General features: G+C 45.5%; 1 protein-coding gene across 2 annotated transcripts; it reads left to right on the plus strand.

The window, feature by feature from the left end:
• The first annotated feature begins 35,090 nt into the window (after positions 1-35,090).
• Positions 35,091-46,604, plus strand: TMEM11 (transmembrane protein 11). Of its 2 annotated transcripts, XM_083153455.1 has the most exons (3): positions 35,091-35,289; positions 36,095-36,109; positions 45,673-46,604. In XM_083153455.1, the coding sequence occupies exons 1-3, from the start codon at positions 35,243-35,245 to the stop codon at positions 46,187-46,189; spliced, it is 579 nt and encodes a 192-aa protein (XP_083009581.1). In that variant the 5' UTR covers positions 35,091-35,242; the 3' UTR covers positions 46,190-46,604. The 2 variants fall into 2 exon arrangements, with proteins under 2 accessions (XP_083009581.1, XP_083009582.1); XM_083153456.1 differs by lacking the exon at positions 36,095-36,109 and having other exon boundaries at positions 35,098-35,289.
• Positions 46,605-72,089: the final 25,485 nt, after the last annotated feature.

Consider the following 72,089-nt stretch of genomic DNA (forward strand, 5'->3'; position numbering starts at 1 on the left):
ATTTAAACCCCCAATGCTATTTCAATGGGTTTAGGGGCTTCTAGGAAAAAGGGGCGTGGCCAAAAGTATGTCAACCCTCAGCCATGTCGAGGTCTATACTATGAATGGTATTCTGGGCGTCTGGACCCAAAGGTGCGGGGCCTAACGAATCTAAACCCCCAATGCTATTTCAATGGGTTTAGGGGCTTCTAGGAAAAAGGGGCGTGGCCAAAAGTATCTCAACCCTCAGCCATGTCGAGGTCTATACTATGAATGGTATTCTGGGCTTCTGGGCCCAAAGGGGCGGGGCCTAACGAATTTAAACCCCCAATGCTATTTCAATGGGTTTAGGGGCTTCTATGAAAAAGGGGCGTGGCCAAAAGTATGTCAACCCTCAGCCATGTCGAGGTCTATACTATGAATGGTATTCTGGGCGTCTGGACCCAAAGGGGCGGGGCCTAACGAATTTAAACCCCCAATGCTATTTCAATGGGTTTAGGGGCTTTTAGGCAAAAGGGGCGTGGCCAAAAGTATCTCAACCCTCAGCCATTTCCAGGTCTATACTTTGAATGGTATTCTGGGCTTCTGGACCCAAAGGGGCGGGGCCTATCGAATTTAAACCCCCAATGCTATTTCAATGGGTTTAGGGGCTTCTAGGGAAAAGGGGCGTGGCCAAAAGTATCTCAACCCTCAGCCATATCGAGGTCTATACTATGAATGGTATTCTGGGCTTCTGGACCCAAAGGGGCGGGGCCTAACGAATTTAAACCCCCAATATTATTTCAATGGGTTTAGGGGCTTCTAGGAAAAAGGGGCGTGTCCAAAAGTATGTCAACCCTCAGCCATGTCCAGGTCTATACTATGAATGGTATTCTGGGCTTCTGGACCCAAAGGGGCGGGGCCTAACGAATTTAAACCCCCAATGCTATTTCAATGGGTTTAGGGGCTTCTAGGAAAAAGGGGCGTGGCCAAAAGTATGTCAACCCTCAGCCATGTCGAGGTCTATACTATGAATGGTATTCTGGGCTTCTGGACCAGAAGGGGCGGGGCCTAACGAATTTAAACCCCCAATATTATTTCAATGGGTTTAGGGGCTTCTAGGAAAAAGGGGCGTGGCCAAAAGGATCTCAACCCTCAGCCATGTCCAGGTCTATACTATGAATGGTATTCTGGGCTTCTGGACCCAAAGGGGCGGGGCCTAACGAATTTAAACCCCCAATGCTATTTCAATGGGTTTAGGGGCTTCTAGGAAAAAGGGGCGTGGCCAAAAGTATGTCAACCCTCAGCCATGTCGAGGTCTATACTATGAATGGTATTCTGGGCTTCTGGACCCAAAGGGGCGGGGCCTAACGAATTTAAACCCCCAATGCTATTTCAATGGGTTTAGGGGCTTTTAGGCAAAAGGGGCGTGGCCAAAAGTATCTCCACCCTCAGCCATGTCCAGGTCTATACTTTGAATGGTATTCTGGGCTTCTGGACCCAAAGGGGCGGGGCCTATCGAATTTAAACCCCCAATGCTATTTCAATGGGTTTAGGGGCTTCTAGGAAAAGGGGGAGTGGCCAAAAGTATGTCAACCCTCAGCCATGTCGAGGTCTATACTATAAATGGTATTCTGGGCTTCTTGACCCAAAGGGGCGGGGCCTAACGAATTTAAACCCCCAATGCTATTTCAATGGGTTTAGGGGCTTCTAGGGAAAAGGGGCGTGGCCAAAAGTATGTCAACCCTCAGCCATGTCGAGGTCTATACTATGAATGGTATTCTGGGCGTCTGGACCCAAAGGGGCGTGGCCTAACGAATCTAAACCCCCAATGCTATTTCAATGGGTTTAGGGGCTTCTAGGAAAAAGGGGCGTGGCCAAAAGTATGTCAACCCTCAGCCATGTCGAGGTCTATACTATGAATGGTATTCTGGGCTTCTGGACCCAAAGGGGCGGGGCCTAACGAATTTAAACCCCCAATGCTATTTCAATGGGTTTAGGGGCTTCTAGGGAAAAGGGGCGTGGCCAAAAGTATCTCAACCCACAGCCATGTCTAGGTCTATACTATGAATGGTATTCTGGGCTTCTGGGCTTCTGGACCCAAAGGGGCGTGGCCAAAAGTATCTCAACCCTCAGCCATTTCCAGGTCTATACTTTGAATGGTATTCTGGGCTTCTGGACCCAAAGGGGCGGGGCCTATCGAATTTAAACCCCCAATGCTATTTCAATGGGTTTAGGGGCTTCTAGGGAAAAGGGGCGTGGCCAAAAGTATCTCAACCCTCAGCCATGTCCAGGTCTATACTATGAATGGTATTCTGGGCTTCTGGACCCAAAGGGGCGGGGCCTAACGAATTTAAACCCCCAATATTATTTCAATGGGTTTAGGGGCTTCTAGGAAAAAGGGGCGTGTCCAAAAGTATGTCAACCCTCAGCCATGTCGAGGTCTATACTATGAATGGTATTCTGGGCTTCTGGACCCAAAGGGGCGGGGCCTAACGAATTTAAACCCCCAATGCTATTTCAATGGGTTTAGGGGCTTCTAGGAAAAAGGGGCGTGGCCAAAAGTATGTCAACCCTCAGCCATGTCGAGGTCTATACTATGAATGGTATTCTGGGCGTCTGGACCCAAAGGGGCGGGGCCTAACGAATTTAAACCCCCAATGCTATTTCAATGGGTTTAGGGGCTTTTAGGCAAAAGGGGCGTGGCCAAAAGTATCTCAACCCTCAGCCATTTCCAGGTCTATACTTTGAATGGTATTCTGGGCTTCTGGACCCAAAGGGGCGGGGCCTATCGAATTTAACCCCCAATGCTATTTCAATGGGTTTAGGGGCTTCTAGGGAAAAGGGGCGTGGCCAAAAGTATCTCAACCCTCAGCCATGTCCAGGTCTATACTATGAATGGTATTCTGGGCTTCTGGACCCAAAGGGGCGGGGCCTAACGAGTCCAGACGCCCAGAATACCATTCATAGTATAGACCTCGACATGGCAGAGGGTTGACATACTTTTGGCCACGCCCCTTTTCCCTAGAAGCCCCTAAACCCATTGAAATAGCATTGGGGGTTTAAATTCGTTAGGCCCCGCCCCTTTGGGTCCAGAAGCCCAGAATACCATTCATAGTATAGACCTCGACATGGCTGAGGGTTGACATACTTTTGACCACGCCCCTTTTCCCTAGAAGCTCCTAAACCCATTGAAATAGCATTGGGGGTTTAAATTCGTTAGGCCCCGCCCCTTTGGGTCCAGAAGCCCAGAATACCATTCATAGTATAGACCTGGACATGGCTGAGGGTTGAGATACTTTTGGCCACGCCCCTTTTTCCTAGAAGCCCCTAAACCCATTGAAATAGCATTGAGGGTTTAAATTCGTTAGGCCCCGCACCTTTTGGTCCAGAAGACCAGAATACCATTAATAGTATAGACCTCGACATGGCTGAGGGTTGACATACTTTTGGCCACGCCCCTTTTTCCTAGAAGTCCCTAAACCCATTGAAATAGCATTGGGGGTTTAAATTCGTTAGGCCCCGCCCCTTTGGGTCCAGACGCCCAGAATACCATTCATAGTATAGACCTCGACATGGCTGAGGGTTGACCTACTTTTGGCCACGCCCCTTTTTCCTAGAAGCCCCTAAACCCATTGAAATAATATTGGGGGTTTAAATTCGTTAGGCCCCGCCCCTTTGGGTCCAGAAGCCCAGAATACCATTCATAGTATAGACCTCGATATGGCTGAGGGTTGAGATACTTTTGGCCACGCCCCTTTTGCCTAAAAGCCCCTATACCCATTGAAATAGCATTGGGGGTTTAAATTCGATAGGCCCCGCCCCTTTGGGTCCAGAAGCCCAGAATACCATTCATAGTATAGACCTGGACATGGCTGAGGGTTGAGATACTTTTGGCCACGCCCCTTTTGCCTAAAAGCCCCTAAACCCATTGAAATAGCATTGGGGGTTTAAATTCGTTAGGCCCCTCCCCTTTGGGTCCAGACGCCCAGAATACCATTCATAGTATAGACCTGGACATGGCTGAGGGTTGAGATACTTTTGGCCACGCCCCTTTTGCCTAAAAGCCCCTAAACCCATTGAAATAGCATTGGGGGTTTAAATAAGTTAGGCTCCGCCCCTTTGGGTCCAGAAGCCCAGAATACCATTCATAGTATAGACCTCGACATGGCTGAGGGTTGACATACTTTTGGCCACGCCCCTTTTGCCTAGAAGCCCCTAAACCCATTGAAATAGCATTGGGGGTTTAAATTCGTTAGGCCCCGCCCCTTTGGGTCCAAAAGCCCAGAATACCATTCATAGTATAGACCTCGACATGGCTGAAGGTTGAGATACTTTTGGCCACGCCCCTTTTTCCTAGAAGCCCCTAAACCCATTGAAATAGCATTGGGGGTTTAAATTCGTTAGGCCCCGCCCCTTTGGGTCCAGACGCCCAGAATACCATTCATAGTATAGACCTCGACATGGCTGAGGGTTGACATACTTTTGGCCACGCCCCTTTTTCCTAGAAGTCCCTAAACCCATTGAAATAGCATTGGGGGTTTAAATTCGTTAGGCCCCGCCCCTTTGGGTCCAGACGCCCAGAATACCATTCATAGTATAGACCTCGACATGGCTGAGGGTTGACCTACTTTTGGCCACGCCCCTTTTTCCTAGAAGCCCCTAAACCCATTGAAATAATATTGGGGGTTTAAATTCGTTAGGCCCCGCCCCTTTGGGTCCAGAAGCCCAGAATACCATTCATAGTATAGACCTCGATATGGCTGAGGGTTGAGATACTTTTGGCCACGCCCCTTTTGCCTAAAAGCCCCTATACCCATTGAAATAGCATTGGGGGTTTAAATTCGATAGGCCCCGCCCCTTTGGGTCCAGACGCCCAGAATACCATTCATAGTATAGACCTGGACATGGCTGAGGGTTGAGATACTTTTGGCCACGCCCCTTTTGCCTAAAAGCCCCTAAACCCATTGAAACAGCATTGGGGGTTTAAATTCGTTAGGCCCCTCCCCTTTGGGTCCAGACGCCCAGAATACCATTCATAGTATAGACCTGGACATGGCTGAGGGTTGAGATACTTTTGGCCACGCCCCTTTTGCCTAAAAGCCCCTAAACCCATTGAAATAGCATTGGGGGTTTAACCCCTTCCTGACAGAGCTAGTTTTTGCGTTCCTGACAGAGCCATTTTTTTCAAATCTGACATGTCTCACTTAAGTGGGGATAACTTTTTTTTGCTTTTACTTATCCCAGTGATTTTGAGATTGTTTTTTCGTGACACATTGTACTTCAAATTAGTGGTAAATTTGGGTCGATACAGTCTGTGTTTTTTTGTGAAAAATACCAAAATGTCGTGAAAAAATGGAAAATTTAGCGATTTGCAAAATGTTAAATTTTCTGCTTGTGAGACAAATAATCATACCACTCAAAATAGTTAATAACTAACATAGACCATATGTCTACTTTATGTTGCCATCATTATTTCAACTTCCTTTTAATTTTTTTGGACACTAGGAGGCTTCAAATATGAATAGCAAATTCTCAAATTTTCAAGAAAATTTCAAACACTGATTTTTTTAGGGACCAGTTCAGTTCTGATGTGACTTTGAGGGACTTGTATGTGAGACACCCCCATAAATGATGCCATTTCAAAAACTGCACCCCTCACAGTATTCAAAACAGCATTTTGGAAGTTTGTTAACCCTTTAGGTGTTTCACAGGAATTAAAACAAAGTGTAGGTGAAATTTCAAAATTTCATTTTTTTTTGCAGATTTGCAAATTTAATACATTTTTCTAAGGAACACAGTACATTTTACTAGAGAAATGTGACTAAAAATTGATTCCCCCAATTCTTTGGTTTTCATAAATATCCTATATGTGGCCCTAGTGTGCACGGTGACCAAACCACAGGCTTCATAATAGAAGGAGCACCTACTTGATTTTGGAGCCTCCTTTTTATGAGATTATTTTTTAGGAACCATGTAGGTTTCTAGGCACCATAAGATGCTAAAAGTTAGGTACCCCCCCACAAGTGACCCCATTTTGCAAACTACACCCTTCAGGGAATTCATCTAGGGGTATAGTGTACATTTCAAACCCCCAGGGGTTTCACCAATTGTGGTACAACTGGGCAGTGAAAATGAAAAAAAAAAAATTTTCATTTTCACAGCTCAGTTGTATCAAAATTGGTGAAACCCCTGGGGGTTTGAAATGTACACTATACCCCTTGATGAATTCCCTGAAGGGTGTAGTTTGCAAAATGGGGTCACTTGTGGGGGGGTTCCACTGTATGGGTGTTTCGGGGGTCATTCAACCAGAATCTGTGCTGCAAAATCCAAAAATCACTCCTTCCCTTCTGAGTCCTGCCATGCACCCAACTGGTATTTTTTGGTCACACATGAGGCATTGCCGTACTCGGGAGAAATTGGGGCACAGATTTTGGGGTGCTTTGTCTCCTTCATTCCTTGTGAAAATGAAAAATTTTGAGCCAGATCTGCATTTTTGTGTAAAAAAATGTAATTTTTTACACAAAAATGCAGTTCTGGCTCAAAATTTTTTATTTTCACAAGGAATGAAGGAGACAAAGCACCCCAAAATCTGTGCCCCAATTTCTCCCGAGTACGGCAATGCCTCACGTGTGACCAAAAAATACCAGTTGGGTGCATGGCAGGACTCAGAAGGGAAGGAGTGATTTTTGGTGGCGGAATGAATGGTGGGTGCTATGTCGCATTAGCAAGACCCCCGAAGCACCAATACAGTGGAACCCCCCCACAAGTGACCCCATTTTGCAAACTACACCCTTCAGGGAATTCATCTAGGGGTATAGTGTACATTTCAAACCCCCAGGGGTTTCACCAATTTTGATACAACTGGGCAGTGAAAATGAAAAAAATAAATTTTTCATTTTCACAGCTCAGTTGTATCAAAATTGGTGAAACCCCGGGGGGTTTGAAATGTACACTATACCCCTTGATGAATTCCCTGAAGGGTGTAGTTTGCAAAATGGGGTCACTTGTGGGGGGGTTCCACTGTATGGGTGTTTCGGGGGTCATTCAACCAGAATCTGTGCTGCAAAATCCAAAAATCACTCCTTCCCTTCTGAGTCCTGCCATGCACCCAACTGGTATTTTTTGGTCACACATGAGGCATTGCCGTACTCGGGAGAAATTGGGGCACAGATTTTGGGGTGCTTTGTCTCCTTCATTCCTTGTGAAAATGAAAAATTTTGAGCCAGATCTGCATTTTTGTGTAAAAAAATGTAATTTTTTACACAAAAATGCAGTTCTGGCTCAAAATGTTTTATTTTCACAAGGAATGAAGGAGACAAAGCACCCCAAAATCTGTGCCCCAATTTCTCCCGAGTACGGCAATGCCTCACGTGTGACCAAAAAATACCAGTTGGGTGCATGGCAGGACTCAGAAGGGAAGGAGTGATTTTTGGTGGCGGAATGAATGGTGGGTGCTATGTCGCATTAGCAAGACCCCCGAAGCACCAATACAGTGGAACCCCCCCACAAGTGACCCCATTTTGGTCACCAGCTTTGGGAGGGGGGCTGGCGCTGCGGCTGGCGGGGGGGTGGGAGGGGTGCTGGCGCTGCGGCAGCCGGGTGGGTGGGAGGGAGGGGGGCTGCCGGGTGGGAGGGGGGGGGGCTGGCGATCGTTGGTGATCGGTGCGGTATACGCACACACACACACACACACACACACACACACACACACATATATATATATATATATATGTGTGTATATATATATATATATATACATATATATACATATATATACACACACATATATATATATATATATATATGTGTGTATATATATATATATATATATACACACATTTGCACATTTTTTTATTTTATTTTATTTTTAACTTTTCCAGCAGCAGCATGATGCTGCTGCTGCTGCTGCTGCTGCTGCGGGGGGGAGGGGGGAGGAGGGGAGCGCAGCGTGCGCTCCGGACGTAGCGGTTGAGCCGCTGGAGCTGCTGCTGCTGCCGGGTGAGTGCCCGGCGGGTGGGAGGGGGGTGCTGCCGCTCGGTGGTGATCGGTGCTGCACCGATCACCACCGTTTTCTGTGTTACCGAGCGGCTTAGCCGCCGGTAACACAGGAAACGCTGTGATTGACTGTTCAGATTTGAACAGCCAATCACAGCGATCGCCGACCGGGGGGGGCACCCCTGCCCCCCCTGGGCGACGAGGGGGGATGTCTGCTGTCAGGGACAGCAGACATCACCTAACTGTCACTGCGTCTCTAGACGCAGTGACAGTTAGAAACCATGACGTACATTTATGCCATGTGTCGGGAAGTACTTCCCGACCATGACGTAAATGTACGTCAAATGTCGGGAAGGGGTTAAATAAGTTAGGCTCCGCCCCTTTGGGTCCAGAAGCCCAGAATACCATTCATAGTATAGACCTCGACATGGCTGAGGGTTGACATACTTTTGGCCACGCCCCTTTTTCCTAGAAGCCCCTAAACCCATTGAAATAGCATTGGGGGTTTAAATAAGTTAGGCCCCGCCCCTTTGGGTCCAGAAGCCCAGAATACCATTCATAGTATAGACCTCGACATGGCTGAGGGTTGACATACTTTTGGCCACGCCCCTTTTGCCTAGAAGCCCCTAAACCCATTGAAATAGCATTGGGGGTTTAAATTCTTTAGGCCCCGCCCCTTTGGGTCCAGAAGCCCAGAATACCATTCATAGTATAGACCTCGACATGGCTGAGGGTTGAGATACTTTTTGCCACGCCCCTTTTTCCTAGAAGCCCCTAAACCCATTGAAATAGCATTGGGGGTTTAAATTCGTTAGGCCCCGCCCCTTTGGGTCCAGACGCCCAGAATACCATTCATAGTATAGACCTCGACATGGCAGAGGGTTGACATACTTTTGGTCACGCCCCTTTTTCCTAGAAGCCCCTAAACCCATTGAAATAGCATTGGGGGTTTAAATTCGTTAGGCCCCGCCCCTTTGGGTCCAGAAGCCCAGAATACCATTCATAGTATAGACCTCGACATGGCTGAGGGTTGACATACTTTTGACCACGCCCCTTTTCCCTAGAAGCCCCTAAACCCATTGAAATAGCATTGGGGGTTTAAATTCGTTAGGCCCCGCCCCTTTGGGTCCAGAAGCCCAGAATACCATTCATAGTATAGACCTGGACATGGCTGAGGGTTGAGATACTTTTGGCCACGCCCCTTTTTCCTAGAAGCCCCTAAACCCATTGAAATAGCATTGAAGGTTTAAATTCGTTAGGCCCCGCACCTTTTGGTCCAGAAGCCCAGAATACCATTAATAGTATAGACCTCGACATGGCTGAGGGTTGACATACTTTTGGCCACGCCCCTTTTTCCTAGAAGTCCCTAAACCCATTGAAATAGCATTGGGGGTTTAAATTCGTTAGGCCCCGCCCCTTTGGGTCCAGACGCCCAGAATACCATTCATAGTATAGACCTCGACATGGCTGAGGGTTGACCTACTTTTGGCCACGCCCCTTTTTCCTAGAAGCCCCTAAACCCATTGAAATAATATTGGGGGTTTAAATTCGTTAGGCCCCGCCCCTTTGGGTCCAGAAGCCCAGAATACCATTCATAGTATAGACCTCGATATGGCTGAGGGTTGAGATACTTTTGGCCACGCCCCTTTTGCCTAAAAGCCCCTATACCCATTGAAATAGCATTGGGGGTTTAAATTCGATAGGCCCCGCCCCTTTGGGTCCAGAAGCCCAGAATACCATTCATAGTATAGACCTGGACATGGCTGAGGGTTGAGATACTTTTGGCCACGCCCCTTTTGCCTAAAAGCCCCTAAACCCATTGAAATAGCATTGGGGGTTTAAATTCGTTAGGCCCCTCCCCTTTGGGTCCAGACGCCCAGAATACCATTCATAGTATAGACCTGGACATGGCTGAGGGTTGAGATACTTTTGGCCACGCCCCTTTTGCCTAAAAGCCCCTAAACCCATTGAAATAGCATTGGGGGTTTAAATAAGTTAGGCTCCGCCCCTTTGGGTCCAGAAGCCCAGAATACCATTCATAGTATAGACCTCGACATGGCTGAGGGTTGACATACTTTTGGCCACGCCCCTTTTGCCTAGAAGCCCCTAAACCCATTGAAATAGCATTGGGGGTTTAAATTCGTTAGGCCCCGCCCCTTTGGGTCCAAAAGCCCAGAATACCATTCATAGTATAGACCTCGACATGGCTGAAGGTTGAGATACTTTTGGCCACGCCCCTTTTTCCTAGAAGCCCCTAAACCCATTGAAATAACATTGGGGGTTTAAATTCGTTAGGCCCCGCCCCTTTGGGTCCAGACGCCCAGAATACCATTCATAGTATAGACCTCGACATGGCTGAGGGTTGACATACTTTTGGTCACGCCCCTTTTTCCTAGAAGCCCCTAAACCCATTGAAATAGCATTGGGGGTTTAAATTCGTTAGGCCCCGCCCCTTTGGGTCCAGAAGCCCAGAATACCATTCATAGTATAGACCTCGACATGGCTGAGGGTTGACATACTTTTGACCACGCCCCTTTTCCCTAGAAGCCCCTAAACCCATTGAAATAGCATTGGGGGTTTAAATTCGTTAGTCCCCGCCCCTTTTGGTCCAGAAGCCCAGAATACTATTAATAGTATAGACCTCGACATGGCTGAGGGTTGACATACTTTTGGCCACGCCCCTTTTTCCTAGAAGTCCCTAAACCCATTGAAATAGCATTGGGGGTTTAAATTCGTTAGGCCCCGCCCCTTTGGGTCCAGACGCCCACAATACCATTCATAGTATAGACCTCGACATGGCTGAGGGTTGACCTACTTTTGGCCACGCCCCTTTTTCCTAGAAGCCCCTAAACCCATTGAAATAATATTGGGGGTTTAAATTCGTTAGGCCCCGCCCCTTTGGGTCCAGAAGCCCAGAATACCATTCATAGTATAGACCTCGATATGGCTGAGGGTTGAGATACTTTTGGCCACGCCCCTTTTGCCTAAAAGCCCCTATACCCATTGAAATAGCATTGGGGGTTTAAATTCGATAGGCCCCGCCCCTTTGGGTCCAGAAGCCCAGAATACCATTCATAGTATAGACCTGGACATGGCTGAGGGTTGAGATACTTTTGGCCACGCCCCTTTTGCCTAAAAGCCCCTAAACCCATTGAAATAGCATTGGGGGTTTAAATTCGTTAGGCCCCTCCCCTTTGGGTCCAGACGCCCAGAATACCATTCATAGTATAGACCTCAACATGGCTGAGGGTTGACATACTTTTAACCACGCCCCTTTTTCCTAGAAGCCCCTAAACCCATTGAAATAGCATTGGGGGTTTAAATAAGTTAGGCCCCGCCCCTTTGGGTCCAGAAGCACAGAATACCATTCATAGTATAGACCTCGACATGGCTGAGGGTTGAGATACTTTTGGCCATGCCCCTTTTTCCTAGAAGCTTCTAAACCCATTGAAATAGCATTGGGGGTTTAAATTCGTTAGGCCCCGCCCCTTTGGGTCCAGAAGCCCAGAATACCATTCATAGTATAGACCTCGACATGGCTGAGGGTTGACATACTTTTGGTCACGCCCCTTTTTCCTAGAAGCTTCTAAACCCATTGAAATAGCATTGGGGGTTTAAATTCGTTAGGCCCCGCCCCTTTGGGTCCAGAAGCCCAGAATACCATTCATAGTATAGACCTCGACATGGCTGAGGGTTGAGATACTTTTGGCCACGCCCCTTTTTCCTAGAAGCCCCTAAACCCATTGAAATAGCATTGGGGGTTTAAATTCGATAGGCCCCGCCCCTTTGGGTTCAGAAGCCCAGAATACCATTCATAGTATAGACCTGGACATGGCTGAGGGTTGAGATACTTTTGGCCACGCCCCTTTTTCCTAGAAGCCCCTAAACCCATTGAAATAACATTTAGGGTTTAAATTCGTTAGGCCCCGCCCCTTTGGGTCCAGAAGCACAGAATACCATTCATAGTATAGACCTGGACATGGCTGAGGGTTGAGATACTTTTGGCCATGCCCCTTTTGCCTAAAAGCCCCTAAACCCATTGAAATAGCATTGGGGGTTTAAATTCGATAGGCCCCGCCCCTTTGGGTCCAGAAGCCCAGAATTCCATTCATAGTATAGACCTCGACATGTCTGAGGGTTGAGATACTTTTGGCCACGCCCCTTTTGCCTAAAAGCCCCTAAACCCATTGAAATAGCATTGGGGGTTTAAATTCGATAGGCCCCGCCCCTTTGGGTCCAGAAGCCCAGAATACCATTCATAGTATAGACCTGGACATGGCTGAGGGTTGACATACTTTTGGTCACGCCCCTTTTTCCTAGAAGCTTCTAAACCCATTGAAATAGCATTGGGGGTTTAAATTCGTTAGCCTTTGGGTCCAGAAGCCCAGAATACCATTCATAGTATAGACCTCGATATGGCTGAGGGTTGTGATACTTTTGGCCACGCCCCTTTTGCCTAAAAGCCCCTAAACCCATTGAAATAGCATTGGGGGTTTATATTCGATAGGCCCCGCCCCTTTGGGTCCAGAAGCCCAGAATACCATTCATAGTATAGACCTGGACATGGCTGAGGGTTGAGATACTTTTGGCCACGCCCCTTTTGCCTAAAAGCCCCTAAACCCATTGAAATAGCATTGGGGGTTTAAATTCGTTAGGCCCCGCCCCGTTGGGTCCAGACGCCCAGAATACCATTCATAGTATAGACCTCGACATGGCTGAGGGTTGACATACTTTTGGCCACGCCCCTTTTTCCTAGAAGCCCCTAAACCCATTGAAATAGCATTGGGGGTTTAAATAAGTTAGGCCCCGCCCCTTTGGGTCCAGAAGCCCAGAATACCATTCATAGTATAGACCTCGACATGGCTGAGGGTTGACATACTTTTGGTCACGCCCCTTTTTCCTAGAAGCTTCTAAACCCATTGAAATAGCATTGGGGGTTTAAATTCGTTAGGCCCCGCCCCTTTGGGTCCAGAAGCCCAGAATACCATTCATAGTATAGACCTCGACATGGCTGAGGGTTGACATACTTTTTGTCACGCCCCTTTTTCCTAGAAGCTTCTAAACCCATTGAAATAGCATTGGGGGTTTAAATTCGTTAGGCCCCGCCCCTTTGGGTCCAGAAGCCCAGAATACCATTCATAGTATAGACCTCGACATGGCTGAGGGTGCACATACTTTTGGCCACGCCCCTTTTTCCTAGAAGCCCCTAAACCCATTGAAATAAAATTGGGGGTTTAAATTCGATAGGCCCCGCCCCTTTGGGTCCAGAAGCCCAGAATACCATTCATAGTATAGACCTGGACATGGCTGAGGGTTGAGATACTTTTGGCCACGCCCCTTTTTCCTAGAAGCCCCTAAACCCATTGAAATAACATTTAGGGTTTAAATTCGTTAGGCCCCGCCCCTTTGGGTCCAGAAGCACAGAATACCATTCATAGTATAGACCTCGACATGGCTGAGGGTTGAGATACTTTTGGCCACGCCCCTTTTGCCTAAAAGCCCCTAAACCCATTGAAAAAGCATTGGGGGTTTAAATTCGATAGGCCCCGCCCCTTTGGGTCCAGATGCCCAGAATTCCATTCATAGTATAGACCTCGACATGGCTGAGGGTTGAGATACTTTTGGCCACGCCCCTTTTGCCTAAAAGCCCCTAAACCCATTGAAATAGCATTGGGGTTTTAAATTCGTTAGGCCCCGCCCCTTTGGGTCCAGAAGCCCAGAATACCATTCATAGTATAGACCTCGACATGGCTGAGGGTTGACATACTTTTGGCCACGCCCCTTTTTCCTAGAAGCCCCTAAACCCATTGAAATAGCATTGGGGGTTTAAATTCGTTAGGCCCCGCCCCTTTGGGTCCAGAAGCCCAGAATACCATTCATAGTATAGACCTGGACATGGCTGAGGGTTGACATACTTTTGGCCACGCCCCATTTTCCTAGAAGCCCCTAAACCCATTGAAATAGCATTGGGGGTTTAAATAAGTTAGGCCCCGCCCCTTTGGGTCCAGAAGCCCAGAATACCATTCATAGTATAGACCTCGACATGGCTGAGGGTTGACTTACTTTTGGCCACGCCCCTTTTTCCTAGAAGCCCCTAAACCCATTGAAATAGCATTGGGGGTTTAAATTCGTTAGGCCCCGCCCCTCTGGGTCCAGACGCACAGAATACCATTCATAGTATAGACCTCGACATGGCTGAGGGTTGACATACTTTTGGCCACGCCCCTTTTTCCTAGAAGCCCCTAAACCCATTGAAATAGCATTGGGGGTTTAAATTCGTTAGGCCCCGCCCCTTTGGGTCCAGAAGCCCAGAATACCATTCATATTATAGACCTCGATATGGCTGAGGGTTGAGATACTTTTGGCCACGCCCCTTTTGCCTAAAAGCCCCTAAACCCATTGAAATAACATTGGGGGTTTCAATTCGATAGGCCCCGCCCCTTTGGGTCCAAAAGCCCAGAATACCATTCATAGTATAGAACTGGACATGGCTGAGGGTTGAGATACTTTTGGAAACGCCCCTTTTGCCTAAAATCCCCTAAACCCATTGAAATAGCATTGGGGGTTTAAATTTGTTAGGCCCCGCCCCTTTGGGTTCAGACGCCCAGAATACCATTCATAGTATAGACCTCGACATGGCTGAGGGTTGACATACTTTTGGCCACGCCCCTTTTTCCTAGAAGCCTCTAAACCCATTGAAATAGCATTGGGGGTTTAAATAAGTTAGGCCCCGCCCCTTTGGGTCCAGAAGCCCAGAATACCATTCATAGTATAGACCTCGACATGGCTGAGGGTTGACATACTTTTGGCCACGCCCCTTTTGCCTAGAAGCCCCTAAACCCATTGAAATAGCATTGGGGGTTTAAATTCGTTAGGCCCCGCCCCTTTGGGTCCAGAAGCCCAGAATACCATTCATAGTATAGACCTCGACATGGCTGAGGGTTGACATACTTTTGGTCACGCCCCTTTTTCCTAGAAGCTTCTAAACCCATTGAAATAGCATTGGGGGTTTAAATTCGATACCCCCCGCCCCTTTGGGTCCAGAAGCCCAGAATACCATTCATAGTATAGAACTGGACATGGCTGAGGGTTGAGATACTTTTGGAAACGCCCCTTTTGCCTAAAAGCCCCTAAACCCATTGAAATAACATTGGGGGTTTCAATTCGATAGGCCCCGCCCCTTTGGGTCCAGAAGCCCAGAATACCATTCATAGTATAGAACTGGACATGGCTGAGGGTTGAGATACTTTTGGAAACGCCCCTTTTGCCTAAAAGCCTCTAAACCCATTGAAATAGCATTGGGGGTTTAAATAAGTTAGGCCCCGCCCCTTTGGGTCCAGAAGCCCAGAATACCATTCATAGTATAGACCTCGACATGGCTGAGGGTTGACATACTTTTGGCCACGCCCCTTTTGCCTAGAAGCCCCTAAACCCATTGAAATAGCATTGGGGGTTTAAATTCGTTAGGCCCCGCCCCTTTGGGTCCAGAAGCCCAGAATACCATTCATAGTATAGACCTCGACATGGCTGAGGGTTAAGATACTTTTGGCCACGCCCCTTTTTCCTAGAAGCCCCTAAACCCATTGAAATAGCATTGGGGGTTTAAATTCGTTTGGCCCCGCCCCTTTGGGTCCAGACGCCCAGAATAGCATTCATAGTATAGACCTCGACATGGCTGAGGGTTGACATTCTTTTGGTCACGCCCCTTTTTCCTAGAAGCCCCTAAACCCATTGAAATAGCATTGGGGGTTTAAATTCGTTAGGCCCCGCCCCTTTGGGTCCAGAAGCCCAGAATACCATTCATAGTATAGACCTCGACATGGCTGAGGGTTGACATACTTTTGGTCACGCCCCTTTTTCCTAGAAGCTTCTAAACCCATTGAAATAGCATTGGGGGTTTAAATTCGTTAGGCCCCGCCCCTTTGGGTCCAGAAGCCCAGAATACCATTCATAGTATAGACCTCGACATGGCTGAGGGTTGACATACTATTGGCCACGCCCCTTTTTCCTAGAAGCCCCTAAACCCATTGAAATAGCATTGGGGGTTTAAATTCGTTAGGCCCCGCCCCTTTGGGTCCAGAAGCCCAGAATACCATTCATAGTATAGACCTCGACATGGCTGAGGGTTGACATACTATTGGCCACGCCCCTTTTTCCTAGAAGCCCCTAAACCCATTGAAATAGCATTGGGGGTTTAAATTCGTTAGGCCCCGCCCCTTTGGGTCCAGAAGCCCAGAATACCATTCATAGTATAGACCTCGACATGGCTGAGGGTTGACATACTTTTGGTCACGCCCCTTTTTCCTAGAAGCTTCTAAACCCATTGAAATAGCATTGGGGGTTTAAATTCGATACCCCCCGCCCCTTTGGGTCCAGAAGCCCAGAATACCATTCATAGTATAGACCTGGACATGGCTGAGGGTTGAGATACTTTTGGCCACGCCCCTTTTTCCTAGAAGCCCCTAAACCCATTGAAATAACATTGGGGGTTTAAATTCGTTAGGCCCCGCCCCTTTGGGTCCAGAAGCACAGAATACCATTCATAGTATAGACCTCGACATGGCTGAGGGTTGACCTACTTTTGGCCACGCCCCTTTTTCCTAGAAGCCCCTAAACCCATTGAAATAGCATTGGGGGTTTAAATTCGTTAGGCCCCGCCCCTTTGGGTCCAGAAGCCCAGAATACCATTCATAGTATAGACCTCGATATGGCTGAGGGTTGAGATACTTTTGGCCACGCCCCTTTTGCCTAAAAGCCCCTAAACCCATTGAAATAGCATTGGGGGTTTAAATTCGATAGGCCCCACCCCTTTGGGCCCAGAAGCCCAGAATACCATTCATAGTATAGAACTGGACATGGCTGAGGGTTGACATACTTTTGGCCACGCCCCTTTTTCCTAGAAGCCCCTAAACCCATTGAAATAGCATTGGGGGTTTAAATTCGATAGGCCCCGCCCCCTTGGGTCCAGAAGCCCAGAATACCATTCATAGTATAGACCTGGACATGGCTGAGGGTTGAGATACTTTTGGAAATGCCCCTTTTACCTAAAAGCCCCTAAACCCATTGAAATAGCATTGGGGGTTTAAATTCGTTAGGCCCCGCCCCTTTGGGTCCAGACGCCCAGAATACCATTCATAGTATAGACCTCGACATGGCTGAGGGTTGACCTACTTTTGGCCACGCCCCTTTTTCCTAGAAGCCCCTAAACCCATTGAAATAACATTTAGGGTTTAAATTCGTTAGGCCCCGCCCCTTTGGGTCCAGAAGCACAGAATACCATTCATAGTATAGACCTGGACATGGCTGAGGGTTGAGATACTTTTGGCCATGCCCCTTTTGCCTAAAAGCCCCTAAACCCATTGAAATAGCATTGGGGGTTTAAATTCGATAGGCCCCGCCCCTTTGGGTCCAGAAGCCCAGAATTCCATTCATAGTATAGACCTCGACATGTCTGAGGGTTGAGATACTTTTGGCCACGCCCCTTTTGCCTAAAAGCCCCTAAACCCATTGAAATAGCATTGGGGGTTTAAATTCGATAGGCCCCGCCCCTTTGGGTCCAGAAGCCCAGAATACCATTCATAGTATAGACCTGGACATGGCTGAGGGTTGACATACTTTTGGTCACGCCCCTTTTTCCTAGAAGCTTCTAAACCCATTGAAATAGCATTGGGGGTTTAAATTCGTTAGCCTTTGGGTCCAGAAGCCCAGAATACCGTTCATAGTATAGACCTCGATATGGCTGAGGGTTGTGATACTTTTGGCCACGCCCCTTTTGCCTAAAAGCCCCTAAACCCATTGAAATAGCATTGGGGGTTTATATTCGATAGGCCCCGCCCCTTTGGGTCCAGAAGCCCAGAATACCATTCATAGTATAGACCTGGACATGGCTGAGGATTGAGATACTTTTGGTCACGCCCCTTTTTCCTAGAAGCTTCTAAACCCATTGAAATAGCATTGGGGGTTTAAATTCGTTAGGCCCCGCCCCTTTGGGTCCAGAAGCCCAGAATACCATTCATAGTATAGACCTCGACATGGCTGAGGGTTGACATACTTTTTGTCACGCCCCTTTTTCCTAGAAGCTTCTAAACCCATTGAAATAGCATTGGGGGTTTAAATTCGTTAGGCCCCGCCCCTTTGGGTCCAGAAGCCCAGAATACCATTCATAGTATAGACCTCGACATGGCTGAGGGTGCACATACTTTTGGCCACGCCCCTTTTTCCTAGAAGCCCCTAAACCCATTGAAATAAAATTGGGGGTTTAAATTCGATAGGCCCCGCCCCTTTGGGTCCAGAAGCCCAGAATACCATTCATAGTATAGACCTGGACATGGCTGAGGGTTGAGATACTTTTGGCCACGCCCCTTTTTCCTAGAAGCCCCTAAACCCATTGAAATAACATTTAGGGTTTAAATTCGTTAGGCCCCGCCCCTTTGGGTCCAGAAGCACAGAATACCATTCATAGTATAGACCTCGACATGGCTGAGGGTTGAGATACTTTTGGCCACGCCCCTTTTGCCTAAAAGCCCCTAAACCCATTGAAAAAGCATTGGGGGTTTAAATTCGATAGGCCCCGTCCCTTTGGGTCCAGATGCCCAGAATTCCATTCATAGTATAGACCTCGACATGGCTGAGGGTTGAGATACTTTTGGCCACGCCCCTTTTGCCTAAAAGCCCCTAAACCCATTGAAATAGCATTGGGGTTTTAAATTCGTTAGGCCCCGCCCCTTTGGGTCCAGAAGCCCAGAATACCATTCATAGTATAGACCTCGACATGGCTGAGGGTTGACATACTTTTGGCCACGCCCCTTTTTCCTAGAAGCCCCTAAACCCATTGAAATAGCATTGGGGGTTTAAATTCGTTAGGCCCCGCCCCTTTGGGTCCAGAAGCCCAGAATACCATTCATAGTATAGACCTGGACATGGCTGAGGGTTGACATACTTTTGGCCACGCCCCATTTTCCTAGAAGCCCCTAAACCCATTGAAATAGCATTGGGGGTTTAAATAAGTTAGGCCCCGCCCCTTTGGGTCCAGAAGCCCAGAATACCATTCATAGTATAGACCTCGACATGGCTGAGGGTTGACTTACTTTTGGCCACGCCCCTTTTTCCTAGAAGCCCCTAAACCCATTGAAATAGCATTGGGGGTTTAAATTCGTTAGGCCCCGCCCCTCTGGGTCCAGACGCACAGAATACCATTCATAGTATAGACCTCGACATGGCTGAGGGTTGACCTACTTTTGGCCACGCCCCTTTTTCCTAGAAGCCCCTAAACCCATTGAAATAGCATTGGGGGTTTAAATTCGTTAGGCCCCGCCCCTTTGGGTCCAGAAGCCCAGAATACCATTCATATTATAGACCTCGATATGGCTGAGGGTTGAGATACTTTTGGCCACGCCCCTTTTGCCTAAAAGCCCCTAAACCCATTGAAATAACATTGGGGGTTTCAATTCGATAGGCCCCGCCCCTTTGGGTCCAAAAGCCCAGAATACCATTCATAGTATAGAACTGGACATGGCTGAGGGTTGAGATACTTTTGGAAACGCCCCTTTTGCCTAAAAGCCCCTAAACCCATTGAAATAGCATTGGGGGTTTAAATTTGTTAGGCCCCGCCCCTTTGGGTTCAGACGCCCAGAATACCATTCATAGTATAGACCTCGACATGGCTGAGGGTTGACATACTTTTGGCCACGCCCCTTTTTCCTAGAAGCCTCTAAACCCATTGAAATAGCATTGGGGGTTTAAATAAGTTAGGCCCCGCCCCTTTGGGTCCAGAAGCCCAGAATACCATTCATAGTATAGACCTCGACATGGCTGAGGGTTGACATACTTTTGGCCACGCCCCTTTTGCCTAGAAGCCCCTAAACCCATTGAAATAGCATTGGGGGTTTAAATTCGTTAGGCCCCGCCCCTTTGGGTCCAGAAGCCCAGAATACCATTCATAGTATAGACCTCGACATGGCTGAGGGTTGACATACTTTTGGTCACGCCCCTTTTTCCTAGAAGCTTCTAAACCCATTGAAATAGCATTGGGGGTTTAAATTCGATACCCCCCGCCCCTTTGGGTCCAGAAGCCCAGAATACCATTCATAGTATAGAACTGGACATGGCTGAGGGTTGAGATACTTTTGGAAACGCCCCTTTTGCCTAAAAGCCCCTAAACCCATTGAAATAACAGTGGGGGTTTCAATTCGATAGGCCCCGCCCCTTTGGGTCCAGAAGCCCAGAATACCATTCATAGTATAGAACTGGACATGGCTGAGGGTTGAGATACTTTTGGAAACGCCCCTTTTGCCTAAAAGCCCCTAAACCCATTGAAATAGCATTGGGGGTTTAAATTCGTTAGGCCCCGCCCCTTTGGGTTCAGACGCCCAGAATACCATTCATAGTATAGACCTCGACATGGCTGAGGGTTGACATACTTTTGGCCACGCCCCTTTTTCCTAGAAGCCTCTAAACCCATTGAAATAGCATTGGGGGTTTAAATAAGTTAGGCCCCGCCCCTTTGGGTCCAGAAGCCCAGAATACCATTCATAGTATAGACCTCGACATGGCTGAGGGTTGACATACTTTTGGCCACGCCCCTTTTGCCTAGAAGCCCCTAAACCCATTGAAATAGCATTGGGGGTTTAAATTCGTTAGGCCCCGCCCCTTTGGGTCCAGAAGCCCAGAATACCATTCATAGTATAGACCTCGACATGGCTGAGGGTTAAGATACTTTTGGCCACGCCCCTTTTTCCTAGAAGCCCCTAAACCCATTGAAATAGCATTGGGGGTTTAAATTCGTTTGGCCCCGCCCCTTTGGGTCCAGACGCCCAGAATAGCATTCATAGTATAGACCTCGACATGGCTGAGGGTTGACATTCTTTTGGTCACGCCCCTTTTTCCTAGAAGCCCCTAAACCCATTGAAATAGCATTGGGGGTTTAAATTCGTTAGGCCCCGCCCCTTTGGGTCCAGAAGCCCAGAATACCATTCATAGTATAGACCTCGACATGGCTGAGGGTTGACATACTTTTGGTCACGCCCCTTTTTCCTAGAAGCTTCTAAACCCATTGAAATAGCATTGGGGGTTTAAATTCGTTAGGCCCCGCCCCTTTGGGTCCAGAAGCCCAGAATACCATTCATAGTATAGACCTCGACATGGCTGAGGGTTGACATACTATTGGCCACGCCCCTTTTTCCTAGAAGCCCCTAAACCCATTGAAATAGCATTGGGGGTTTAAATTCGTTAGGCCCCGCCCCTTTGGGTCCAGAAGCCCAGAATACCATTCATAGTATAGACCTCGACATGGCTGAGGGTTGACATACTTTTGGTCACGCCCCTTTTTCCTAGAAGCTTCTAAACCCATTGAAATAGCATTGGGGGTTTAAATTCGATACCCCCCGCCCCTTTGGGTCCAGAAGCCCAGAATACCATTCATAGTATAGACCTGGACATGGCTGAGGGTTGAGATACTTTTGGCCACGCCCCTTTTTCCTAGAAGCCCCTAAACCCATTGAAATAACATTGGGGGTTTAAATTCGTTAGGCCCCGCCCCTTTGGGTCCAGAAGCACAGAATACCATTCATAGTATAGACCTCGACATGGCTGAGGGTTGACCTACTTTTGGCCACGCCCCTTTTTCCTAGAAGCCCCTAAACCCATTGAAATAGCATTGGGGGTTTAAATTCGTTAGGCCCCGCCCCTTTGGGTCCAGAAGCCCAGAATACCATTCATAGTATAGACCTCGATATGGCTGAGGGTTGAGATACTTTTGGCCACGCCCCTTTTGCCTAAAAGCCCCTAAACCCATTGAAATAGCATTGGGGGTTTAAATTCGATAGGCCCCGCCCCTTTGGGCCCAGAAGCCCAGAATACCATTCATAGTATAGAACTGGACATGGCTGAGGGTTGACATACTTTTGGCCACGCCCCTTTTTCCTAGAAGCCCCTAAACCCATTGAAATAGCATTGGGGGTTTAAATTCGATAGGCCCCGCCCCCTTGGGTCCAGAAGCCCAGAATACCATTCATAGTATAGACCTGGACATGGCTGAGGGTTGAGATACTTTTGGAAATGCCCCTTTTACCTAAAAGCCCCTAAACCCATTGAAATAGCATTGGGGGTTTAAATTCGTTAGGCCCCGCCCCTTTGGGTCCAGACGCCCAGAATACCATTCATAGTATAGACCTCGACATGGCTGAGGGTTGACATACTTTTGGCCACGCCCCTTTTTCCTAGAAGCCCCTAAACCCATTGAAATAGCATTGGGGGTTTAAATTCGTTAGGCCCCGCCCCTTTGGGTCCAGACGCCCAGAATACCATTCATAGTATAGACCTCGACATGGCTGAGGGTTGACATACTTTTGGCCACGCCCCTTTTTCCTAGAAGCCCCTAAACCCATTGAAATAGCATTGGGGGTTTAAATAAGTTAGGCCCCGCCCCTTTGGGTCCAGAAGCCCAGAATACCATTCATAGTATAGACCTCGACATGGCTGAGGGTTGACATACTTTTGGTCACGCCCCTTTTTCCTAGAAGCTTCTAAACCCATTGAAATAGCATTGGGGGTTTAAATTCGTTAGGCCCCGACCCTTTGGGTCCAGAAGCCCAGAATACCATTCATAGTATAGACCTCGACATGGCTGAGGCCTCCAGCCTTCCGATACACAGCGCCCTCCACTGGTCCACCACGGTCAGGGTCGGGAACACAACAGACCCCAGACCTGACACTAACAAGGGAACAGAAACAGATACATAACATAATCAGCCACAGGAACACAAACGTTACCGTAAAGGGAATATCGCAGCGCAGTCCGGTCGGAGCTCGCTACGTTCAAACTGAACTTAGCCCGGTCAAGATGTAGGGAGAGATGCAGTGCCAAAGAGACCAAGCCAGTTCAGGGATAGCTATTTTATAGGGTCCAAGAAGGGGGGTCAAAGGCCGTTGTAATTGGTCAAGGATTCGAATGTCCATTCTTCAATGATTGGGACAAGGTATTGCACCTGGTTTGGATTGGTGCAGGGGGGGGGAGTGTACTTTGGTGTCCTTTGTTTGTTAGCATCGTCGTCAGGGTCGTAAATCAGCAACAAGAACTAGTTACAACTTGATTCCTTTGTCTTACACAGGACACATTTCAAAAGTACATATAATAAGTATTTTGTCCGTAATTATTAAACCATAGGACTTGCGAATATTTGGCTGCGACCGGAATGCTGCGCACGGGACACAGAACATAAAGATACCAAACATGTACAGAAACAATCGTGTATTTCTAATTAAACTATGTGTAGCGTACTAAACCTTTAATTAACTATATTTTATTTTGTGTTAGTGTGATATTATGAATTTATGTGTATTAGTATGGCTGCGCTTATGATCCACTTTGTTACACAGACTCGGGTATTATACTTTATTTGCGCAACTCTGCGAACCAAAATGGCGGCCATACTATCCTAAAATGGCGTGTGTGTGACTCGACTTTAACACTGTACAGGTGAGGTAACTCCTACATTAGTAGTTAAAAGCAGGGCCAGAACAATGATTTCCTCATGGAGTGGGTGAGGTAGGCAAACAAGGGTCCAAAGTGACATTTGTGTAGGAATGCATATGTGTCCTCCAAAAAAAACCGTCAGGTCTTGGTACAGGTATGTTAAAGATGTGTGAGTCGACCAAGCAGGATAAAATTGTTTGTGTGCAAACATGTTAAAATATTGTTTCAAATATGAGTTTTCAGTGTCATAAGCAGATGTTGGTATCCTTTGTTAGAGAGATGTAATTGCAATAATGTGATTTGTGGCATCTTACATCCAGAGTGTGCTACATCCAATTCATAGCAGATATGAAAGTGTTTAAGGTATGTATTTTGGCTACAATACAAAGATTGTGTGCAAAATAGTGGCCATGGCCTTAGGACATTGCTCAAACATCCTTGTAGCTCTTAAGGTGCGTACACACGGGGGGAGATATATTGCAAGCAATATATTGCTTGCAATATATTGCTCAGTGTCTCCTTTTCAACAAGCGACCAGAGATGGTCGCTGTTGAAAACGAACCTCTGCTGGGGGTGCCGCAGAGGTAATTAGCTGGTCGCAGGAGCAAGCTCCTGCGACCAGCGATTACAATGGGGCAGAAAACGGGAGCGCGCACCCGGCAATTTATCGCCGGGGCACACTCCCAATCACTGGCAATATGGTCGCCTGCGACCATATTCCCAGCGATTATAGCCCCTATCTCCCCCGTGTGTACACAGCATTAGATGTGATGTATTTTTATCATAGAAAAAACTATGTTTGTATTAGAGTGAAAACGTTGACACATGTCGACTTCTGTAGATTGAGTGTCCTGCTGTTTAAAGTATATACAAACACTTACTGAATGTGTGTAGATGGTCATAACCTAACTACCTTGGCATATATAAGCAGGTGTTAAAATGAATCTTACCTAAAACAAAACCAACCTTTACATGTAGAGAAGTGAAGAAAGATATGCTTCCAATGTGTTTGTGAGCTGTGTGTGGCTTGCAGGTAGTGAAATTATGATTTTCACTTAATAGGCTGCACCATTGCTTATTACATTCAGGTGTTTGAGTAGTAGTCAGCGTTAATTAGCAGACCCAGGCATCCGCTCTCATACGGTATCTCAAGGGGTGGTCTGGAGGTATCGTTGGCGTCCGCCTGTTTTCTGTCCAAAATGCACGGTGCGTTGGCTGATCGAAGGGTTGTAGCACCGTACATTTTTGGTGCACACTCCCGTGTACGCCCAGTTTTCCTCATTATTTTGGCCACTCCCCTCAACACGCCCCTATGCCGCCCACAATGACCGTGCTCTTGCGGACAGGTTTTTTCGCACGGAAAGACCCGTCAGTGAGCATTGTGAAGTTGCTGCGCCTGCGCATTCCGAAAGGTACGCATGCGCAGAACAAAAAAAACCCCGATCCGGCCCCACCGCACCAACCAGAATAAACCCCTTAATGTGGTTCAGTGCGAATTATTGTGCGGGGCATAATGTGGCACAGTGGATATTATTTGTGGGGCATAATGCGGTACAATGGGTACTAGTCTGCAGGTCACATTGTGCCATAATGTGGCGCATTGAGTAATATTGCGTGGGGAGTAATGTGGAGCAGTGGGTATTAGTATGTGAGGCACCAGTGGGTGATAATGTGGTACAATGAGCATTATTGTGTGGGACATGTTACACAATGGGTAATATTGTGTGGGGATAATGTGGCACATTAACATTACTGTGCAGGGCATAATATGATACAGTGAACATTACTGTGTGGGGCAAGAGAATTAGGGCCTTATTCTGCTCGGTACGGTGGGGCCGTATACGGGCGGATCGTTTTTTTTTTCATCTGCGCATGCGTAGCTTTTGCAATGCGCAGGTGCGGCGACCATACACCGCTCACGGACGGGTCTCTCCGTGCAAAAAAACCTGTCCGCAAGAGTACGGTCAAGGTAGTTATTTCATAACCATCTACACCCATTCAGTAAGTGTTTTTGTATACTTTAAAAAGCAGGACACTCAATTCACAGAAGTCGACATGTGTCAACTTTTTCACTGTAACACCAACATAACTTTATTTAAAAGTAAAACCAATGTGGGGACACATAGATAGTGATTAAAATGCCACATTAGAACATAATAAATATACATGTAATTAGGATTAGACCGGGTGTCCGGACGGGTGCCGTTCCCGGACTATACAATGTCCGGGAACTGGAGACCGGAGATCCTGCGCAGCGCTGCCGGGGACAGCCAGCTAGAGACCGGCAGCGCTGCGACTGTGTGAGGACTCGTAGGACTAGCTAAGCTCAGAGCTCTAGCAGAGCTGCCTGCTACTATTTAAATTATTGTGCCCGCCCTGCTCGCGGTCAGCCAGCCAATCGGGTGCGGCGGCTCCTGATTGACAGCAGGACCGCGAGCAGAGCAGGCGCAATTTTTGAAATAGCTCACCAGGTGAGGGACTCGGGTGCCGCCGTGCGGAGTGACAGGCAGGGAGCGCCGGGCGGTTCACACCGGGCGCCGCAGCTCTCACCTGTCCTCTCCAGTCCAGTCAGTGGCAGCAGCGCGTCCGGCCGGAAGTCCACATGACGGCGCAGTAAGCAGGCCGCAGGTCACCGCTCAGTCCAGCCGGCTCGAGGAGGAGCGATCTGCAGGGAGTGTAAGTAGCGCTGTGCAGCAGACGCTGGGGCAGCCGCGGGTGGGGTATAGTCAGCGTTACCCAGCCTCAGGATATCAAAAATGTAAGATTAGGTAGGGATAAAGTTAGGCTGCAGGGTAGGGGTTATGTTTAGGCTGCGGTTGGGGGGGGGGATTAGGGTTAGCTGCAGAGAAAGGGGGGACACTTAGGGTTAGGAACCACAGGGGAGGCTTAGGGTTATTTTGCAGGGATGGGAGGGTTAAGCTGCGGGGAGGGTTAGCTTTAGGCTGTGGGGGGTGGAGATTGAGGGTTAGGCACCCCTGGGGAAGGTTGGGGTTAGCATGTGGGGGGGGGATGGTTAGGGTCAGGACTAGGGACGGGTGGGTTAGGGATTAGGGTTATTTTAGGATTTTTAGAGGGGTCAGTATTTTCAGCTTCAGGATGCCGTTGTCGGGATGTTGGCAGCTGGCATCCCTACAGCTAGTTATTCATATGTATTCCGTAACCCCTGGCGGTCACACTTCATGTTTATGTTTACTGGGTGCAGTGTTTTAATTGATTACTTGCAGCCACACAATACATTTATCTGGCACTATCCTCAGCCTTGTGTACCATTTATTCTTTATGTTTAAACATCAGCTTTAACCCCACCAGTACAGAAATTAGTTTGTACCTGCATGGCCAGAATATATATATATATATATATATATAATATTAGGGTTACCACCCGTCCGGGATTACTCCGGACAGTCCGGTAATTAAGCCAGGTGTCTGGACGGGTGGTGTTCCAGAGAAGATGCCGCAGCGCGGGACCTGCATGTCAGACCTGGCCTTTCAAATCTTGCGCCCTGATTGGTTGCCCGGACCGCGAGCTCCTATATGCTTCGGGCGGCGGCGCGAGATTTGAAATGTCAGGACTGAGAGGCAGCAGGTCCCGCGCTGTGGCTATCTCTCCCGGAGATTGAAGTGACCCCCACCCGGCGCCCCTCAATGGTGAGATGGTCGCTGTTGAAAACGAACCTCTGCTGGGGGTGCCGCAGAGGTAATTAGCTGGTCGCAGGAGCAAGCTCCTGCGACCAGCGATTACAATGGGGCAGAAAACGGGAGCGCGCACCCGGCAATTTATCGCCGGGGCACACTCCCAATCACTGGCAATATGGTCGCCTGCGACCATATTCCCAGCGATTATAGCCCCTATCTCCCCCGTGTGTACACAGCATTAGATGTGATGTATTTTTATCATAAAAAAACTATGTTTGTATTAGAGTGAAAACGTTGACACATGTCGACTTCTGTAGATTGAGTGTCCTGCTGTTTAAAGTATATACAAACACTTACTGAATGTGTGTAGATGGTCATAACCTAACTACCTTGGCATATATAAGCAGGTGTTAAAATGAATCTTACCTAAAACAAAACCAACCATTACATGTAGAGAAGTGAAGAAAGATATGCTTCCAATGTGTTTGTGAGCTGTGTGTGGCTTGCAGGTAGTGAAATTATGATTTTCACTTAATAGGCTGCACCATTGCTTATTACATTCAGGTGTTTGAGTAGTAGTCAGCGTTAATTAGCAGACCCAGGCATCCGCTCTCATACGGTATCTCAAGGGGTGGTCTGGAGGTATCGTTGGCGTCCGCCTGTTTTCTGTCCAAAATGCACGGTGCGTTGGCTGATCGAAGGGTTGTAGCACCGTACATTTTTGGTGCACACTCCCGTGTACGCCCAGTTTTCCTCATTATTTTGGCCACTCCCCTCAACACGCCCCTATGCCGCCCACAATGACCGTGCTCTTGCGGACAGGTTTTTTCGCACGGAAAGACCCGTCAGTGAGCATTGTGAAGTTGCCGCGCCTGCGCATTCCGAAAGGTACGCATGCGCAGAACAAAAAAAAACCCGATCCGGCCCCACCGCACCAACCAGAATAAACCCCTTAATGTGGTTCAGTGCGAATTATTGTGCGGGGCATAATGTGGCACAGTGGATATTATTTGTGGGGCATAATGCGGTACAATGGGTACTAGTCTGCAGGTCACATTGGGGGTTATTCTAGTTCATTCTTTCTGACCAAATCCTTCTTAGATGGACAAAACCATGTGCACTGCGGGTGGGGCAGATGTAACTTGTGCAGAGAGAATTAGATTTGGGTGGGGTTTTTCTTCAAAGTGAGATCTATATTGCAGTGTAAAATAAAGCAGTCAGTATTTTCCCTGCACAGAAACAAAATAACTCACCCAAATCTAATTCTATCTGCACATGTTACATCTGCCCCCCTGCAGTGCACATGGTTTTGTCCATCTAAGAAGGATTTTGTCAGAAAGAATGAACTAGAATAAACCCCATTGTGCCATAATGTGGCGCATTGAGTAATATTGCGTGGGGAGTAATGTGGAGCAGTGGGTATTAGTATGTGAGGCACCAGTGGGTGATAATGTGGTACAATGAGCATTAATGTGTGGGACATGTTACACAATGGGTAATATTGTGTGGGGATAATGTGGCACATTAACATTACTGTGCAGGGCATAATATGATACAGTGAACATTACTGTGTGGGGCAAGAGAATTAGGGCCTTATTCTGCTCGGTACGGTGGGGCCGTATACGGGCGGATCGTTTTTTTTTTCATCTGCGCATGCGTAGCTTTTGCAATGCGCAGGTGCGGCGACCATACACCGCTCACGGACGGGTCTCTCCGTGCAAAAAAACCTGTCCGCAAGAGTACGGTCAAGGTAGTTATTTCATAACCATCTACACCCATTCAGTAAGTGTTTTTGTATACTTTAAAAAGCAGGACACTCAATTCACAGAAGTCGACATGTGTCAACTTTTTCACTGTAACACCAACATAACTTTATTTAAAAGTAAAACCAATGTGGGGACACATAGATAGTGATTAAAATGCCACATTAGAACATAATAAATATACATGTAATTAGGATTAGACCGGGTGTCCGGACGGGTGCCGTTCCCGGACTATACAATGTCCGGGAACTGGAGACCGGAGATCCTGCGCAGCACTGCCGGGGACAGCCAGCTAGAGACCGGCAGCGCTGCGACTGTGTGAGGACTCGTAGGACTAGCTAAGCTCAGAGCTCTAGCAGAGCTGCCTGCTACTATTTAAATTATTGTGCCCACCCTGCTCGCGGTCAGCCAGCCAATCGGGTGCGGCGGCTCCTGATTGACAGCGGGACCGCGAGCAGAGCAGGCACAATTTTTGAAATAGCTCACCAGGTGAGGGACTCGGGTGCCGCCGTGCGGAGTGACAGGCAGGGAGCGCCGGGCGGTTCACACCGGGCGCCGCAGCTCTCACCTGTCCTCTCCAGTCCAGTCAGTGACAGCAGCGCGTCCGGCCGGAAGTCCACATGACGGCGCAGTAAGCAGGCCGCAGGTCACCGCTCAGTCCAGCCGGCTCGAGGAGGAGCGATCTGCAGGGAGTGTAAGTAGCGCTGTGCAGCAGACGCTGGGGCAGCCGCGGGTGGGGTATAGTCAGCTTTACCCAGCCTCAGGATATCAAAAATGTAAGATTAGGTAGGGATAAAGTTAGGCTGCAGGGTAGGGGTTATGTTTAGGCTGCGGTTGGGGGGGGGATTAGGGTTAGCTGCAGAGAAAGGGGGGACACTTAGGGTTAGGAACCACAGGGGAGGCTTAGGGTTATTTTGCAGGGATGGGAGGGTTAAGCTGCGGGGAGGGGGGAGGGTTAGCTTTAGGCTGTGGGGGGTGGAGATTGAGGGTTAGGCACCCCTGGGGAAGGTTGGGGTTAGCATGTGGGGGGGGATGGTTAGGGTCAGGACTAGGGACGGGTGGGTTAGGGATTAGGGTTATTTTAGGATTTTTAGAGGGGTCAGTATTTTCAGCTTCAGGATGCCGTTGTCGGGATGTTGACAGCTGGCATCCCTACAGCTAGTTATTCATATGTATTCCGTAACCCCTGGCGGTCACACTTCATGTTTATGTTTACTGGGTGCAGTGTTTTAATTGATTACTTGCAGCCACACAATACATTTATCTGGCACTATCCTCAGCCTTGTGTACCATTTATTCTTTATGTTTAAACATCAGCTTTAACCCCACCAGTACAGAAATTAGTTTGTACCTGCATGGCCAGAATATATATATATATATATATATATATATATATATATATATATATATACAATATTCTGTGGGAAACGCACACTTTCCAATGTAATTCAGGCAGGGGTTCAAGGTCTGAACAAATAGATATAGTAAGCCAGCCAGAGAGACCCTCAGTCTCCTGGAACGACAGGACCAGCACACCCTTATATTAGATGCAAAAAGTGTATTTATTGAAGCATCGTGTCAATCATCATCAAAGAGATAAAAATTCATCATACTTAGCAGTGACTGGCCAAGGACTGAAGACAGCAGCATACAATCATGCACAAGTGCCCTGACGGGCCATTTCGGTAAGTACCTTTCTCAAAGGGCATCCCTAGTCACTGCTAAGTATGATGAATTTTTATCTCTTTGATGATGATTGACACGATGCTTCAATAAATACACTTTTTGCATCTAATATAAGGGTGTGCTGGTCCTGTCGTTCCAGGAGACTGAGGGTCTCTCTGGCTGGCTTACTATATATATATATATATATATATATATATATATATATAATATTAGGGTTACCACCCGTCCGGGATTACTCCGGACAGTCCGGTAATTAAGCCAGGTGTCTGGACGGGTGGTGTTCCAGAGAAGATGCCGCAGCGCGGGACCTGCATGTCAGACCTGGCCTTTCAAATCTTGCGCCCTGATTGGTTGCCCGGACCGCGAGCTCCTATATGCTTCGGGCGGCGGTGCGAGATTTGAAATGTCAGGACTGAGAGGCAGCAGGTCCCGCGCTGTGGCTATCTCTCCCGGAGATTGAAGTGACCCCCACCCGGCGCCCCTCAATGCTCCTGTACTGCCCCCCCCCCCCCCCATCAAAAAAAATAATTTTAAGAGAGGCGACAGTGAAGTGTGGAGTGGCAGGCAAACGGGAATCAGCGGCCGTTGATTGGCTGAGAGAGCCGTCTGTCACGGCTCTTAGCCAATCAACGGTTCCCCCTGTGCAATGTCTCTATGTTTTCAAAGCAAGCACTCTGGCGCCGCACCACAGACCCCTTTCATTGGTGTGCGGTCATTGACTTTTGCAGCAGAGCAGGATGGGGGACCTGACTCTGCAATGCATCCTGCCCACTAAAAGCTGCAAGGGTGCCACCCCCCACTGCCTGATGGATCAAATACAGCGCTCCCGGGCCCCACTGGCTCCTTGTCTGGAGATGAGCACAGGCAAGAGGTGCAAATGCTGCTTGAAGTTCAAGGTACTGGCTCTGCTGATAATCCTGCACACTTTCCATTTTATATTTGCAATATAAAATCACAATGTGTGGCATATGCATAATGGGCATCATGGGTTGTAGCATGTCTGTAATGGTCTATGGTCATCATCTCTGTGGCATATGTATAATGGTGTATGGCCTATCTAATGGGCATCTGTGTGTGGCATTTGTATAATGAGCAACTCTGTGTGGCATATCTATAATGGGCATAACTGTGTGTGGCATATGTTTAATGGGCATAACGGTGTTTGCTATAACATGTAATGGGCCGTACAATGCTTGGTATAACGTTTAATGGGCAATATTACATGTGGTATACAATGTAATGGGTGTGTGACATGTAATCGGCATTATGTTGAAAATTTTTTACTTTACAAAAATGTCAGTCCTGGCATAACGAGTAATAGGCATAATCTGTAATGCGCATTATGGCATGTGGTATACTATGTAATGGGTGTGTGACATGTAATCGGCATAATGGCACTGTCTATGTCATTCCTCCTTTACAAAAAACTGTTTCAGTCCTGGCATATCGTGTAATGGGCATTGCAGTGTATGGCGTAACATGTAATGGGCATCGCGGTGTGTGGCGTAACGGGCATTACTGTGTATGATGTAACTGGCATTATGGTATTCAAAATCAAGAATAAAATTGAAGCAAAGGTTTAAAAAAAAATCAACATAAGGCGGGTCAAGGGGCGGAGCTGGGGCGGGGCAGTGGGTGGGCGTGTCAAGGGGCGGGCCACTGTCCGGGAATCTCTCAACAAAAAGGTGGTAACCCTACATGTAATGAGGGTTAAAATGTTGTTTTATTAGGGTGTTTATTAAGGTAGACAATTGAGTTAATAGAAAACATTTATTGAATAACAGTTATGGTGTGTACACACGTTAGATGTGCCTTAAGATCCTATCCACGATCTGATCAGATAGGATCGTGGATAGGATCTTAAGGCACATCCGATTTGCATCCTATCTTGACTATATAATGCAGATCTGCACTATATAGACAAGGCAGCCAAGACTTTCTGGCTTCCGATACGTGAACGCGCATCGGGATCGGATCGGGATCGCAAGGGTTAAAACCCTTGCGATCTGCATCCGATGTTGATCTGATGCCGATCCGATGTTGACTATATCGTCAACATCGGAAAGGAAATCGGACCGTGTGTACACAACATTAGAATAAATAATTGTCTTAATTATAGTTGAAAGGCAAGGTTTGCAGTGCCATATATGTGAAGGGTATGCCACCGTGCATGGACGTACGCTCACAATCGGTGACACATGCTGAGTTTTCCATTGAAAAAAGTCGAGACCCGTCGGTGCACTGTGGCGTACACTCAGATATACGGAAGATTTCAGTGTGAAAACGGACGAGACCCGTCCGTATACGGTGGCGTACGCTCTGTTGTACGCCAGTTAACGGTGTCTAAGAGGAGATCCGTCCGTATACGGTGGCGTACGCTCAAGTGTGCGCCACTCCCCATTGTCGGTGTTTGTGACCATCCGTATGCGGCTTTCTGTGGGCGGACTTTTGCACACCGTCCGCGTACGGGAAACGTATGGTGAAACGGACCGTACGTACGTTTCACCAACCTAACCAGAATAAGGCCCTTAGTGTGTGGGGCATAATGTGAAGCAAGGGCATTAGTGTGTGGGGCATAATGTGGCATGGGTGCCGGACGGGATCCTGACAGGCATTTACCTGACATCAGGATCCCTACTGTCAAAACACTGACAGCCGGGTTCCTGATGGCCGTCGGCTAGAGGGAGAATAGAATAGGTGGCTCGCTTAGCGAGCCACCGTGCCCGCAGCGTGGCGAGCGCAGCGTGCCCGGCCAGTCGGGATCCCGACTGTCCGACCCCTATACCACACCCCTGTGGCATAAAGGTTATTTCTATTTGTGAAAGCATAAATCTGTTAAAGTATAGTGCATTAAATACATCAAAGTATATTAAATGCACTATTTTCACGAAATTACAACACTCTGAGTGCCACCTTCATTGCTATTGCTGGTTAACCGGGATAAGGTTGGTTGGTCGACAGTCATTAGGTCGACATACTGAAAGGTTGACATGGGTCTAGGTCGACATGGAACAAGGTCATCAGGTTGACACAAGCATTAGGTTGACATGGGCAAGGTCGTCAGTCAAAAGGTCGACATGGGGTTTTTCACTGTTTTTTGAGCCAACATGTGCCGACAGGTGGTATTTTATGCCATACCATCCACTAGGGCAGTGATTTTCAACCTTTTTACCTTGTGGCACACTAAATAAGATTTTAAAATTGCCAAGGCACACCATGAGATCGCCAGAGGGCAAAACACATTGGCTCCCACAGGAAAAAAACAAACCTATTGGGCTCCATATATAAAAACAATCACACTGGTCCCCACAGGTAACAAAAATAAAATACATTGGCCCTTGACATGAAAAGAAGAGACCAGTAAATAACAGTTGAACTAGTGGTGGCATTAAACTGGTTTGGGCATCTCTAGATCTGGGGGAACACTTGAGAACAGCTGAAGGCACACTAGTGTGCCACGGCACAGTGGTTGAAAAACACTGCACTAGGGTGTGGTGTGATCAAATAGTGTGCCGAGCATATTGAGGTACCATGGCAAGCGCAGCGAGCCATGTGAGGGGACGTGGTGCGATGTTTCAGTGTTCATGTCGACTGTGTCGACATTTGGGTCAAAAAAACAGTAAAGACCCCCAAGTCAACCTTTTGACTCTCAACCTTGCCCATGTCGACCTAATGCTTGTGTCGACCTAATGACCTAGACCCATGTTGATCTTTCAGTATGTCGACCAACTTATGGTCGACCATATGATCCATACCCGTTAACACCACCATCCACTTTCAGGCCCCATCCCCTACATTTTTATTTGACCTCAATCCCCCATCCTGTACCTCTCTCGGGTCGCCATCAGACCCTTTCAAAATCTTGCTAAATGGGGTCCACAAAGGTCTTGCTACGTCCCTGTATGGAGGCCTTTAATATAATCATTACACCGTTCATGCTGCCCCATAATGAGGCAGAGACATCCCTCTTTCCACAGATGACAGCAGCCTAAGTGGGTGTGGATCGTTTTATCAACCACACTTAGGTCGACAGTCATTAGGTCAACACCGTTGGGCCGACAGGTGGCAAGGCCGACAGGGTTCTAGGTCGACATTGTTTTAGGTCGACACATGCATTAGGTCAACATGGGTTAGGTCGACATGGGTTTTTTTCACTTTTTTTTTTTTACCTGATTGTCGACACAGTCGACATGGACACAGTTGGAAGTGAACCGCAGCCGCACGCTATGCTTCGGGCACACTATTTTATTCTGTTATGGCATGAAATACCGACTGTTGGCACATGTCAAAAAATAGTGAAAAAAACCCATGTCGACCTAGACACCTGTCGACCTTTACCCATGTCGACCCAACGGTGTCTACCTTATGACTGTCGACCTGTGCTGTTGACAATACGACCGTGTCCCGCCTAAGCAGCAGCTAGCACCAGCACCCTGATCCCGCCATAATTGACACTGACTCCTTTTGTGGCCTGAACACAGTTAGATCAGAAGCTGCTGGCATTGCTGCCATGTCTGACTAGGCCAATCATCCATCTGTGTGCGAGCATATGATGAACCACAGCTTCCGTCTGACACTCAGCGACCCGGTAACAGAGTGTGCAGGGAGGCTGGGATTTGTAGTGAATCGCCATTTTACATAGTGTTCAGTTTTCTGCGGACTATATTTCCCATCACCCCCCGGGAAATGCGCAGAACACAGTGAGACAACTGGGAGCCGAGTCTCCAAGATGGCCACTTGGGGAAGGAGGCGCGCTGGGCTGGGAGGCAGAGATAGGTGAGTATGGTCCACGATCAATAGAAGCGAGACAGGGAGCATCAGTCCCCCGGGTGGGCGACTCGACTTAACACTCGTGATTATGACGTATCGCGATTCCCTGAAGTAGCGGTCGCGCCCTCTGTGCCTGTAACAGGGGTGCATCATGTGTGCTGCTGCTCAGCTGTGCCAGGCCCGAGGTCAGGCAAAACCCGAGGGGAGGTGGTCGTGGGCATCTTACACGTGTGTGACCACGCCTGGGCAGGGGCAGATGGGAAGCAGCAGACGTTTTCTTTATATTTTTTAGTGCAGGAGTGCATATAACACGCTGCGCCCCTCTTATATGACCGTCCCACAGACATGTCAGATGAAGGAAGGCACCTAGCCATTGGCCTTTCCCAATGTGACATGTGTGTCCGGGGGGCTCTGGCTGTGGGCAGGGGCCTGGTGAAGGCCGCTAGGGTGCTAGTGGTAGGGATGTAGTCCACTTCTGCATGACATTAAATTGTGCTTTAATGACAATAAAATGCAGTGTTTGTGAGAGCTAATAATCGGTAAGGTTATTAATGTGGAGGATTGCAAAAGACCACATTAGTAGTGTAGTGCTGACATGTAACTCCGGCATATTTAAGGTAGACAATAAAAAATATATACATTTTATATGTTGTCAAAGACACACATACTCTTTTTTTTTTTTTGCCACCACACACTCACACGTTGAAATACACACACACACACATACACATATGCATGTTGCCATTTTTACTTGTATGACATAAGTATTTTGTGTTTCCCCCCCTACCTTTCCTTCTGCTAACTGCAACAGATCCCATCCAGCAAGGTGACTATGCTTAATGTATTTGATACTTTGTGTGTGATAGTGGTGTAGGCAATGAACATAATAAAAATACAAGGGGCCATATTTATCTATAATTGCATTTAGGCCCAGTGATTATTATAGCATCATTCTGGCAATAAGAAATTACTTGGCAATGTTAAAAATAAAACACATGGGAGTGGGATGTTTGGGTCCCCTTTTAATAAGTCCCAATCCATGAATAAGGTTGTATAATTAATTTTGAACTTTCTTATATCATAAATCAGTTAAAGCATTAAGTTAATTCTATTAATATAAGTTTAAAAAGAAAGTGGGGTACTTGTGTATTATCACGGCGCCCATCGTATACCATAAGGCATGCGATATCGCGCGATGTTCTACAATGTCTTACAATTTTAAAATGGTATGGCATTGTATATCGCATACAATGCGATGGGAGGCGATTATAACTTGTATAAGCACCCTAATGGGTGCTTACAATGTTAAATGCACCCCCACGCCACCCCCCAGTATAAACGTGAACCCGAAGCGTGGCGAGCGCAGCGGTACGCGTCCTCCGACCTTTTCATACCCCCACTATCCACTTCGGCGTGGAGTTGATTTTATAAAGTGTGGCGAGCCACTGAGCCCGAAGCGTGGCGAGCGGACGCGCATAACTTCACAGGTATACGCGTCCCCTTGTGGGGCTTGCTGCGCTCGCCACGCTTCGGGCTCGGTGGCTCGCTGCGCTCACCACACTTTATAAAGTCAACTCCACGCCGACGTGGATAGTGGGGGTATGAAAAGGTCGGAGGACGTGTACCGCCTCCCCTCGTGGGCTCGCTGCGCTCGCCACGCTTTGGGTTCACGTTTATACTGGGGGGTGGCGTGGGGGGTGCATTTAACATTGTAAGCACCCATTAGGGTGCTTATACAATTTTTCATTGCATAGGGGGCTAAAATCGCAGTGCATCGGGTGTATGGCATGCGATGAAAAATCGAGCGATCACATATCGGGGGCGCCGTGATAATACACAAGTACCGAAAGGGGTTACCATAAAAAAAAAAATACAATGCATTTGTGATTATGCCGTACTCAAAACACATAAGGTAACATAACATTAAAGCTCTGTACAATAAAGCTCTGTACAATTAGACCGGATTTGGGTTCTGATTTTTCCTGTGCAGGGTAAGCATGTCTAATGGTTTAATTATGTTAATAATAAATATTTTTGCATTAGCTTTTTGTACAGAAACAAAAAGGTTTTATTATTTTAGTAGTAAATGCACAGACTTTCTTTCCTCCCACTCTGCTTGACCCATTCCAATCTGGCTTCCATTCTCTCCACTTCACTGAAACTGCCCTCACAAAAGTCTGCAGTGATCTTCATGCTACCAAATCTAAGGGACACTACACTCTGCTTATTCTTCTTCCGTTGGTGTCCCACAAGGTTCTGTTCTTGGTCCTCTTCTTCTTTTCTCTCTCATCCTTAGTGTTCATTCTAGCACCTGCCATCTTTTAAAATCCATGCAGTTCCTCTTCCCTGCCTGGGGTGTCGCTGTCTTCTTTTTTTATTATTATTATTTTATTTATAAGGTGCCACAAGTGTTTCACAGCGCCGTACAAAGGAACAATACAGGGAGACAAAACTTGGCATAACATTAAATAAATAACAAAAATACAGTACAAATAAAGAGCACCACAGTTCAATACACATTACAGCTTAAATGTAAGTAGTGAGGACTCAATCAACATACTAGAGGCTTGAGGCCAATGATGGAGATGAGTATGCAGACGAAGATGGTCACTGAGTGTTGGAGTAAAGGAGAGCTGTGAGTGAAATGAAAACCAGATTCTAGCAGAGTGTGGTCTGTATATCAGCACTGATATGCAAACCAGACCTGTGCTAGAAACACCACAGCAGACCGCAACACCCCTGGCAGGGAAGAGGAACTGCATGGGTTTTCAAAGATGGCGGGTGCTAGAATGAACACTACATCCTCATTAAGTGAGCTCATTAGTTCTTTTGACTTTTAATATCATCTCTGAGAGATGAGATGAGATGATCATCTTCCCACCCTCCCGCACAACCTTGCGTCCGACAATCTCATTATCTATTGATGGCACGACTATCACCTCTAGCTCCCAAGTACGCTGTCTTGGAGTAATCCTTGACTCCTCTCTCTCCTTCAAACCACATATTCAGCACCTCTCACAAACCTGCTATTTTCATCTAAAAAATATTTCCAGAATTAGACCTTTCCTCACTCGGGATACCACTAAGACTATTATCCACTCACTGATCATATCCAGGCTGGACTTCTGCAATCTCCTTCTAACTGGTATCCCTGACAAATGCCTGCCTCCACTCCAATCTATCCTCAATGCTGCAGCCCGACTCATCTTCCTCACGTAACGCACTACCTCCACCTCCCCTCTTCTACAAGCCCTTCACTGGCTTCCCTTTCAGAATTAAATTCAAACTTCTCCCACTCACTTACAAAGCCGTCACTCCTCTGCCATTTACATCTCTGACTTATATACCATTACACTCCCACTCGTCCCCTTCGCTCAGCTAACACCCGTCGGCTCTCCTGCCGACTTATTACCTCCTCCCACTCCTACCTCTAAGATTTTTCATGTGCTGCTCCCTTACATTGGCATTCTCTACCTCTCCCCCTCAGACTCTCCACTTCTATACAGAACTTCAAACGGCTCTTAAGACCCACTTCTTCACCAAACCCAGCCAACTGTCCTTCTATTCCTCGCCCTGTCTACCCCTCCGGTGTCACCCCTGTCTGTCTGCCCCCCCTCTTTATATTATTGAGTACAAACAAACCTTTTATACTTCCTTTAGAACAACTGGCATTCAGGTGCTGTTGTTTCCAATAGTATCTAGCTTAATTAGGATTAACATTTACAGATATATTCGTGTTGGCACATTTCTCATCACCAGTATCGGAAAAATGTGTTGCACCTAATTTTACTTACTAAAAGTATTGGTTTTAAAAAATGTATGTCAGTTTTTTTTTAAACTTTTTATGGAATGGCCTACAATCTTCAAACCCAGATTCTGACCATAACCCTCCCCGCAAGTGCTTAACCCTAACCTCCAAAGTCCGCCACTACCTGCAAGACCGCTGTTCTATTTAACAATGTCAGTTATGTCATGGGTGGATGATATTGTGCATGCATATTTAATGGTATCATCAGTGACGTCACTGGGACCCCACTGAATAAGTGTGTTGTTGGTTACATAGCCAAAATGTGTCTGTATGGTTAGCCGGGGAGGGACATTAATTATGTGCGGGAGCTAGCATCCGTAACGATATTGAGCATGCGCATTCGATTTTTTTTTTTTTTTTTTAAGATACCGCTTAGTAAGGCCTTGATCCTCCCCACCCCCTTCTAAGTGGCTAAACTTAACCCACCATCCCCGTAGCCCAGGGCTGGGCAATTGCGGCCCTCCAGATGTTGATGAACTACACATCCCAGGATGCTTTGCATTAGTTTTGCTATGTGGCCATGCTGAAACTGATGCAAGGCATGCTGGGATGTGTAGTTCATCAACATCTGGAGGGCCGCAATTGCCCAGCCCTGCAGTAGCCGAACCCTTACTTACATTCAAGATGCCGGCTGTTGGGATTCTGTCATTGGCATTATCATACTTGTGGAAGTCCTGGTGTTCTGACAGCAGTCAGAATTTTGGTGCCGGTAAATTGTTAGTCGTTTAATAGAAAGGATCGTTCATTCAAAGTGTTTGTGAAACATGGCATTGCCAATTGTGCCAATTTTCAGAGTTTGGTACATTTTCCCAATTTAGCGACCAAATTGAAACCTACAGGGCTGCTTTTGCAATATCTTACATATAAGGGATCGTTAATTTTTGATGCAATCCAGTGCATAGTGCTCATGAACATACCCCTCTTTCACCTCTCCCTATGTTAGAACGTTTTCCAATGTCATTCTGTGTCTCCTATCTATATACAGGCCGTATAGTGTAGAAACATCCTGTCAGAAACAGGATATGCACAACAGGACTTGATTTTATTTCATTGCCAGCCCAATAATTGCTAAACATGGTTTTTAAGTTATAATTCTATTTAACTTTGTACAACTTAATGTAGATATATGCTTTGCTGTAGTGACAATGGGTGTACTTGTTAAACATTATATATATTTATAAGTTTTTTATTTTCACAATGGAAAGTTTTGTTACCTCTTGCCTTCTATATTCCTCTTCCCAGAACCACAGTTGTGTGTGTGTGTGTGTGTGTCGCACAATTATACAATCAGGGAGTAAAAATATAGTTTGAAAACGGTGTATATATACTTTCTTTTCATTCCTCCTAAAGCTGGGTATACACTGGGGTGACAGGCATTCATTCTGATATCGCAAGGAATGCATGTCAGCGGAGATTGCCAATACACACTGGCACAATTTTAATAAAGAATAGAACAATAATGATCTGTCCTTCATTAGCATCTTGTCTGGTTTGATGTGCAGTACATCAAACTCCATGATATCGCTAGTGACAGCACTAGCATGGCATAGGTGGCAGTGCAGGTCTGTTAGGGGTCAAGGGTGCAGGTGGAGGGGGAGAGGACTTCTTTGCCCATTCTCTCTACCTGCTGCCTCATGTCTGACCATCCCTGCCATGCCCACTTCTTGCCTCAGGTCTCCTTACCTGCACCTCATGTCACTTGTTTGCCTCCACCTCCCTCTAGATTGTAAGCTTCTTAGAGCAGGGCCCTCTTCCCTCCTGTTCTCACATCACCCTTCTTGCATTTCAATTACAGCTCTCTTACTCACCTACAATCTATACCTGCATCTATTCTCATTCACTTCCCTATATGTCAGCTGTATTGTGTACTAAGAATTATGCTTTAATAGTATTATGTCTAGTTCTGTGTACCCTATACTGTTCTGTGTTCTATATGTATGGTGCTGCGTACCACTTGGCGCCTTATAAATAAAAATATAATATAATTTATACACCCTACACTATATGCGCTGATGTGAGTGATGTCATCTGATCTGCCATATCAGGTGATATATTGCTCAATGTGTATCCAGCTTAAAGGCTTCAAACTTTCTGAAAAGTCCATTTTTTGCCAATGGTTTTCTGGCGAGCATTATGAGTCATGCAAGAGTACAACCTACCTAGGTCTTTTGGTGCTGATCTATTGACCTTCACCTTACCTTTGCACAGGTAACATAGAAACAAACTGTAGGATGATATTCAATGATTATATTGCACCCAATCCCCATCTAAAGTGTTGAGAAATCACAAGCAATATTAATTGTATTTTGGTGCATTTCTTTACGAAAAGTACTCTAACTACATCAGGCAATATGTTCTATGTTTATTATAGGCTTTATTGACTACTACTAGTGCATAATTATACATAATTATTATGGTAATACCATGGAAGGCTTTCCGGCTAATTAACGAATTGATCTCAATTAATATAAATAAACTACCCACACCTAGAGACAAAATATTATGCAGTACTACTTAAAAGCAATATCCATTATTAGTAGGGGATGCAGTCCATATGCCGACGGACTAAATACCGACCGCCGCAATGCCGGCACTTTGTCCCTCTATGGGTGTCCACTCAAGCACTGAGTGTACTTAAGAATCAAAACTTTGGCTACCTAAAAAGTGCTACCAATTCTATATTTATTAGTTTTTCTCCAGTGATATACCGAAATCGATTATATACCGGAATCAATGCTCTAAAACTGGTATCCTTACTAAGTACCTATTGTCTGGGTTTTTATAATTACATGATTCAGACAGTTCATGAGACATCAAGTGGGAATTCAATTAGCCATGGTAAGGTATACATACACGTATTTTTATTAAGGATATCGTTTGTAAAATGTACCACCATATATATGCACTGGTCATATTATTCAAAGGATGCCTGACATTACTAGTAGTATTTTCCTCATATTGTAATTAACTATTTGGCTCAGAGGGGATGATTAAAATCTTTTGGTGCCTATCGCCCGTCACTTTAGATGGAGCAATATGAAAATGTGTGTTCAAGAAAAAAATTGCATACTAAACCTGTGTAAAGTATTTGGTAAGATGGGTAAAATGTGTGAAAAGTCCTACTATGAGTAGGAGGTGAGTAGGAGCTTACAAATGCCAGGATTTGGGGATTAATTTGCGCGTGTCATTCCATGATAATAAACATTACATTTTGACTAAAAAGATCATGTGAAATATATTTTTTGAGCATGTGTTTTGATTATTTTGTACAAAGTAAATGTTTTGTGTGGTACATGATGTGCTTTCATTTTGAGCAAAGCTTGACATGAAAACTGGTAACATGGAATGATCCACCAGACAGTGCTTATAACCATCAGTCACTGGCTCAGACCATAACCAACTGTGCGGAGTTAGGTCAGAGTTCACACTGCGTAGCTCCACCTCTTTAGCCACACCTGCCTACTTAAAGACTACCATACAGCATTTCCCAGCTGAGTGGTGCGGTATGTGGCATCTGTAGTGTCAATCCCAGTTATCCTGCAATTCAGAGGTTTTCTTTCGTGAATCTCTGGAACACACAGCCTGAGTTTGGCCGTCCTATTAGCACCCTCAGGATTCAATGGTAATCAAATTATTAATGAACATTAGAAGGAATCTCTGATCTTCTTAACCTTGCATGACTGTGAATACAATTTCTATTAGTATTTATCCTCATCCATGGCAGCTTCCCCACCTCCCAGACAGAAGCAGATCTGCAAGAACTAAAGGAAATGAAAATAAGATTATATGCCAACATAAGAATTTTCTGAAAATGGAGTTGACCTTCAAAATGTCACTGTTACAGACACAAGTAGAGCCACAATGGGTCTGCATTCAAATAGACTAGCCTTATATTTTTTTTTTTTACCATAACCTTTGTTATGATACCAACCTGTAAAATTCTAGTTCTTATTTTCTGCAGTCGCTCCCGGACAGTGCTTGAGACAGACTTCCCTCTATTTGACAGAAATACACATTTTTAAGTAGAACGGGTTGGGATCGTTTGGTCTACAACAACTAGGTCGACATGGGCCTAGGTCGACACAAGCATTAGGTTGACATGGGCAAGGTCGACATGGGGTTTTTCACAGTTTTTCTACCTGAATGTCGACCCTGTCGACATGGACACGATTTGAAGTGCACCACATCCTCTCGTTTCGCTCGCCATGCTTCAGGCAGGGTGCCTCGCTACGCTCGCCACACTATTTTAGGTACTTATGTAGTATCTGGGCTGCCGATTTTTTGATTGTATGCCTTAAGTTAAGGCATACAATCAGATGCGATATCGCATCGCATGCGACCATCGGATGCGATGACCCGATTTTTCCATAGGAATCAATGTTAAAATGGACTGAGTCCATTTTAACATGGAATTCAATGGGAAAAAGGGGTCCTTTTCATACCCCTACTATCCAAGTGGGCATGGAGTTGGATATAAACCTGTGGCGAGCGTAGCGAGCCACCGAGCCCGAAGCGTGGCGAGGGGACGGTATTCTGTGTCCCCTCGCGGGGCTCGCTACGCTCACCACGCTTCGGGCTCGGTGGCTCGCTACGCTCGCCACAGGTTTATATCCAACTCCATGCCCACTTGGATAGTAGGGGTATGAAAAGGACCCCTTTTTCCCATTGAATTCCATGTTAAAATGGACTCAGTCCATTTTAACATTGATTCCTATGGAAAAATCGGGTCATCGCATCCGATGGTCGCATGCGATGCGATGCGATGTACCCGATTTAGAAATCGGCAGCCCAGATACTACATAAGTACCCTATTTTATTCTCCGACCATGCCCTAGTGGATGGTAGGGCATGAAATACCTCCTGTCGGCTCAAAAAACTGTGAAAAACTCCATGTTGACCTTTTGACTGTCACCCTAATGCTTGTGTCGACCTAGACCCATGTCGACCTAGTTGCTTTAGACCCAATGACCGTATCCAAAGTAGAAGATAGGTGAGGCACAAAGAATTCAGCAGCAGAAGGCATACAAACAATACTTTGACCATCTCTGCGATTATGTCCCAATATGACCCATATTAGCAATTAAGCAAGGCAAAAGCTCATTTCAAATCCCAGATCCAATGAACTTGATCTTTCTGCCTGTCTTGTAACTCCCCAAACCCATTGGTCTGCCTGTGGTGTGAATCATGGAGTTGACCCCAACTTACAGAGGTTTTGGTGTGTTAACAAATGGGATCTGGGATAAATTCATGGTCTTATGTGTTAAATTGTGCTGCAAATTTATTTATTACCAGTTTCTTATATAGTGCACACATATTCCGTAGCGCTTTACAGAGAATATTTGAACAGTCCCTGCCCCGGTGGAGCTTACAATCTATATTCCCTACCACATGTACATGCGCACACACACATACATTCTAGGGTTAATTTTATTGGACGCCAATTAACCTACCAGTATATTTTTGGATTTTGGGAGGAAACCAGAGTAAACCCACGCAAGTACAGGGAAAATACCCAAACTCTGCACAGTTAGGGCCATGGTGGGGATCAAACCCATGACCTCAGTGCTGTGAGGCAGTAATGCTAACCATGACACCGTCTGTGCATTGTTCTTTTTGGGTCTGTTCAGACTGCACTTTTGGAATAATCTGATAGCCCTAGGGCAGGCATTCCCAACCACGGTCCTCAAGGCACACCAACAGTGCAGGTTTTGTAGATATCCAGGCTTGAGCACAGGTGACTTAATTAGTATCTGAGGGATTCTGAATAAACCATCTGTGCTGAAGCCTGGATATCACTAAAGGTGCGTACACACGGGGGCGATTTTGTGTAATATCGTAGGAAATATGGTCGCTGAGCAACCATATTGCCTGCGATGGGAGTGTGCACCGGCGATATATCGCTGGGTGCGCACTCACGTTTTTACCCCTGTTGTGATCGCTGGTCGCAGGAACATGCTCCTGCGACCAGCTGATTTCCACTGCCGGGCCCTCCCCCGGCAGTTTCTTTTTCATCAGCGACCATCTCTGGACGCTGATGAACAGGAGACACAGAGCAATATATCTCCCCCCGTGTGTACGGGGCTTAAAACATGCACTGTTGGTGTGCCTTGAGGACCGTGATTGGGAATGCCTGCCCTAGGGGATCAAGCAGCCCATGATAAATTAGCAAGGCTAATTGAATTCCGTCCTATGTTTTGTAATCGTTCTAAAGAACTAATAATTTGCAGACTAGAGTATGTGGTATGGGTAGAATAGGTATCTCTCTGTAGGGTAGATGTATGAAGCAGTGGTAAGGGAGAAGTGATAACGTGCCTGGTACTTTATCACTGGCCAATCAGCTCCTAACTGTCCCTTTTTAAACCCAGTTGGTAACTTAACAGCTAGAAGCTGATTGGCCAGTGTTAAAGTACCAGGCACTTTATCACTTCTTCCATTATCACTGTTTCATAGATCTACCCCTGAGAGAGATGCCTAGTAGTGGGGGTGGGGGGGATAAGAGAATCACCATGAGCCTACTGTAATGTCCTGATAATGCATATATATATATATGTACAGACTTCTAAAGATTTTCTCTTTGTCAGGGCGCCCTTTTCCACGGGAGAGTGGTACATCGTGCATGAGATTTACAATGGTGAGAATGCACAGGACCAGTTTGAGTATGAACTGGAGCAAGCACTTGAAGCTCAGTACAACTATATAGTAATTGAACCAACTCGCATTGGAGATGAAACTGCACGCTGGATCACCGTGGGAAACTGCCTGCACAAGACAGCAGTACTTTCCGGTACAGTCTGCCTTCTCACCCCTCTAATTTTGCCTTCAGAGTATACACCCTACTTGTCTCTGCCAGCTGGTATAATTAGCTTGGCTTGCTCTACCCTTTATGGAATCTCCTGGCAGTTTGACCCGTGCTGCAAATACCAGGTGGAGTACGATGCCTATAAATTATCAAGACTGCCACTACACACTCTTACCTCCTCCACGCCAGTGGTGCTTGTAAGAAAGGACGACGTCCATAGAAAGAGACTACAAAACACGATAGCTCTTGCTGCACTGGCATACTGTGTTAAGAAGCTGTACGAAATGTATGTTGTATGATTTCCACAGAATGCTGAAGATGCAACATTAACACATTTTTGGTGAAATTTGATAGAGCTTAAAGAATTTTTTTTCAAAGGAAAAAAATATTTCAGTGCAACTGCACTGATAATTTCAGCGCTATATACTAAGATGATGTGGACCTGCTGTCAAGTCGGTATACCCAACTTATAACACAACATGGAATATCTTTACAAGGGGGAAATGAGGGAGTTTTTTTTTCCTTTATTTTTTAACATAGACACTTAAATATTTGTTGTACCATACTTAACCAGCCAGAAGGTCATGTGACTATTAAAATAAACTATTGGCTTTACTTGCTTCCCTATTGTGGACTTAGAAAATTAAAATGGAAAATAATTATGAAAAACAGTCTTGTCATGTTTAACTTTTAAAATAAAAGTGCCTTTTCCTATCCTGCAACCACTTCATATAGGGTGTCTAAGAACGGTCAGGGATTTTACCTGTTAAGACACAGATTTAAAAATACCTTTTTAAAATCAAGGAAAGGATTATATGGAGTTTGTGCACAAATAAATGCTTTTGGTTAATGAAAGGTCAGAACATAATGAAAGGGCCTGCTAAAGCATGCCCAATGTAAGTTATTCAAAGTGCTAGACCAGGATATTGATTGCAGTTATGAATTCCATAAAGACTATGAATCGTCTGCTATTCTGGGTTACTTTTACTGTGTTTATAGATGTATATTACAGCAGAAAGAAGTTTGTGGTAGTTTAATATTTGGTTTTATTTGTGGCCTCTCTTCTCCAGGCAAATTTCTGTTTTATCTTGATGAACACAACAGCAGCACTTACAACTCTTTCCTTTTTTTTTCTTCAACTATTTACAAAATTGGTCTTTTATCAAAAGTATTTAAAACCTACAGCTTAATTTTTTGTTTTCTTGAATTATTACTTTTTTTGTCATTTCTAGAGGTGACTTTACTAAGATAATGGTTAACGAAGGAGGAGGTGTCCATAAAAGCCTATTTGTTTCTGACTAACCTTTATCTGGTATATTCTAAAACAGATAGGCAACCTGTAGCAATCCAGCTGGTGTGAACAGCACATCCCAGCATGCCCTACCAGTATTTCTATTTGGAAATGCTAGAATATGATTGGTTATTATGAGCAATGCCCCCACTTACTTTAGTAAATTTTGCTCCCGGTTAACTCCTTAAACCTCTGTCCGCTCATGGCTGTTGGTATTGTTGTATTCTGTCTATAAAATATCTTTGTGGCGTGTGTTTTTGCTTACTGACCTTTGCTTAGCACATGTATGAAATGTGAATAATACCACAAGCTTCATTTTTTTTTTTTTTATATTAGATGCTATTTCTTTAAAATAATACATACAGTATATAATATTGGAAGGCTCGTTCTGTATGGATTTTGCTTGTATGTTGAAAAATACATGGTAAAATACTATTTATGCTATTTTTGCTCCATAAAACATCTAAGAATATAATATAGATGATCTATTTGTGGCAGAAGTTGGAATGCATTCAGTTTTGTATTGAAACACATTTCCCAGAAGTGTAAAGCGCCACTATAATGACTTATGGGGCAATTACCTTCATTATACAACTGTAAGGATCACTGAAAATGAAATTAACCCAACATCACACACTTTTCTGATTCTGTGAGATGAGGGAATATGTGCAATGTAGTTACCAGAAATCTCTGTCACTGCCGTCATTGCAGTTTTGCTTTGCCATTTTGTAGAATACCATTCCACTCTGCATTTGTATACATTTCACAGAATGTACAATATATTCAGAACAGAGCTGGGATCACAACTGATTCACTTTACTGTATGATCTGTTTGTTATAGGAGTAGGGAAACATTTTAGGTCAACTGCTACTGGAAAAAAATGCAAAATGTCAAACCAATTCAGATTGAAGTACATATTTTTCAGAATACTGTAGGTAGAAAATGTAGGAGATATCTTGCTTAACGTTTTTTAGATATGCTTTGTATGTAGTGCCACATGTTGCACTTATTAAAAAGGCTTGGAGCAAAAACTTCTATATGTAGAGTTCTGTTTGAATAATAATTCCCCCCCCCCCCAATAAAAAGAAAATTAAAAAAATTACTTGCATGATATGAAAACTTACCGTATATACTCGAGTATAAATTGACCCAAATATAAGCCGAGGAACCTAATTTTACAACAAAAAACTGGGAAAACTTATTGACTCAAGTGGCACCCTCACTCGAGTATAAGCCGAGGGAGGCTTTTCAGCATAAAAACTGTTCTGAAAAAGTAGGCTTATACTCGAGTGTATATATGGTAATTTTATCAAAACTAATGGCAGATTATTTTTCTTTTACAATATAAACACTTAATTTCTGAGCTTATTATTTTTTTGGAGTGCCCTGTTACAGACTACAACATGTCAGTCAGAGCTCATGTACTCTTAGGAGACACCTCCCACAAACATAAAATGGGAATAAGTTTACCATGAGGTACACTGTGAAAGATTAAGTTCCTACCAATGTAGAACGATATGTTAAAACCCAAGCTTTCTGTTCTAGTAAAATGCTGGTATATTCAACTTTATTTATGGCTTGATTTAATCATGAATAAAGTGAAAACAGGGCTGCCATTACTATAGGCAGTATTTTGTGTGTCAAGATTTTTTTTATTTTGGCTTTCCGATTGTGAGAAAAAAAAATATTTACTACATATATTTTGTTGCCCAAGTACAGCTGCAAAGTATAAAATAAATACAATAAAAGTAGTCTTTTGTGGAGTGAAAATGGCAAATTGACCTTCAGGTGCCAGAGGCTCACCAACAATCATTCCCTTCAAGCACTTTTCTTACTAAGGTGTTTGGTCTGAAAAATAATTAAACTCTTGCCCATGTCCATATCCCATGGGTTCCCAATCTTTTTTGAATCACGGCACCCTACAGTATCAGAATTTTTTCACGGCACCCCTAGGCCGTAAAAAAAACAAAAACAATACATATAGATTGAGTTTATATGCGATTCTTATGTTCAGTTATGTGGTAAAGGGCAGTATTAGCATCTGTTTGTACACATTTTATGATTGAAAGCCACCAGAACTGGTTTTGCCTATAAATAATTAACCATAAATAATTTGAATTGGTCCTGCACCACCAACCCGGGGCACCCCTGCAAGTGTCCTGAGGCACCCCAGGGAGCCACGGCACACAGTTTGGGAACCACTGCCATATCCTTTTATGCATTGATTTGCTGACACATGGATGATTAGATATTTCCATTCATGTGTACACTACTATCTGTTGTATCTGGGGCTAGAAATACACATGCATTCCCAACAAAACTCATGTTGCACTAATGCATCCACATATTCTGGCTTCCTCTATATCAGGCATGTCCAAACTATGGCCCTCCAGCTGTTGTGAAACTACACATCTCAGGATGCCTTGCCATAATTTTAACATTCCCTAATAGCAAAACTGTGGCAAGGCATGATGGGACTTGTAGTTTCACAACAGCTGGAGGGCCGTAGTTTAGACATGCCTGGTCTTTATCAATAGTGAAGTTTTGGCCTAGCTTAAGCTGGGTATTTACTTTGCAGTTCAAACAAATGCACTGATCTTCTATATTACTTCTTGATTAGTGTTCAACCTATACACACACCAAGCTACTTTTATGTCCATTTGTGATTTATTCAATGGGACCAGGAATATGGGATCACAATTTTGAAGCAAGACCTTAAATTAATTCGTTAATAACAATAAAATCTTAACAGCCAAAATCACATTGTACAAAACACATCAGTGTAAAAAGAAAGCAAACCTAGGTTATGCTAACATCCTAAAAACATCAGCTGAAAGCGCATTTGTATTGCAGATGGAAGAAAACTATCATACAAATTACCCGTGCCTTCACAAATCTAAAACCCTTCTGAGACGGGTGTGTTCAAAATGTGTAAAAAGGATGTCTTGGATCTGATTAAAATATTCCTGGTTCTCGTTAGAACACTAGATCTGTACAGAGCCTGAATGGTTGTCAACTACACTCTAATGTTTTTATTTGTGGTCCTTACCATATGCTCTAATTTACCCTGCTCTTTGGCAGTGCAGTTGCCAAACCAAATAATGATGCCAAAATGCTGCGCTCACAATCCAGCCATTGCAGAAGCATTTAAAGCTGTTTATTATCTAATTCTCTGGAGTTTAGACTACAGTTTTCAAACCAATCATACAAATTTTGGCCTGATCTAATAACCTGTCGTGCTGCAACTTGGACTACCCAACCTTTCCCCATTTAATATTTCTATGTGTCATTATGCTTTGTCCTCCACTGCATTTCACACTACAAATTGCTTCCCATGCCATGTTGTCATAAGTAATATGGAAACACCTGTAGCTCATTATTTTTGTGCTTTCTGAATGCTGCTTTTCTGTATTTCCCAAGTATGTATCCCATCCCATTGTATTGGTTAACCATCCATCCATCTCCTGCTCAAAAGGTGATCCAGTTTAGTCAAATAGGCCAGATATATATATATATATATATATATATATATTTATTTATTCCAGGGTGTTTCCACATCTATTCAAGATTGTGGAATGTCGGGCATGAAAAAGAAGAATGTTTGGGAAGAAAAACCCAATGGTGCCTGGAGCAGCAGCTGCTCCAGGCACCATTGGGTTTTTCTTCCCAAACAACGCTGATTGTGATGAACTTTTACTGAGAAAGCTCCTTGAAAAAGGTCCGCACAGGACCGAAACGTCGGGGCATAACCATCTGCATGTCATTAAAAATCGACTTGACTGATTGGAAAAGAATAGATTACCATTTCTTTGGATTTTTACACATATTGTGTTGGATTTTCTATGAGGCGAATGCCCGACATTCCACAATCTTGAATAGATGTGGAAACACCCTGGACTAGAATTGGTGGCATGTTTATTATGTGCACCCTTTGTCTGGCACCCCGTGTTGTGTTATATTCAGTGTGAGTGCGGTCTGTACACAGACTATATATATATATATATATATATAATCTCAAACCCCAATATACCTCTACGCGTTACTAGATAATGCAAATACATAATTATATATAGCAATTGAAAGGATTGGCTGCTCAACCACAGTCCTCCCTGAGGGTTTAGGAACCAATGACCACAATATCTTCCCAAATAGTGGTAATGCACCTACAAGTAGATACACAGTCCATATAATGTAATCCAATTTCAATAAAGTAACGATGGTTTCATCCAATGATTGTTTATTTGGTCCTTCAATGAGCAGTCACAAGTAAAAGAAGATATGACAAACATTCCAACGTGTTTCGTCTTTAAAAAGACCTCATCGGGGGAACAATGGTACAATCTTATGTTTGATATAGGATTTCTTATTACCATAAAAAAGGTCAGGTACTTGTGTATTAGCACGGCGCCCACGCTATTTTCTTAGTGGGCTATTCTGTGTAGTGAAATCGCACGTTTCTCCTTTATTCCCAGGGGACACTGAATACTGCTTACACTGGGATAAGGTGGGTGTTAGAAGAGTCGGCACTTTAGATTCTTTTGGAGTGTGATAGGCTCCTCCCCTCTCAGACTCCAGTCTTAGAAAAGTGCCGGAGGAGTCGGTTCCCCGGAAAGAGGTCTCCTCAGGAGGCTTCTGCGACCACAGCCACCGGTGACACGCACTGGAGGGTCCCCGTCGCATCTGCGCGCGGCTTGCCTCGGGTCCCGCGACTGACTGCCACCAAACTCTCAGGGAGAGCCGGGCTGAAGAGCGCTCCGGCGCAGAGCACCGGTCAGGGTAGCGCACTGACCGGAGAAAGAAACTGCCGTGTTTAAAAGTAGCGCGCGGGAAGCTTGCCCAGAGTATTAACCTGGAAGAGGCTGCAGTGTCTGACCCGGCGCCATCTTAACACCACGAGGCAGTACGGAGGCTGGACGGCTCTCAGAGATTCCAGGTCCTGTGCTTTTCTCCACACCTCAAAACCGTGAGTGCTGCTGTTCTGTGGGTGGAAGTGTGTCGGAAGACAGTGGGGTCAGGGCTCATTGCGGGACTGGTGGCTCCTCTCCCCTATCTGTCCTTTTGTCTGTTCCTGTCATATATTCCTTGCATTGTGTGAATGTCTGCCAAGTGTTCCTCCTCTAAGGGCTCACATAAGCTGTTTGTATGGTATGCAAGCGGTGTGAGACCCAGTTCACTCAGCATAAAAAGGGGGTTAACCTCTGTTAACCCTGCTTTGCTAGGTCACCCAGGGCTGAGCGTTCAGACGCTGTGCCACCTCAGGATGATATGGTGTCCATCATGTCAGCTCTTACAGCTGAAATAGCGGAGGCCCGTAGGCACAGGTAGGTGTTTGTTTTATAATCACCAGGCCTCTGTCTCTGCAGCTGAACCCTCATGGGCCAGGGCTCTGGTCCATTCTGTGGACTCCCTGTTAAAACAGTCCAGGTGCCAAGGGAGCAGATGCCCACGTTACCTAGGGTTTCAAAGAAACGTTCAATGCCAGCTCTGTTACAGGAGCTGACAGACACACAGGAGGATGACGACGCAGACCCTGCGGAGGATGTTTTTGTGCAGGATCCTGACCCTGATGTACAGTTTGTTGATGATCAATTTGTTGATGATTCAGATGAACTGCAGGGCATAGAGGCCCTTTCAGCGGTTAGGATTACCCTGAATGTGGAGGAGGAGGAACCTCCCGCCCAGGTTTCTTTGTTTAGTAGGAAGAAGAAATCTCCCATTACTTTTCCCTTCTCAGAGGAATTGGAAACCCCTTTATTAAAAGCCTGGAAGACACCTGATAGAAAATTTCAAATGTCAAAACGCTTTAACATCTATTACCCGTTTCCTCAGGAATCAAGGGTGCGATGGGAGACTCCTCCGCCAGCGGATACGTCGGTATCACGCTTATCCAAAAAAAGCTACTTTGCCGGTCCCAACGGCTGTAGCGTTGAAGGAACCGTCTGACCGTAGGTTAGAAACAACGCTTAAATCAATTTACACCACTACAGGAGTGCTTATTCGCCTGGCCCTGGTAAGTTCTTGGGTTAACAAGGCATTGGAGGTATGGGCACAGGAGCTGGCTCAGGGCCTTCAATCTAACCGCCCGCGAGAAGAGTTACTCCCTTTGGCGGAACATATCAAAGAATCTGCTATTTATCTCGGAGAGGCATCCAGGGATTCGGCAGAGTTAGCAGCAAGAATCTCGGCCTCCTCCGTTTCGGCTAGACGTACTTTATGGCTCAGGTCTTGGCAGGCCGAGATAAAAAAGGCAGTGGAGGCCTTGCCTTTCGCGGGTGATTTTTTTTTTGTTCGGTCAGGAATTGGACAAACTTATCTCCCAGGCTATGAGGGGGGGGGGGAAGTCAACCTTTTTGCCCTCAGCACCCCTCCCCCCCACAGAAGAGGGTTTTCTAGGGGCCATCCATTCTGTCCTTTTGAGGCTCCTCTAGGTTTCGGGGGAAAACCAGAGGCACCTCTGCATCTGGCAGTGGCAGAGGTAGAACCATGTCCTCCTTTACCTTGTCCTCCGCCGCAGCCTCGTGGCGTCCTGAAACTAAACCAGCTGACAAGCCCTTGGCATGACGGGCTTCCAGCCCACCTGGGGGACCCCAGGGTGGGCGGTCATCTACAGGCTTTTCGGGATCAATGACTTCAGAATTGCAAGGACAATTGGGTGCGGAATATGGTGATGCCAGGGTACGTTTTGGAGTTTGCCATGCCACCACCCAGGCGGTTCTTCACGACAGGACTACCGGTGGATCCCTCAAAAAGAGAGGGGATTCAGAAGGCAATTCATACCCTCCTCCAATTCAGAGTAATTATTCAGGTTCCACAGGAACAACGAGGTCTGGGGTTTTATTCGAACTTGTTCGTGGTTCCGAAACCAGACTGATCTCTACACCCAATTCTAAACCTGAAACTTCAACAATTACATTCTGTATCAAAAATTCAAGATGGAGTCGATTCGGTCCGTAATTGCAAGTCTGGAGCCATTGGAATTCCTAATTTCACTCGACATAAAGGACGCTTACCTGCACGTCCCTATTTGGGAACCGGATCAACAATACCTGAGATTTGCAGTCCAGAGTCTACATTTTCAGTTTCAGTGCCTTCCCTTTGGCCTGTCTTCGGCGCCCCGTGTGTTCACGAAGATTATGGCCTGCATGGTAGAGGCACTCAGGCGGCAGGGCATCACAGTGATCCCTTATCTGGACGATCTGTTACTGAAGGCCTCTTCGGTGGAACAGCTCCGAAGGGATGCTTTCCACACTTGTCAGTTCCTAATCCAGCATGGCTGGATATTAAACTTCAAGAAGTCGCAGTTGATTCCATCTCAGAGACTAGTCTTCTTAGGCCTTATCCTAGATCCAGTACAAAACAGGGTTTTTCTCCCTTTGGACAAGATTCACTCGTTGCAGGATCTGGTCAGGAAGGTACTTCAAGAGCACCAGGTCTCAGTCCACCTGTGTATTCGGCTCCTTGGAAAGATGGTGTCATCTTTCGAAGCCGTACCTTTTGGTCGTTTTCATTCACTGCGGTTCCAACTAGATCTGCTCAACCAATGGTCAGGATCCCATTTTTACATCTGCACCAGTTGGTGAGGCTTGCTCCTCATACCCGTTTGTCTCTGCAATGGTTGCTCAACAAGGAAAACTTGTTGGAAGGTCGCAGCTTTGTGGACCAAGATTGGACCATTCTCACCACAGACGCCAGCCTCAGGCTGGGGTGCGGTGGTGCTAGGACATCAGTTTCAAGGCAGATGGTCAGTCCAGGAGTCCTAACACACTATCAATGTGCTGGAGTTGCGAGCTATTCGGTTAGCTTTGGTGCAGGCCACCCCTCTTCTCAAGGGGCGGGCCGTACGGATCCAATCAGACAACGCCACGGTGGTGGCATAAATCAGAAACCAGGGGGGCACACGGAGCAGAAGAGCTATGCAGGAGGTGAAGCCGATTCTTCTGCAGTGGGCGGAGCATCACTCCACGGCCTTTTCTGCAATTTTCATTCCCGGAGTGGAGAACTGGGAGGCGGATTACCTCAGTCGCCAGGATCTCCACCCGGGGGAATGGGCTCTACACCCGTCGGTTTTTCACCAGCTTCTACAGAGATGGGGTCTTCCCCAAATTAACCTCATAGCCTCCAGCCTGAATTGCAAGCTGCTGACTTACTGTTCTCGCACCAGGGATCCAGCGGCAGCTGCAGTAGATGCCTTGTCAGCTCCGTGGCCTTACAGACTTGCCTACCTCTTCCCGCCGTTTCCTCTCATACCACGGCTACTCAAACGGATTCAGAGGGAATCTACCACTGTCATCCTAGTGGCTTTGGACTGGCCCAGTCGCGCCTGGTACACAGATCTCCAGCGCCTGTTGGCAGACGAACCTTGGCAGCTTCCACTGCAGGAAGATCTTCTTCAAGGACCATTCACTTACCCCGATTTACCGCGGTTACGTTTAATGGCATGGCTGCTGAAACCATCCTATTGAAGAAGAGGGGTTTTCCGCAGGAGGTGATTCCAACTATGCTGAAGGCAAGAAAGGAAGTTACGTCCATGCACTACCATAGAATTTGGAAGGCCTACGTCCGTTGGTGCGAACGGAGGAAGTTTCCTACTACTGCTTTTTGCCAAGCGAGACTTCTTGGTTTTCTTCAATCAGGTTTAGCTGCTGGTTTGAGGCTCAGTTCCTTGAAGGTCCAGCTTTGTCTGTGTTTTTTTTCATAGAAGATTGGCTTTACTCCCAGAGGTCCTGACCTTTCTGAATGGTGTCCTCCGCATTCAACCACCAGAAGTTGCCCCGACAGAGCCTTGGGATCTTCCTTTTGGTTCTTTCCTTCCTACAGTCGTCATCTTTTGAACCTTTGGAATCTGTTAGTTTGCGACTACTAACCTGGAAAACAGTCTTGCTTCTGGCATTAGCATCAGCCAGGCGAGTATCTGAGCTTAGTGCGCTCTTCTGTCAATCACCTTATTTGGTCTTTCATGAGGACAGGGCGGAACTTCAAACACGGTTGGATTTCCTACCCAAGGTGGTATCAGCGTACCACATGAATCAACCCATCGTGTTGCCTGCACTGTCAGGAGATTCCAGTTCATTGGACGTGGTACGAGCATTACGCATTTACGTGGATAGAACTGCAAAAATTCGGAAGTCAGACGCTCTGTTTGTCTTGTATGACGCCAATAAAAAAATCTGTCCTGCTTCAAAACAAACGCTAGCACGCTGGATCTGCCTCATCATCAAACAAGCATATTTGTCTTCGGACAGCAGGCCTCCTTTATCAATTTCTGCCCATCCTACACGTTCCGTTGGTCCATCTTGGGCAGCGGCAAGAGGGGTCTCTATGACTCAATTATGTAGAGCGGCCACCTGGTCCAGCTCTCAAACCTTTATTCCGTTTTACAGGTTTGATACATTTGCATCCGCTGCGTCCAGTTTTGGCAGAGCGGTTTTGCAATGTTCTCAGCGCTCTCCCACTCGGTAGCTTTTGGACGTCCCCAGTGTAAGCAGCATTCAGTGTCCCCTGGGAATGAAGGAGAAAACAAGAATTTGGTACTTACCGATAATTCCTTTTCTCCAATTCCCAGGGGACACTGAGCGCCCACCCAGCGCAGATACATTGGGTAAGTTACAGTGTGATTGGCAGTTGCGTGGATACTTCTTTTCTACCTGTTATTACCTCCTCTCTCTGGGAGGTTTTCTGGTCTCTGTCTCCTCTCCGGCACAGTTTTCTAAGACTGGGGTCTTGGAGGGGGGATAGAGGGGAGGAGCCTATCACACTCCAAAAGAATCTAAAGTGCCAACTCTCCTAACACCCACTCTATCCCAGTGTAAGCAGCATTCAGTGTCCCCTGGGACCTCGGAGAAAAGGAGAAGATATAGAAATCTATATCAATTGTTTAAGGCGCTTCAATATGAGTGTGCTTGGCTTGCAGCAGCAATCTAAAATTGGGGGCGTCACCTCCAATACAATAAACAAGAGAACAGAAAGTGGGTGATTGCGCTAAAATAAAAATAAATTTAAATAAATGAATATAAATGAATATAAAATGGTCAGGTGTGAATATATAATAGAAAATACATTTATTTAGCCATATTGCAAAAAATATAAAATTAGATAAAAAATGGGATTAAAAATTGGGACAATGATACAATAGTCACCCAAATCCTTGGAGAGGTGTAGATAGGACTCTTTAGGGAATTATCCCATCAGGATGTGGTAGTCCTGGATGAATATTATTGTAATCCAAATTGCTTTGTGGAAAACACTCGAGGACCGTTGCCGCTTGTACTCCACAGAATGGTTCCCGGGCTTCTTTTAGGAGGTGGCGTGCCTCCACGATGTTGCTTTGCCTCGGAGAGTGGTTGTGGGCTGGTCAGCTGGATTTTGTAAAACGAGTGTCCCAAGTAAAGGATGAATTTGCTGGTTTTCCAACTCCAAGTAGTGTAAAAAGGGGTGCTGGTGATCAGAGTCCCATTTAGGTTGCACCTACGCGTTTCGCTGTCATGGGGCAGCTTTTTCAAGGTGACTGGTTCATTCAGCTAGTGGGGTTTAAATACCCTCTAAAGCATCTAACATAACACACCTGACCAGGTGATTATTACTTAATAAACTCAAAGACTAAGACAACGCATATAATAAAATTATCTATATAATGTGTGGAGACAGACCTACTTAATTTTTAACCTTTTGAAAACATGATATAAAACATACCTGAAATAAAAGCCTGTGTTATTCTGCCGAGATACATCTCCGGTAGCGGAAGTGCATTTTTTGCATCACTTCCGGCAAATGGAACGCACGCCAAGTAGCGTGTCGTTCCGTTTTCAGTGTATGGATGTAGCTATATCCGGCGCATAGTGGCGCCGTGTATATGCATATTTACCTCAGATCTTAGTGATCTTTTTGGTGGACGGAAGTCCTTAACGTAGTAGTATTGCTTAAAGGGACAGTAATCATTATGTCGTGTATATCCGGGTTGGTGGACCGCATATTAGGGATTTCCTGTTTAATGAAACGCAAATGTGATTTATATCATCGGCAGTATAACACTGGCCCTCAGAACCATCTAAAAGAAGATCTACAAATAAATAAATGCAGATGACTTTCAGTTTTTTATATATATATGTACATATAGTAATACTTTGCCAAAGGTATTATTATTTTACAGTGTCATTTCATTTGATGTCAAAACTCACGTTGTACATAAAAACTCATATTGTGCACAAATATCGCAGTATAGATGATTTTGAAAAGGATATACATATATTAAGGAGGTATATGTATAATGTTATACAAATAATTTTATACAATAATTTTATACAAAAAACAAACAAAAAACAAGCAAAAACAGACAATTATTATGGACAGACATAGCAATGTCTCTCTATATTACTAGATGTTCATATTTATATTAATGTAATTTATTTATAGATTATATACTTTTGTCAGACATTTTCCGAATATTAGGCTGGAAATTAACAATTAACAAGAATTGGCAAGGAGGGGGAAGGCAAAAAAGGAGGCGGGGGGGGGGGGGATATATGAAATGGTTCAAATGATTGTATTCAGCTCCAAGGATTCGTTTAAACCATCTGGATGGATTGATTGCATTCGAAACATCCAGTATGCTTCTTGTTTACCGATGATTCCTCGGAGAAAAGGAATCATCGGTAAGTACCAAATTCTTGTTTTTTGTGCCGTGCGATGCGATCACACTAGATAACTTATTCACTGCACCCTGACCGCCGATCTCATTACACGCAAAATTGCATGCGATATTTAGTGCGTTGTGATTTAGCACGACACCCCCAGTGTACATGTCTATGTGATGCAATGGTATCTAGCACACCCCCACTATACACGTCACTCCGATGCATGGCGAGCACAGCGAGCCTCTTGAGGGGACGCGGAACGCTTCCTCCCGACATTTTTATACCCCCACTATCCACGTCTGCGTGGAGTTGACTGTATAAAGTGTGGCGAACAGACACGGAATACATGTAAAGTAATCCGCGTCCCCTCGCAAGGCTTGCTGCATTCGACACACTTTATAAAATCAACTCCACGCTGACGTGGATAGAATGTATGAACAAGTCAGGAGAATGCGTGCCCTCGTGGGGCTAGCTGCACTCACCACTCTTCAGGCTGCCGTGGATAGGAGGGGGTGTTCTAGGAACATATTCACACCTGCCATATCATACATCTGAGACAGTAATGACAACATGTGTTAAATGTTAACTTGAATTTACTTAATAATTAAGAACAACATCTAACATTAACTAATTAGAATAATAACAATTAATCTAGAACAAAGACATTAATAAAAGAGTCATTCTTCACAGTCTGCATTAGCCTTTGGAAGAAGCGAAAGTACATAAATAATACTCTGAAAAGCATTTTCAGCACCCACAGTCTTCCGCCAGATAAAATCCTGTAGGTAGGAGTCTAGATGCTGACGTGCGGTGCCTCTTTGACACTTGTTGCACCATTTACATGACCCCCAAAGGCGCTCAATTTTCTGTGTGTGAACACCAGTTGCCGGGTCGACGAAATGAAAACGATGATTCACCCGAGCATGGTGGTATCCTACCTGCTCCAGCTGCTCGGTATTATAGGCAAGCCAGCAATCAGAGTAGATCATTGTCCCCGGTTCAATAAATTGATTGATGGTGGCCAGCAGAGTACTGGGTTCACATTTTTGGACAAGTGTAACAAAGCACTCACCAGTGTCTCTTGAAATGCCTCCGAATATACACTGTTGAGGCAGCATCCGTCCCATGTGGCTTTTCCTCTGGACAAAGAGGCTCTCGTCTACTTTGACGATTTTACCTGGACCGCCAATACGTTGTTGGACCATTAGGTCGACGGTGCAGGCCTCCTGCATCAAATTATTATAGAGGACCGCTGTTTTATTTGACAACTGAAGTTGTCACTCACATAACTGATAGTTGTCAGCTCCTCCGCCCAGGATTAAATAAAGCGGATAAGTGTTAGAAACGGAACCCCGGGAACCAATGTGCCGCTCTGAGGCTCACCTTCCGACATGATTTTATGTGGCAATGTCAAATGTACTCTTTGATAGTTAAGCGCATTGGGTGCCTGTTAACACAATTTTGTGTTACTGGCAGCAAATTGTGCTGCAGGAAGAAAACAACTGCCTCCTCCTCTGTCTGCGGCAAAGTGAACATTTTACAGGTTCTGCAGCCATTACTGTCACTTCTCCGTCATCTCTCACTAATATGTCTGAGGTAGACAAAGGAAGAACACAATTGGTTTTGGGGCACACTTATGAAAAAAATATAGTGAAATAATGCAGAATTGGGTGAGAATAAAGTATAACTTTTATTACACAAGTTAAAATACGTCCGGTCAAAAATAAGAGATAATTTAATGTATCATATCACAATAGAATTCAAAAGGAAAATATATATCTAGGTTGCATTATTGTGAGGCAAAAATGATTTACAGGGAAATATCCAATACAGGTTAAATACACACAAGAGTAATTGATGTAAGCACTCTGTTAAATATTCATCCACACGGGGAGAGATAGATTAACCAATTTGTTGGAGTATAGAGGAAAGCTTCTCATTAGATCACCTGGTGCTTCTGCTGTCTGGGTATGAAAACAGCACCAGATATTCCCTCCTGGTCTCCCAAGAGGTACTGATCCGACCAGTCACTGCTTAGCTGCTGAGTTCGGAAGGGATCAAGCGGCACAGTGATGTATGGCAGTATAACCTTGCAGATGAGAGGGCCCCAGAGTGGTATGAGAAGCTAAGTGTCACTTCTGCTGTTCCTCTGGTATGACCCAGTTGAATGAGAGAGTGGCAGAATTGGTGTAAAGATGACAGATAGTTGGAATGATAGAGAGAAGAAAATGAGAGTGATATGTGCCCACTGTTTCAGGAGTGTGTCTAAAATGCCAGCAATGAACAATGCTGTGCATTCATACACGTACAGGGGTCAAAGGAATTCTTAATTTGTTGAGTTTTGTTTAGTAACACTATTGCAATATTTGCAATATAGTACCTGAAGTAAACTGAAACCAATTTTTATATCCCGAGCAACCGCATAGGACACAAAGGGAGATAGCAGAGTTACCCTAAACAGAGAGAATTTAAATAAAGGAAGAGTGATTTTTGATAATTTGAAAATTTACTATGGTTGATACTGGCAAAATAAGGGTTACTGTATGTAACCTAGGAAAAAGAAAGTTGTTATCAAACAAACGGATACAATGTAAATACACTGTGCTGTTATACTGTTATTGTAAACAGCCAGGTGATGTCAAGATTCCTTGCGCAGCAGTATTAAGGTAAATAGCATTATTTCTGATACCAAAAGAATACAATCTAAATGCACTGTGTTATTCCGTGGTTACTGTTGCAAATAGCCAGGTAATAATGAGATTAATTGCACAGAAGTACCTTGAGCAATAGCGTTATTACTGCTCAGTATTGCAGAGTGGGTTTGTGGGGAAGATAGGTACCTGGTACTTGTTGCATGTTCCTCGTGAAACGGGGCAGCAGTAGAATGCCGAACTGCACCTGGCGAGTGCTCACTTTGATACAACGTTGTGCGCAGTGTAAGGCGGGCGAGTCAAGTACTCTGAGGATGCCGGTCTATGTTGCGGGGGTTCCCCGTTTGAGATGCTGCGATCTTACCTAGGGAGAAGTGGGTCAGTGCCGATGGATTCCCTGGACGGACAGACATGTGTTTCGCCTTGGGGGGGCTTGTCATTGACATCATTGACCCCACTGGGGGTCAAAGAATTCCCTGTTGTGGTGGGATTTAGGTCTGTGTGATATGGTAAAGTTGACAATTTGCTCTATTGAGTATCTACAGGGCGTACTATATAAAGACAAAACAGGCAGAAATGTATAATGCAAAATTACATTTATTGCTCAGGGACAGGTACAACCTTGTTGCAAAAACGGAGTCCTGTATTACTGGCAATGGGGCAAAGTGAGTGGTGGGGTATAGCAAAGGGGTGGTTGTTCGTGGTCTCCGACCCGGGTGACAGCAGTCTGCTGTGCTTGTCACTGAAGGTGGGGACAGTTGTGTGTAGTCACCGTGGTGACTGCTCACTAGAAAAGTACCTGGATGTCCAAAAGTCGGCGAAGTCTGCAGTAGGATGGTCAGGCGGGTGGTGCGGGGGGCTGACGTCCCGTCCCCTTGCCGCAGTGCCCCTCTGCCCTTGTGTCCAGCACGCTCCTTCCAGTCCTCATTCCTCTGGTTCTAAACCGTGTCTAGCCGGGACTAGGTTACATTGTGTAACCAGTCCCCGCTCCACAGAGCTGGTGGTGCGCGGCTTCTGGGTGGGTCGGATCGTGGTACCCTTGCCGCCCGGTGTCGCTCCCTCCACTGGCTCTATGTGCTTGACTCCCGACTTCCTGTCAGAAGGAGACTGAGGTGGGTGTGGTGGGCGGCCAACGCGTTTCGGCACTGCGTGCCTTCTTCAAGGATTTGCATAAGTCTGTACATGGGCTGTCTTAAGTAGTAGCTCAGCGATTACATGATTGGTTGGGTGTGTCAAGGGGGAGTGAGCTTCTCTTAATGTTCCGTACACCTGTGTCTTATATGGAGATATATTCGCCTTATAATGTCTGGTGCGGCCAGAAAAAAGAGAGGAATGTGTTGGCCAGGTGTGTGTGCAAAATAAATTCTAAGATTTTGTTTGCGTTTCCTGGTGTGTCCTTTCAGTGTGTGTAGACACCGTCAAAGGGCGAAACATGTGTATGTCCGTCCAGGGAATCCATCAGCACTGACCCATAAGTGTACCTCAAAACACTGCTCAGCATCTAGGGCCTGGATCAGTAATTTCCACTAATTACCCCTTTACTGCACAGATGGTGGGAGAAGTGGGCATTGGGCTGAATGAAGGGGCCCTGATACATAATTCCCAGGGTGGAAGAGGATGTTTAATATGCAGAGGGAGGGGTGTATAGTGGAGTGGGCTTATTATTCATAATTTTCTGGTGGGAGGACAGCTTGCTTGACTGCAGATATCTCTAGTTCCCGGAAATAGATTTCTTAAATTTTAATGGAATTAAAAACTAGAGAATCCTACCTACCAAATGGTATTGGGGACTAGGGGATCAGATTTCAAGAGGCAGAGCAATCTGCCAATGAGTAGATAAAACTACATACCAGGTGTGTGGAGCTGGAGCAGTAACCAGCTGCTGGAAGGCTGATATCTCTGGAGACAAGCTACTAGTGTCCAGTGTCTAGTGAGTATACCCTCAGAAAAACTGTAAGTCAGACAGAACCTGAAATATCTGACTAGGAAGAGCAATTAACAGGCTTGGATGGGGACCACTGCTTTGAAGTCAGATATCTCCGGTTTCCAAGGGCCGATTTTTTTAACTTCTTGTACCCATGGAAAGAAGGGACCCTCAGCTTTCAGCCTAGGGACCTTGGACTCCTGGGGGGGTTTCTGGATACTCAGACCCCCCCCCCCTTGTGTGCACCACTGTCTTGCTAATTCAAAAGTTGGGAAGACCCGTGGTCTCAGGCCTCTGGGTGATATTTTGTTCTTTATGTAGTTCTCGGTGGTAATGAGATCCCAGTTAACTCTTGTATGTTTCTACAAGGTGTTCTTTAGTTTTGTAAAATCTTCCTGCCAGTTGGTATGCCTAATGTGTATCTGGCACTGCACTATTGGGGTCATATGTGTATCACGCCCCCATTTTCATTGGCCTTGCCCCATGTGGCGACACCCATTTTTTGGCACATGTGCACACAGTACTACTAGGTGTTTTTTTTACACTTGCACCACTGTCTGGCGGCATTGTTTATCTGACACTGCTGGGGGGCATTGTGTATCTGGCATTACTGTAGGTATTGGGGCACTGCTGGTGGCATGTGTATATATGCATTGCTGGGGGCATTTTATATATATATATATATATATATATATATATATATATGGCACTGCTGAGGGCATTATGTGTTAAAAAAATTAAGCACCACCCATATCACTGCCCACTTCTGCCCCGCCCACAGTTCCTGAACCTATTTTACTACAAAATAGCACTGCTTTTAGGTATTCAGTAGACACACTGTGGCCTTATTCAAATCTGATCGCAGTGCAAATTTGTTTTAATGGTGAGGGCTGAGGGATCACTCTGGAGCGGATATGGGCGGTGCAGTCTGCGCAGCGTGACGGTCAGAGGCCACGCTGCGCAGGTCGGACTGCCCATACCCGCTCCAGACTGCAGGCCTGGGATAGGGAACTCCTGAGCAGCTTCTGAGCGCTCGCTCAGACGCTGCCCGGCATTCGATTTTATTTATTATTTACAGTTTCTTATATAGCGCAGCATATTCAGTTGCGCATTTACAATTGGAAACAACAGTGATTAAACAAACTGGGTAGATACAAACCGACATGGAGACTGCAGGCCTGGGATCAGGAACTCCTGGGCAGTGTCTGAGCGTTCCATTTCCATTTTTGGAATGGTTCCGCCTCCGTCCGCTCACCTTGCGCCACTCTCGGTTCTTTGCCTGGTCTGGTTTAAAGAAACCAACTGGGCAGAGTCCCCGGACCCTCCACCGTTCAGATGCCAGCCGTGCCACCGCACCCTCCCTACCACAGCCACTAAGACCAATATCCAGCTGTCAGTGAAGTCACCACTAGCTGGGAGGCGTGGGGGTGCAGACTGCACACTGACCTCCTCTGACGGCTCTGTGTTGGTCCAGCGGCGAGCGGCTCCAGTCCCCCCGCGGATAGCTTTTCACGTTTCAAATTTGCCAATCAATCAGAGCTCGCGGGCCGCAAGCTCAGATAGGCTTGCATGTTAGCGCCATCTTTCAAAATGTCCCTGGGGTTATCAAGGACTAGGAGAAGCGTTAGCTAAGCTGCACGCTCCTCACAGAGGGAAGGAGCCAGCGGGGGCAGCTGCAGCAGAAAAAAAGCAGAAGTTGCCAAAGCGGTAAGTACTGACTGAGGCATTAGACACTATGGGGGGCATTGTGCATTAGGCATTAAGGGGAGAATCTGCATAAGGCACTACAGGGGGCATTCTCCATTGGAACATGGAGAGCCATTCTGCATTTTGCACTACTGGAGGAATTAGGCATATGGCACTATGGGTGGTGGGGGGCATTCTGCATGTGGCACTTTAAGAGGCATTCTGTATATAGTGCTACTGCGGGAATTCTTCAAAAGACACTATGGGGGGCATTATGTATATGGCACTATGGGGGTATTCTGTTTCTGCATATGGCTCGATGTGTGGCATTCTGCATATGGAACTATGGGTTTCATGCTGTATATGGTATTACTGGGTGCATTATGTATATGGCACTATGGGGACATTATATATATATATATATATATATAGATATATATATCTATATATATATAGATATATATATATATATATATATAAACGAGTATCCAGATAGTAACACTAAATGAAGACAGGAGGCGGCACTCTCATAAATGGTGAAAACTGTATTCAAAACATCAAAGTGGGTAACGTGTCAGCAAAAATGGTGTCGACCAGTTTCGGAGCCGAAGCCCCTTCCTCAGGACAACTGACGTGGCAAAACAATCAAAAGTAATACTGTGCAGGGTGACCAGAATTATACACAACACACATATAAATAGTAAAATGCACTTACGTGACTCATGAGTGAGCTGCTGTGCGGCGGGACGGGGCTCCGGCAGCGTGTGTACGTGACGCGTGACATCAGTCAGTAGTCACGGCAACCCGGCGGCGTCTGTCCCGACGCTCAGACGGGAGCTGTGTGAGGACAATTTTAGAAGAGCGCAACGTTAATTACAACGAGAGGCGCACTGTGTTCATCATAAATAGCAATGAATGTGACATATATTTTAAAGTGCAAAGTGCTCCGATAGAAAAATAGAATAAAAAGTTAAAAACATGAATGACACTGCCTGTGCAGTCGTAGGGATTGTTAAATGCAGACATGATTATTAAATAGTCACGTAGGTGAATTTTGTACAGTCATAACATATGTTGATATAAATTTACATACAGACAAATAGGCTGGTACTCAGTAATCAGCCAAAGGTAGGCTATATGACATACCTGCCTTACGTTATGCTGTATACAATGACATGTAGGTACTAATAATAGATAAAACCCCATTATGGATCCCAAATAGAGGGATTTACTAACTTACAGAAAAGCCTGAAAAGAATGTACAATTCTATTATATTAGATCAAGCTGTTGGTTAATATATGCTCAGATGCCTAAAGCACCAGATTGACAGAGATTGTTTATGAAAAGAAAAAGACCTTGTGAATGTTTACAAAAATATTTACAAAAATATATTTAAAGAAGTCTTCTCATTTAAGCCTTGAGGGGCCACTGTCTCCAATACATGGATCCAGTGAGTTTCTCTTTGTAATAGTTTCTTAAGTCTATCACCACCTCGTGGGGGCATGGGTACATGTTCTATAATTTGGTGTCTAAGATTAGCCAGGGTATGATGGTAATTTTTAAAGTGGCGAGCCACTGGTTGATCGATATCTTTACCTGCCAAACAATTTTTAATGGCCGAGCGATGTGCTGTTGCTCGTTCACGAAACGGTCTGCTGGTTTGGCCAACGTACAAGAGCCCACAGGGGCATTTAATGACATACACCACAAAAGGTGTGGTGCATGTGATCACTTGATTAATTTTGTACCGATGGCCAGTTCGAGGTCTCAAATGTTGCGCATCGCACGCATCACCAGTGACCATGATGCATTAGACCAGGCCTTGGACTCAGTAGTCCATAAATTTTTAGAACGCGGATATAACTACCAACTTCTTCAAAAACTTTAAAAATTACCATCATACCCTGGCTAATCTTAGACACCAAATTATAGAACATGTACCCATGCCCCCACGAGGTGGTGATAGACTTAAGAAACTATTACAAAGAGAAACTCACTGGATCCATGTATTGGAGACAGTGGCCCCTCAAGGCTTAAATGAGAAGACTTCTTTAAATATATTTTTGTAAATATTTTTGTAAACATTCACAAGGTCTTTTTCTTTTCATAAACAATCTCTGTCAATCTGGTGCTTTAGGCATCTGAGCATATATTAACCAACAGCTTGATCTAATATAATAGAATTGTACATTCTTTTCAGGCTTTTCTGTAAGTTAGTAAATCCCTCTATTTGGGATCCATAATGGGGTTTTATCTATTATTAGTACCTACATGTCATTGTATACAGCATAACGTAAGGCAGGTATGTCATATAGCCTACCTTTGGCTGATTACTGAGTACCAGCCTATTTGTCTGTATGTAAATTTATATCAACATATGTTATGACTGTACAAAATTCACCTACGTGACTATTTAATAATCATGTCTGCATTTAACAATCCCTACGACTGCACAGGCAGTGTCATTCATGTTTTTAACTTTTTATTCTATTTTTCTATCGGAGCACTTTGCACTTTAAAATATATGTCACATTCATTGCTATTTATGATGAACACAGTGCGCCTCTCGTTGTAATTAACGTTGCGCTCTTCTAAAATTGTCCTCACACAGCTCCCGTCTGAGCGTCGGGACAGACGCCGCCGGGTTGCCGTGACTACTGACTGATGTCACGCGTCACGTACACACGCTGCCGGAGCCCCGTCCCGCCGCACAGCAGCTCACTCATGAGTCACGTAAGTGCATTTTACTATTTATATGTGTGTTGTGTACAATTCTGGTCACCCTGCACAGTATTACTTTTGATTGTTTTGCCACGTCAGTTGTCCTGAGGAAGGGGCTTCGGCTCCGAAACTGGTCGACACCATTTTTGCTGACACGTTACCCACTTTGATGTTTTGAATACAGTTTTCACCATTTATGAGAGTGCCGCCTCCTGTCTTCATTTAGTGTTACTATCTGGATACTCGTTTATATATCACTCCTGTGGAAGGCACCTCTACCGTTGTATCCCCATTGTTCCAAGTGCCAGTCCTATGCTCTATATATATATATATATATATATATATATATATATATATATATGGCACTATGAGAGGCATTGTATATGGCACTACAGGGGGAGCATTATACGTAAGCAGCATTAAAATTCCAATTGGGGTGGGTCACAAGCCACCCTGGCTTGTGACATATGGGGGGGGGGGGGCAGAGGTGGCAGAAGTGAGTACCACCACCTCACCAGGACCACTTTAAGCACTGCAATCTAACTCTTTATACAGGTTACATCTGCCACACCTGCAGTGCACATGGTTTTACCCATTTTGAGAATAAATGTGTACTGCGATCAGATCTGAATAAGGGTCCTTATCAAGATCCAGCCCTTTTAAACAAAGGAAAAGTTCCTGAACGTTCACACATTGGCTATGCTCAGATCCATGCCTATATCCAATTACTTTATTCCCTATGGAAGTGGTTCCCAATCTGTTTGCCTAGGCAAAGTTTGGGAATTAATGCCCTAAGGACCAGTGGTGTAACTATAAATTTTGCTCCCCCCCCCCCCTGCCAAAAAGTTTGTGGCGCTCTCTCAAGTGACTGTCTGACGACTGGGGGCAGCCCATGATAAAGGTGCGCTAACGGCACTGAAACAGCTTTTTTGCATTGACCATACTGACATATATGCAAATTATTTCTCATTATACCTCCGGTCTATGTAGAGATGAAGCGACACTCCGCTTTGCCACTGAACACCCTAGTATTTATTTATTTACAGTCTCGTATATAGCGCAGCAGATTCCGTTGCTATTTACAATAGTGATAAAACAAACTGGGTAACAACAGACAGACTTGGAGGTTAGAGGGCCCTGCTGCAACATTACAATCTATAGGGACATAGGAGGGAAACACAAGGACAGGCAGGGGCTGGCTGGCAACTTTCAGCCTGGGGGGCAACACAAGCAAGTGGCCCATCACCATCGCCATCGTTTCACCACCCTACCCTCTCCCCTCTAGTATGCAGCAAGGATTAAACAATCCTTCCCCACAACACACATACACCAGAAATGGGGACAGTGCGTGCCGAAGGCGCATTGCAAAATTTACACTATAAATGGCCACTACACATAATGCCACACACCGTAATGCCCATTACACATAAAGCCATCACTGTAAAGCCCAAATAACAACGTAATGCCCATTACACATAATGGCAACACCATAATGCCCATTACACATAAAGCCATCACCGTAATGCCCAAACATAATACCAACATCGTTATGCCCATTCATAATGCCAACGTCGTAATGCCCATTACACATAATGCCAGCGCCGCAATGCCCATTACACAATGCCAACGACGCAATGCCCATTACACAATGCCAACGCCGCAACGCCCATTACAAAATGCCAACGCCGTAATGCCCAGTACACGTAATGCCAATACCATAATGCCCATTAAATATAATAATGCCTATTACATATTATACTATCTAACTGCTGCTTACCTACATGCTCATTATCAGAGGAATGTCACTTGTTGCCAGGGGTTACATGCTTCTTGCCAGGGGTTTCATTGCTGCCATGGGGAGTGATATTTCTTGCCTGGGGGGAGCCAGGGTACATGCACGTCACCAATGGGTTCCATTGAAATAGAGCGCCAGCGCTACCCGAATCTGCACTTCCGGGTAGAGCTGGCAGCGCTGTTCTCTAAGTTCTGACAGACACTAGAGGTATGGCAGTACCTCTAGTGTCTGTCTCCTCTACGGCGGCGGCCATTTTTGGAGAGACCGTCGCTACTCACAGTTATGCGGCCGGAGTTTGCTGGACAGGGAGGCGGCCGGCGGCTGCCGTGGGGACGGCTGCGGCAGCGTGTGCAAGAAGCACACAGCCGGCCCAGCCACTAAATAGTCAGACCGCCCTGGGGGGCATGTGGCACCCTGCCCCCTGGCCCAGCCCGCCCCTGAGGACAGGCACCAGTAATAGCATATTGGCGAATATGCACAAGCCTCCATAGGAAATGCATTGGCCTAAGGCTAGATACAGCTGTGTATTCAGTTGCACAAGTGGCACACGTGTGCCCGGATAGTGGCCCTCATTCAGGTTCAGGCGCTCGCATGCACATTCGCAAGCACTCTTGCGGGAAAAACCACACGCACGCATCGGGCGAAGGCACGCCTACAGCACTTGCGAAATCATTCGCACGCAACCATACAAGTAAGGGGGGTGGTCTTTCGCTGTGCGTACGTGTAACTGGTCGCACGCGCCCACACATTTGCGCACGCACACTCACCTCTAGCTGCTAACGAACATGCTCTACTCCCCAAATGTTAGCAAACCAAATACTAGTATGCACGCAGCAAACATCCACGCACACATCAATTAAATCACATCACCCTCCTCAATCATTTCCATGTGCTGGATACAATCATCAACTTTGCAAGCAAATTACATTGACACAATAGAGCTGAATTTAATCATGTTTCCTTATTATCTAAAGTGGCTTCCCTAATAAGTAGCAAAAGGAACATACTACTTATCCCTCAGTACATTTATATTTAATATGTTTACATGTGTAACTGTAATAAATGCCTATGACTACCCACAAATGTGTTGTTTATGTGTATGTGTTAAGTTATGGCCTTAATTATGGTGTTCCTATATTTTACCATGTCAACCTACCCAGATGTGATGTGTGAAGTGTTACTGTAAGTACTTCAATCATTCATGCATCTCGACTATGTGTTGATTCCACATACAGGCCACATTATTACGCAAGCAACATTGCTAACACTTTCCTTTTAATTTGCTATATAACTGACACTACACATCTGTATGTACCTGTTGTTAGTACCATTCTTACATATTGGTCCGAAATAAAACGCACACAAATTCCCAAACAAGTTAAACTGCCACTTTACTTGCCAAACTTTTTTGGGTATAATTAACATAACGTCAACATAAATAAAATAAACATTAAAATTAAATCAGCTCTTGCAGACGCTCCAAGAGAATAGCCAAATAAATTAAAGTGAGCTGTATTTCCAAAAATACTTCGCCCACGGGCTCCTGTTGCTGATCAGTGTCTGTGGGGAATGGAAACAGAACAGTATAAATATTATATCATATACATAAAGTATTTTTGTATGTTAAGATATGATTAGTTTTCCAGTGAATGGTGAAGGCCACATACATTTACACCTACATGGAAGAAGGGGCTGCTGTGAACATGCTCCTAACCACTATGATGTGTCCACACACATACATATTACATACCAGCAAACTTAGCATTAATGTAGGCTGCATCACAATTGGGTTCTTTTAGCTGGTGGAATTGCATCAAACCTCAGAAGGGACATATGCTCCTGTTTTCGGCTGCTGTCATTTTGTAACATTTACCACACATTATTGTTCAAGTTGTTTGTCATTGCTGTACAATGTATGGCCCTTCTGCTTTTTTACTACTGCATGCCTCAGCATGGCCTGTCATCGAATTAAGTAGTCAATATGGAAATGTGTGTAGCACATCATGCTGGAAACTACACTTCTGAAGCAGCTTGGCCCACATAAATAGCACACCACTACTCTACAATATAGAATGAGTTGACGCTATAGATTTTAAGCTTTCAAGCAGGCCCCAGCAACCTTTTGTCTGTCTTGGATTTGGCTGTGTTTCCTATCAATGTTTAAATTGTGAAGCACACTGGATGGTGCTGCACTGCACATGAATCTTATTGTTTATCATTTTTTTGACATAGTCACTGTTATGTGTGGCCAATTACTGAAGGTGTGAGGCCTGTCTGCACACAATTTATGTTTCAAGGGGCACTTGGATTCTGGAGGTGAACACCCCACAGGTCAGGGTTGCACTGCAGTGATTGTGTTGACTGAAAAATGATTTTGCCTGCACATATGTGTGTGTTGTGATTGGTAATTAGTAGCTCTTTGTGTAAAGACATTAGGCACATATATTACTTACGGATGCCAGTCCCATCCTGCTCACTGTTGGATGGTGACATGATGGT

This window comes from Crinia signifera, chromosome 7 (genome assembly GCF_055691185.1).
Source record: "Crinia signifera chromosome 7, ASM5569118v1, whole genome shotgun sequence".
NCBI lineage: Eukaryota > Metazoa > Chordata > Amphibia > Anura > Myobatrachidae > Crinia > Crinia signifera.

What these genes read in the sequence shown, in the direction of transcription:
- TMEM11 (XM_083153455.1), top strand. Translation starts at nt 35,243, where the DNA reads ATGGCCACTTGGGGAAGGAGGCGCGCTGGGCTGGGAGGCAGAGATAG.